Source organism: Brassica napus, chromosome C5, assembly GCF_020379485.1.
Source record: "Brassica napus cultivar Da-Ae chromosome C5, Da-Ae, whole genome shotgun sequence".
NCBI lineage: Eukaryota > Viridiplantae > Streptophyta > Magnoliopsida > Brassicales > Brassicaceae > Brassica > Brassica napus.
In genome coordinates this window covers 16490292-16561987 of record NC_063448.1, presented here as the reverse complement: position 1 = coordinate 16561987, position 71696 = coordinate 16490292, and the positions used below count along the sequence as shown (strand labels likewise).

The following is a 71696-nucleotide window of genomic DNA, read 5'->3' as shown; positions in this document are numbered from 1 at the left end:
CGAGCTTTGGCTTAGCGACCGAGCGGGACGATCGAGCGGGACGATCACTCGGTTGCTACGTAGCGACCGATCTTCAGCTCGAGCTCGGTCGCTACGTAGCGATCGAGCGGGACAATCACTCGGTTGCTACGTAGCGACCGATCTTCAGCTCGAGCTCGGTCGCTGCGTAGCGCCCGAGCGGGACGATCGCTCAGCGACCGAGCTTTGGCTTGAGCTCGGTCGCTACGTAGCGACCGAGCTTCGGCTCGAGCTCGGTCGCTACGTAGCGACCGAGCTTTGGCTTGAGCTCGGTTGCTACGTAGCGACCGAGCGGGACGATCGCTCGGTCGCTACGCGCTACGTAGCGACCGAGCACGCTACGCAGCGACCGAGCACGCTACGCAGCGACCGAGCATGCTACGCAGCGACCGAGCACGCTACGCAGCGACCGAGCACGCTACGCAGCGACCGAGCACGCTACGCAGCGACCGAGCACGCTACGCAGCGACCGAGCACGCTACGCAGCGACCGAGCACGCTACGCAGCGACCGAGCACGCTACGCAGCGACCGAGCACGCTACGCAGCGACCGAGCACGCTACGCAGCGACCGAGCACGCTACGCAGCGACCGAGCACGCTACGCAGCGACCGAGCACGCTACGCAGCGACCGAGCACGCTACGCAGCGACCGAGCACGCTACGCAGCGACCGAGCACGCTACGCAGCGACCGAGCACGCTACGCAGCGACCGAGCACGCTACGCAGCGACCGAGCACGCTACGCAGCGACCGAGCACGCTACGCAGCGACCGAGCACGCTACGCAGCGACCGAGCACGCTACGCAGCGACCGAGCACGCTACGCAGCGACCGAGCACGCTACGCAGCGACCGAGCACGCTACGCAGCGACCGAGCACGCTACGCAGCGACCGAGCACGCTACGCAGCGACCGAGCACGCTTCGTAGCGACCGAGCACGCTTCGTAGCGACCGAGCACGCTACGTAGCGGCTAGCAGCCGAGCACGCTACGTAGCGGCTAGCAGCCGAGCACGCTACGTAGCGGCTAGCAGCCGAGCACGCTACGTAGCGGCTAGCAGCCGAGCACGCTACGTAGCGGCTAGCGGCCGAGCACGCTACGTAGCGGCCGAGCGCGCTACGTAGCGGCCGAGCGCGCTACGTAGCGGCCGAGCGCGCTACGTAGCGGCCGAGCGCGCTACGTAGCGGCCGAGCGCGCTACGTAGCGGCCGAGCGCGCTACGTAGCGGCCGAGCGCGCTTCGTAGCGGCCGAGCGCGCTTCGTAGCGGCCGAGCACGCTACGTAGCGGCCGAGCACGCTACGTAGCGGCCGAGCACTCTACGTAACGACCGAGCACGCTACGTAGCGACCGAGCACGCTTCGTAGCGACCGAGCACGCTACGTAGCGGCTAGCGGCCGAGCACGCTACGTAGCGGCCGAGCACGCTACGTAGCGGCCGAGCACGCTACGTAGCGGCCGAGCACGCTACGTAGCGGCCGAGCACGCTACGTAGCGGCCGAGCACGCTACGTAGCGGCCGAGCACGCTACGTAGCGGCCGAGCACGCTACGTAGCGGCCGAGCACGCTACGTAGTGGCCGAGCACGCTTCGTAGCGACCGAGCACGCTACACCGAGCACGCTGCATAGCGACCGTGCACGCTACGTAGCGACCGAGCTTTGGTGAGAGATCGGTCGCTACGTAGCGACCAGCTTTTGCGCTGGTTGCTACGCGGCAACCTTGTTCTCGTCTTTCTCCGATTTTTCGTGAATGTGTTTTCTCCGCAAGATTCTTCATAAAAATAGATCTTTTTCTAAGATTTATTTTTCGTAAAAACGTTCATGCCGATTTTTACGGACTTTCAGACATTGATTCCGTCGTGACCGATTTTGACCCTAACACGGAGTATTTCTCGATTTTGTCATCGAAGTCAAGGAATAACCTGTGCACTCAAGTCAACTGGGTTGCTCATTCTCAGCAGGCTCCCCTTAGGCAGGACCCTATTCCATTGGTCTTGCTAGCCTGGGTTCCACTCAAGCGGGAACTCATTCTGAACCCAGGTGAGGATCGGTTCCTTCGTTTTTGACCGGAGTCTAGTGGTAGTTTCTTCTATTCCTTGGAGATGATGATGTTTGAACTTTTGAACTGCATACGGACTGGGAAAAGTCGGAGAGATGATGCTGGTAATGGGCTCCTTAAGGCGCTATTAACTTTTTGGATCCATAGGACTAAGGGATAGGTTCCCTTGTCGTGCTTCGAGACTTGTTTTCCCGCGCAGTCTCATCTTTTTGATGCGTGTAAGCCAATCTTAGGGTTTTTGATTTTGCTTCCCCATTTTTGCTGTCCGGACTGTTGGGTTTCCTTTTCTTCCTCACCAAAAATCTCACGCGATCTCTATTATTCGAGCCTAGGTCTTCCTTCCCTCAGGTAATACTCTCTTTATTCCCATCCCTTATTCCCAACCTTTTTAGGATGACAAACGGAATAGATCTTGCCCCCGGCTCTTCTTCGATAGGTATTAGGGTTCATTCAAGGTGTGGGGTTGGAAACGAGGCTCGCGAGTCCATGGATCTCTCAGACTCTTCTCTGGATCTGACCGCCGAAATAGAGGAGCTCAGGAATGCTTTTACTGGAGAGGCTTCGCCACCTCCGGGAGGAGGCATATTTTCGCCGGTGGGTCCTTCGTCGGTAATAGGAGTAGAGGAGGTTGCAAACTGGAAAAGGAAGTTTCATCTTCCCGACGAAGTTACTATTCGAATTCCTGGTCCCTTTGATAGGGTTTCGGATTTTGAGCTGGGCGAGATCCCTGTATACGAAGGTTTCTTCGAATCGGGTTTCAGAGACCGGATTCCTTCTTTGGTGGCCGAGGTTTTGAAGGCAGTGAAGATTTCCCCTGGACAGCTGAATCCTATTTCTTGGAGGACCTTGATAGCTATACAGAATCTTGGTGATCTTAAGGGTTTTACTGTTGGAGTCGTTGAGGTTCTATACTGTTATTCTATCTCCCCTTTGAACGGCGGGGAGTTCAGGTATCATCTGCATCCTCGTGGAAAAGGGCTTCCTGTGTCGGAGCTTTCGAAGGCTGAGAGAAAATGTTGCCCTGTCTTTGAGGGGCATTGGACTTCAAAGTTTTCTTTTATGTCTTTTCCTGGGTTCTCTCCCACTTGGTGTGCAGCTGGTGGGTCATAGAAACTGCCATGACTCTCTTTAACTGTTTGATGCTGATGACTTTTGTTTTCTTCTCTTCGTTTTTATATGCAGATACGTCTCGCTTGGATTATTCTACAGGAAGGGATACAATCGAGCGGTTATTGGAGCTTCCCCTCGAACGCCGTGAAGTTTCTTTCCTTGTAAGCGACGAAGTGCTAGATCAGTGTAGCATTAGAGGTAATCCTTCTATCTTTGTTCTTCCTATTTTCTTTCTGCGAATGTAAGCCGGGTTGATTCTGTCTTTCAGGCGCGATGTCAGGTTCGAGAGGTGATGAGGCCTTGAGGTGATGTCCGCAAGGAAGGCTGCGGTCAAGCGAACTGCTCCTGTTGAAGATGAAGAGGTTCAGCTTGTTGGAAGTAGTAGGCGTCGGGCGACTACTGCTGTATCTCCTTCTTCCTCCAAGAAAAAGTCCAGGGCTTCCGGCTTTGTTCGCAAGACCCCTTCTCCCGCTTCTTTTGAATGGTCCGTAGTTTTGTCCAATTTGAATGCGAAGGTGTTCCCTTTGGTTCACGCTCATCTGTCATTAGATGGGGACTCCTTTGTGGCCACCCACTCTCTTCAGGGTTATCTACTCCAGGTAGCATATCGTGTTCTTTGTCTTTGCTTTCGCGTTGTCTTTCTTTATAGGTTGGATTATGTTTGATGCAGGTGGTGTCTCAATTATTCCACCTTGGGGAGAGGATGGAAGATAAGACTACTGCCCAGGCCGAGGTGGATGTATTGACCGCTCAGCTGCGTGAGGGAAAAGACGCTGTCTTGGCCAAAGAGAAGGACTTAAAAGAGTAATTCCGGTCGAGTTCATTGAACTTCTGAGCATTGGACCACCAATCGTCGTCAACCTCATAGAAGGTCAAGATGACGTGGAAGAAGAAGCTACGATACAACCGCAATCGGAGCAACCTGATTACGGCTGCGATACCCCATGGCTGCAGACAATTCGAGACTACATTATACACGGACACCTGCCCACCGAGAAATGGGCAGCCCGCAAAGTCCGAACACAGGCCGCGCGTTACGTAACAGTAGACGGCAAAATTTACAAATGGAGATTCTCCGGACCACTCATGACGTGCCTGGAAGGGGAAAAAACAATAAAAGTGATGGAAGATGTACATTCTGGGTCCTGCGGCAACCATTCCGGCGGAAGATCGCTGGCAGTGAAAATCAAACGCCATGGAAACTACTGGCCAACGATGATCGGAGATTGTGAGAAGTTCGCACGAAAATGCGAAAAATGCCAGAGGCATGCTCAAACCATCCGACAACCAGTCGAAGTTCTCTCCTCCATCACATCGCCCTATCCTTTTATGCGCTGGGCCAAGGACATCGTCGGTCCCCTTCATAATTCAAAGCAAAAGCGTTTCCTTTTAGTCCTCACCGATTTCTTTTCAAAATGGGTAGAGGCAGATTCGTACGCGAGTATAAAAGATGTCCAAGTCAAAAGTTTCGTATGGAGAAACATCATCTGTAGGCATGGAGTTCCCAACGAAATCGTAACCGATAATGGATCTCAGTTTATCTCCACCCGGTTCGGGGCGTTCTGTGAAAAATAGAAGATACGACTTAACAAGTCGACGCCCAGGTATCCGCAGTGTAACGGACAAGCTGAAACGATTAATAAAACCATTCTCTATGGACTGAAGAAACGCTTAGAGGCCAAAAAAGGCAGGTAGGCCGACGAACTCGAGGGAGTCCTCTGGTCCCACCGTACCACCCCGAGGCGAGCAACAGGAGAAACCCCTTTCGCTCTTGTGTATGGAACGGAATGCATAATTCCCACAGAAGTAGAGTTCCGCGGTGTTCGAAGAAGATTACTTCACGAACGAGAGGAGCTCAACAACGCAATGCTCCTCGATGATCTCGATCTCATTAATGAGCGCCGAGATCGAGCGCTCATCTGAATCCAAAATTACCAACACGCAGCCGCAAAGTACTATAATTCCAACATACGGAATCGGAGATTTAATCAAGGAGATCTGGTCCTTCGTAAAGTCTTCCAAAACACCGCTGAACGAAACGCGGGAAAACTTGGGGGAAACTGGGACGGACCCTATAAAATCGAAAAAGTCGTCCGACCGGGCTCCTACGAAATAGCCAACATGCAAGGCATAAAAATTTCAAGGACCTGGAACGCGATGCATCTCAAAAAATACTATCACTAAACAAACCAACTCGCAATGACCGAACTACGAGACGGCTTGATCTCCTTAAGGAGTACGTAGGCAGTTTGTCGAAAGGCAAATTCAGCTGTCCCCCCTCATTAATAAGGGGGGGGGGGGGGAGTGGATACGTATACTCGTATACTCTCCAATTCGAAAACATCCGTCCACGCCTTCGATGTTTCCGACATATCTTAACCAAGCAAATTATTTTTTACCCGCAAAACATTTTCGATATTCGGAAATAAATCAGCCGTTAGGGAGAAGCAGCCTTTGGCATCGCGAGACGTCGTAAGAGATGCATCGAGAGTTACTTCTTTCGAACAACGAAAACGGACACTCCGTAAAAAAAAATGATGAACATTTTAACACATATTTTGCGCAAAAAACTCCAAACGACGGCATCTGCTGCCAAGTCCGGTGCTGATCACATCGAACTCTCGAACGTCCTAAACAGACATAGCCATCTCACGAAGATGACTCTCGTACATCCGACACAAGGATAATAGCACTATAAAAGAAACCCAAAATTTTGGTCCAGCACTTCCGGTTGGCTTAAAAATTGTCTCCGGAGAGATGCTCGATTCATATCTAACAAGTCATGTAAGCCGAGAACCTATCGCAGACTTTAAATCGGTACGAATCAGGTTAAAATCATGACAGATAAATTGATAGACGGCTAGTCACCGCATAAAATCTTAAAACCGAAAGTAAACCTAGATCTTGCCCTAAACCCAGCGCACTGGTCTCTGACATCTCAAGGCATGATATCCAAAAGATACGAGATCCCAAAACCATGCCTCTATGTTTATATTCGACATCTTCAGATATCCCGCGAAGTCTATATCTCGCGGAAAAACTCTCGAAACGGATCTCGAACAAAACATTTCACATCGAAGAAGGATATGAGACGACAACTCATCACCCTCCTTCCACGCCATACGTAAACTTATGAAAAATGCAACTCGATCACCTTGTCATAAAAAGAAAGCCGCAGAGCGGCAGGGATTCAAAGCCACATACGGCCAGTCCCGAAATATGAAATAAGGACATTTAAGGCCGAAACATCAGACATAACAAAAAATCTCTCGCAAGAGATCTAACCAAAATCATCCTCAGAACTCATGCTCCCTCTTCACCCGTCGCTTCGTCCAAGCCTGGAGCCGCGTCACCTCCGCTTTCTCCGATCACTGGATCTTTCCCCTCTGAGCCTTCTGAACACGTCGGAAGAAAGCACGCGGATTTCAGGTCAGCTAGGATGAGATTAAAATCTCCATCCACGACTGCCAAATCTCCCTTGCAGTCGGACAGTCGGGCCTCTTCGGCCTCTAAGGTCGGAGGAGTCTCACTCTGGAACGACTGAACCACGGCACCCCGCCCTCAATCGTCGCCAAGGCTAAATCCCTGTTCCGGATGCACTCGAGGGAGCCCAGAAAGGCAGAGATCTTCGCCAAGCGAGCCTGAAACTCAGAACGAAGAGCGTCTGTGGCCTCTCAGATCCCGCGGCTCGCTAATCCTGCATCGCCCTCGATCTGACGCTGAAGCCGATGCACCTCCGAAGATTTGGCCTCCCTGGCTTTCTTCTCCTTAAGCAGTGAACTCGCCGTCTTCCCGAGGTCCCTCTCAAGCTCCCCTATCGCGACCTCGAGTTTCGACACTTTCACGGAGTGAGAATGCTTGACAGCCGTCAGCATGGCCTCGGTTTCAGACCACCTACCCTGCAGCTCCAACAACTCCCCGACAAGACGACTGGTCTCAGAACCGCACTCGCTGATCATCCCATTGATCAACGACATGAACTGCGAAACGAGAAGAAAGTTAGGAATTTTTTGTCTTTTAGAAAAATATATAACAATCAAGAGATTATGTGAGCGACAAACCTTTCCGCGAAGCCCCGACGCTATGCTCGAGGCTCCTTGCTGCGAAGATTCCCCGTCACCGCCCTTGGTAAACTTCCTCTTCCGGCCCTTAGGCTGAGCAACCGGAACAACACTAGGAGCGTGCAGCGCTAGAACGATCTCTTTCTTGGCCGGAGGAGGAGGCATAGAGTCAGCAGCCCTCTCCTTATCCTCTACAAGAATCGGAGTCGTGGACGATCCAGAAGGTAGAGCCGAAGCATCCGAAACACCCGAGCCTGCGAGAGTTCCCGCGTCTCGCGGAGTTACGACCTCGGTCCCGTGACCTGGAGCAATGGCCAGTGCAGAAGAGGATGGGAACTCGGCGCCCGCTCGAACTTGTTCCTTCTCGGCTTGGCAACGAACTAGTCTCTCTCGAAAGGAGAGATGGTCAGCAACGCATGCCGGCGCTTCGACCGGAGAAGTCAGAATCGGAGCCGGAGAGGTGGCCTCGCCCATCTCAACATCGGAACTTCTCTTGTCGCCGTGGGAAGAAGACATGTTGAAGGCAAAAGATTTGGAGCTAGAGAGGTTTTGGAGGTTTGAAGAAGGGAAGGTGTGAAGCAAATTTATGACATGAGCTCACTACTTATAGAAGCATGGGCTCGGAATTTTATATTTTTAATATATACTTTCTCAAGAATTTTCTTCCGCGGAGTTTAAAGTAAACTTCGTCCAATACGCCTAACTTTTCCAAAATCGTCAAACCGCGCGCTAGAGTCTCGACTCAAACGAGCTGGGGGCTAACTGTTGGGGTCAAAACGGTTACGACGGAGTTAACATTCAAAACGTCCGAAGAAGAAAACGAGAAACTTTCTCCGACGAATACATTTTCAAAATAGATTCTTTCTTACGAAATGCTTAACGGAGGAAACACGAGACATCGTACAAGGGCTCGAAAAAGGTCACTACGCAACGACCGAACGCGTGTTCCGCTCGGTCGCTACGTAGCGACCGAGCTCAAGGTGGCTACGTAGCAACTAAGCGTCCGTTCCGCTCGGTCGCTATGTAGCGACCGGGCTCGAGCCAAGCTCGATCGCTACGTAGCGACCGAACGTCTGTTCCGCTCGGTCGCTACGTAGCGATCGAGCTCGAGCCAAGCTCGGTCGCTACGTAGCGACCGAGCGTCTGTTCCCCTCGGTCGCTACATAGCGACAGAGCTCGAGCCAAGCTCTGTCGCTACGTAGCAACCGAGCGTCCGTTCCGCTCGGTCGCTACGTAGCGACCGAGCTCTTCCGAAACGTCAATACGACGATTAGTCCATGCGTTCTCGTTGTACCTTTCGATGCTATCTCCCGAAGGCCATAGCGAACCCATTTCATGTTTCCCGCCATTCTAAGTCATCGATCAAACTTTACCGTAAAAACCACGGAAAGTTTGTTCTTTATCGAAAGAAGCCGCAATAAACGCTTCGAGTCAGAAGACGGCCGAAAGCGACCTAAGACATGACCCGAGGCCCAACTTACGATTTCTTAACCAGCAGCCCGTAAGCCGTATGACAGTCTACGCTTGGTTCGCAAGGAAAGATAAATGTCAAGTTTCCGCGGATAAATACGAAATTTTGAAGATAATTACGAAGATCGGAAAAAATGGAATATCTCCATTTTTATGCTATGACGGCATAAGGGCAGAAGAGGGAAAGCGCAAACCGACCTAGGAGCCAGTATATAAGGAGTCCTAGGCGAGAAGCATGGGGGAGACTTTTTCAGAACAAACTTAGCACTTAGGGCAATTAGGCAACTTTCTGTTTTTGTTATTCGAGCTGCAACTCAATTAGGTTTAGCCGTCTTAGGGTTGTTAGAACTAGGAATCTCGCCGACAGCTCTCGAGCCCAGGCTTATACCTTGTTGTCAACGCTCATACGCAAATTCGGAATAAGACTTATCTTTGCTCTCTTTTTACGATTTCATATAATTTATCGTTTTTATCTCGTGTTCTGATTGCTTAGCGTGTGGTATTAGCAGATATCCGGGACCTCTGGGAAACTAAGGTTCTCCTACTTTCCTAATTTAAATGGAAATCGACAGTGCAAATTTCGGTTCCCACAATAAGCTTTAAGGTGTAGGGCTTCCAGCAATTAGGTTGTATTTTACCTTTGGCGTCTTGAAGTCTATATGCCCCTGCTCCCCGTACCTCAATTATCTTGTAGGGTCCTTCCCACCCCGGGGTGAGTTTTCCGGTTGTTTTCTCTATTCGTCGCAGGACCCATTCACCTTGCTGAAAGGTTCTGGTTATGACCTTCTTGTTGTAGGTCTTCGCTACTTCTTGCTGGTAGAACCAGTTTCTCAGTCGGGCAGTTTCTCTCTTATCATCGAGTAGGTCGAGACTGAGCGACATTAGCTCGTTGTGTTCTTCCTGAGAGGTAGTCCCCGAGACTGTGGTCTTTACGTGCATTTCGGTGAGGATTATAGCCTCTGCTCCGTACACCAGCGCGTAGGGGGTTTCCTGGGTTGCGGTCTTGGGGGTGGTCCGATAGGCCCAGAGGACTCCGTGCAACTCCTCTGCCCAGTTTCCCTTGGAACCCTCCAAGCGCTTCTTCAGCATGTTTACCACAGTTTTGTTTGTGGACTCCGCTTGCCCGTTAGACTGGGGGTGTTGTGGCGTAGCGAAGGAGAGTCTGATGCCCCAGTCTTTGCAGAATTCCTTGAAATTGTGGCTCGTAAACTGGGGGCCGTTGTCAGTGGCGATTTCTTCTGGAACCCCGAACCGTGTGATTATGTTCGTCCATATGAACTTTCTGATCTGAAGGTTGGTTATTCTGCTGAGTGCTTCTGCCTCGATCCATTTCGAAAAGTAGTCTGTCACTATCAGGAGGAAGACCTTCTGCCCCGGCGCCATGGGGAACTTCCCTACTATATCCATGCCCCATTTCCTGACTGGCCAGGGGGAGCTTATGGGTTTGAGGTTTTCTGGAGGCATTTTGGAGACAGGTGCGTGCCTTTGGCATCTGTAACAATGTTTAGCTTTTTGGTTGGCGTCGTCGGCCATCGTGGGCCAGTAATAATCTACTCTTTAGGCTCTCAGCAGTAGCCTCCTGCTGCTGGAATGAGACCTGCAATCTCCCTTGTGTAATTCCACTAAGATCTTGGTCGCTTCACGGGGTGTAACGCATCTCATATATGGGCCAGAGAATGACCGGCGGTATAGCTTTCCCTGAGAGAGGCAGTACCTAGCGGCCTTCTTCTTGATTTTCCTGCTCTCATTGTAGTCTTCTGGGAGTATGTCGTCCTCTAGGTACCGGACCATGGGAGTCATCCAGGTTTCTTTTTTTCGATGGCGGAAACCTCTTCATTTTGTGGCTCTACTAGGATGGCTGGCCATTGGAGGACTAACAGGGGGATGCTCATCTGAGTCTGTGTCTCGAGGGCGGATCCTAAGTTGGCCAGAGCATCAGCTTGTGAGTTCTGCTCCCTTGGGATCTAAGTGAGCTTGCAGCTTTTGAATTTCCTGATGAGTCGTTGGGCAACTGCCAGATACCGGATCATATCTTCCTTAGCCTGATACTCTCCATGTGCCTGGTTAACAATCAGTTGGGAGTCGCTGTAGACTTGGATGTTCTCTGCGCCCAGCTGGTGAGCGAGAGATAACCCAGTGATCGAGGCCTCGTACTCGCTTTCGTTGTTCGTTGCTTTGAAGTTGCATCTTACAGCCCTTGAGGCCGTGTTCCCTGTTGGGGACGTGAGTAAGATTCCCACTCCTGCTCCCCGAACGTTACTGGAGCCATCCACGTGCAGGACCCATTCTCCTTCTTTCTTTGTTCCATTCTGAAGGCGTACCTCTTATTCGAGAGCCGAGAGTAAGGCTGGAGAGAACTCGGCCACAAAGTCTACTAGGGCCTGGGACTTAATCGCCGTAGCGGGTCGGAAGATGATGCGTATTCTCCCAGCTCCCCTGCCCACTTTGCCAGTCGTCTGGAGACCTCAGTCTTATGCAGGACCAGCTTTATAGGGAAGGAATTGACGACCACCACCGGATGAGCCTGAAAGTAAGGCCGTAATTTGTGAGCGGCGACCATCAGGGCCAGGGCCAACTTCTCCAGATGACTATAGCGGGTTTCTGCGTCTAGAAGGGCTTTTCTCACATAGTAGATTGGCAGTTGCTTGGTTTCCTCTTCTCAAACTAAGACGGCGCTAACTGCATGCTTCGAGACAGCGAGGTATAGTAATAAGACTTCGCCAAGCAAGGGTTTAGATAGGATAGGGGCAGTAGTGAGAGAATCCTTGAACTCCTGGAGAGCTGATTCGCACTTCTCGGTCCATTCAAAATCCTTTGGCTTCTTGAGGGTTTCGAAGAAGGTGTGGGACTTGTCAGAGAGTCTAGAGATGAATCTGCTCAGGACCGCCATTCTGCCGGTTAGCTTCTGGTCTTCTTTTACGCTCCTCGGGGAAGGAATTAAATGGATAGCTCTGATCTGTTCTGGATTAGCTTCGATGCCCCGGTGGGTCACAATATATATATCCTGAGAGTTTTCCAGAGCTGGCATCGAAGGAGCACTTAGCTGGGTTGAGCTTCATATTATATTTGCGGAGGGTAGAAAAGGCATGTTGTAGGTGCGAGATATGGTCCTCCGCCTGTAGGGACTTTACCAGCATGTCGTCAATGTAGACCTCCATAGTTTCTCCTATTTGATCCGCGAACATCATGTTCACCAACCTCTGATATGTTGATCCAGCGTTCTTTAGGCCGAAGGGCATGACCTTGTAGCAGTAGATTCCTCGAGACGTCATGAAGGAGGTTTTCTCTTGATCTTTGGGGTGCATGAGTATTTGGTTGTAGCCGGAGAAAGCATCCATGAAGCTCATTAGCTGGTGTCCGGCCGTAGCATTGACAAGCTTATCGATGTGCGGTAGAGGGAAAGGGTCCTTCGGACAGGACTTGTTGAGGTCCGTGAAATCGATGCAGACCCGCCATTTTCCATTCTTCTTCTTGACCACGACCACGTTGGCTAGCCACTCTGGGTACTGCACTTCTCGGATGAACCCTGCTTCCAATAGGTTCCTGGCCTCCTCGATGATTATGATGTTCCTGGCCTCCTCGATGATTATGATGTCCCTCCTCGGATGAACCCTGCGTAGTTAGATTATGATGGATAAGCTGATAGTTTGTATATATTTCGTGAGGGTTTAAAGAGGATAATAAAGAGATAGGCTTGAAGAGGCTTTTATTAGATAGAATAAGCAAGAACAAGAGAGGTTACAAGGTATCGGGTAAGAACCCTAATTCTAGCCGTCTAATTCTAGTTTCTAAACCTTGGAGAAGTCCCTCCCTTGCTTTAGGGTTTTAGTAGCTCTTATATAGTCATCTAGGAGTCGGTTTCCTTAGGTTAAACACTTCCATATTTGGAAATATGAAAGGTTCTCCTTATCGGAAGTTTTCCATTTCTTGGAAGGGAGCTCGGTTCCAGGGACCGAACTCAGGGTTCCTTCTAGCGGGGACCTGGAGCGTTCCTTATCGGAGACCCGAGGGTCTGGGTCCTGACAGGAGGCTGGAGGAAATGATACCAGAGTATTTTTACCCAACACTGTATAGCCAAGGCCTACCAAGGATTGCGTTAAATGGAGCGGGACGGTCTATTACGATGAATTTTAAGATTTTTCTGACTTCTCCAGCGGTTACCGTGAGCTCGATCGATCCAAGGGAGTAGGTTGTCTCTCCTAAAAACCCGATGAGGGGGGGTTCGTTCTTGTTTTAGGAGTGCTTTGGTGAATCCCATTTTCTTAAACGCTTCGTAGAATAGGACGTCGGCCGAGCTTCCGGTGTCGATTGTGGGAACCAAAATTCGCACTGTCGATTTCCGTTTAAATTACGAAAGTTAGGAAAACCCTAATTTCCCAGAGGTCCCGGATATCTGCTAATACCACATGCTAAGCAATCAGAACACGAGATAACAACGATAAATTATATAAAATCGTAAAAAGAGAGCAAAGAGAAGTCTTATTTTGAATTTGCGTATGAGCGTTTACAACAAGGTATAAGCCTGGGCTCAAGAGCTGTCGGCGAGATTCCTAGTTCTAACAACCCTAAGACGGCTAAACCTAATTGAGTCGCAGCTCGAATAACAAAAACGGAAAGTTGCCTAATTGCCCTAAGTGCTAAGTTTGCTCTAAGAAAAAGTCCATCCCATGCTTCTCGCCTTGGACTCCTTATATACTGGCTCCTAGGTCGGTTTGCGCTTTTCCTCTTCTGCCCTTAAGCCGTCATAGCGTAAAAATGGAGATATTCCATTTTTTCCGATATTCGTAATTGTCTTCAAAATTTTGTATTTATCCGCGGAAACTTGACATTTATCTTTCCTTGCGAACCAAGCGTAAACCGTCATGCGGCTTACGGGCTGTTGGTTAAGAAATCGTAAGTTGGGCCTCGAGTCATGTCTTAGGTCCCTTTGGGCCGTCTATTGACTCGAAGCGTTTATTACGGTTTCTTTCGATAAAGAACGCAGGTCACTCGCAGAAAAAAAAGGAGCGAAGCAAATTAGAAACGCAACGGCGAGTCGGACAAGACTCTCAGGATCCCAAGCCTGATCCTACTCCAAACAACGGTCATACAGCTTTTCGTTTGGCCTCAATTGGATTTTCCGTTGAGATTTTACGACGAAAACAAGCCGGCTCGACGAGTCAAGACTGTCCGCATCAGCTCGCCGTGTGGCGAGCTGAGAGGGCTTATTCAGCTCGCCCTATGGCGACCTGAATCACCCGTCGAGATTCTCTCTCCAGTCTCGATCGTACAGCTTTTCGTTTCGTCTCAATCGGACTTTCCGTTGAGATTTTACGACGAAAACAAGTCAGCTCGATGAATCGAGACTGTCCGCATCAGCTCGCCGTGTGGCGAGCTGAGAGGGCTCATTAAGCTCGCCCTGCGGAGACCTGGATCACCCCCTCGATCTTCTCTCTCCAGTCTCGATCGTACAGATTTTCGTTTTGTCTCAATCGGACTTTCCGTTGAGATTTTACGACGAAAACAAGTCAGCTCGACGAATCGAGACTGTCCGCATCAGCTCGCCGTGTGGCGAGCAGAGAGGGCTCATTCAGCTCGCCCTACGGCGACCTGGATCACCCCTCGATCTTCTCTCTCCAGTCTCGATCGTACAGCTTTTCGTTTCATCTTAATCGGACATTCCGTTGAAATTTTACGACGAAAACAAGTCAGCTCGACGAATCGAGACTGTCCGCATCGGCTCGCCGTGTGGCGAGCTGAGAGGGTTCATCCAGATCGCCCTACGGCGACCTGGATCACCCCTAGAGCTTCTCTCTCCAGTCTCGATCGTACAGCTTTTCGTTTCGTCTTAATCGGACTTTTCGTTGAAATTTTACGACGAAAATAAGTCAGCTCGACGAATCGAGACGGTCCGCATCAGCTTGCCGTGTGGCGAGCTGAGAGGGCTCATTCAGCTCGCCCTACGGCGACCTAGATCACCCCTCGAGCTTCTCTCTCCAGTCTTGATCGTACAGCTTTTCGTTTCGTCTCGATCGGACTTTCCGTTGAGATTTTACAACGAAAACAAGTCAGCTCGACGAATCGAGACTGTCCGCATCAGCTTGCCATGTGGCGAGCTGAGAGAGCTCACACAGCTCGCCCCGGACCACTCCTCGAGCTTCTCTCTCGAGTCTCCATCGCGCAGATTTTTGTTTCGTCTTGATTTTACGATAAAAACCGCAAAGACTTGTTTTTTCGTATAAGATCGAATCGATCGTCTAAAACGGCAACGGTCAACTTAAACGCCAAAGTTGCCTAAACTATACGAGAAATTTGAACTCTCTAAACGCAATCCGGTTTTATAAACTTCTGCCACGTTGAGTCGAAAACATCTAATCATAAACATCAGATGGATTTTTCAACGATATACAAAGCACACCTAGTAAGTTAAGTAAAACCAGCAGTACGAAGAAACAAGAACATAAACTCTGATGTTGAAATCCCTTTTTCACTCCGGGACTCTCGTTGGTATTTCGTCAAAATCGATTCGTACGAGAATAAGTCAGAAGACACGAGAATAACGAAGAAGAGGCAGCCCCAAATCATCGATGAGACTAAGGTATGTCTGATTTGAAAATTTTATTAGACTTCTAATTTCTCGTAGGAAAGGAATGAAAACGCCTTGGAAACTGCCGAAAACCCTAGGGAACTTAGAATTTAGGTGGATAGTTTAGCAAGCTAAGTCGTAGGTAATTTTTCTATCTTGATCTATTGTTCTCTAACTGGTCAGGCAAAACTCGCAAACCGATCCAATCTCTCGTACAACCGAGAAACGATCGCCACGCATTCAAGCACACTCATCTCACTTCCTAAAGAAAGAAGAAACTAGAGACACGAACGTCGTCTTAAAACCGACTCGCTCCTAGAAATTTTCGTAAAACCAACATATTCCAAGTCATCATCAATTAGTCGCGGTCTTTAATCGACCCGGATTGACGATCATCCCTTCGAAGGGATGAAACCACCCCGCGACTGACTCCGCACGGGCTTTGCATCGAGCTTCTTAGGCTTTGTCTCCCTCGGATAAAAAAAGAAACAACTTCCATACGAACAAAGGAAAGATTATACGAAACTTTCATCGTATAAATCAAACCTAAAAACGGAAAAACGTTTCCTACGACCATGGACGTACTTGGCATATCAATCTCGACAAACGCTACTTGGCCCTTGTCCTATCACGCTTCACTTCGATGACGAGCTAGGTTACGGCATCCCCTTTATGGGCAATCTGAACCAACTCGACCTTATTGATAGCAAGAAAGTGTCATGGCCTAATTATTGATCAACTACGTCCTTCGATATGCGGCTGAATACAACCTTCACGCCAAGCCAAAACATTCGTCGGACAATGTAAACATGTCGAAAATCGACTAAGTTTTACATTCTCACAATTCACTCTATTTCCTAACTGCTCTAGCATGAATCAAACTACTTGACATCCAAACAAGAACATAAGTTTTGGCTGCGACTGTCCGCAAACAAATCGAAGTGTTCCAGCAAAGCAGGGTTAAGACAAAACCTTTGCAACACCACGCAACATCTTCGAGCCCACAAACAATTATCGTACCACCCAAAAACGGGAATCATACGGTAAATTTGTCATAACGAAACTCAGTCCTAACAACCAAACAGTTAACGGAAATGTTCCACTTGTCAAAAATCGACCAAGTTCCATATACTACGAATCACTTTAAGCCCGCTGTGTATTACTCGTAAAATGCGGCATGTAAGGAAAACTCGTAACAGAGCTTCTATAGCTATACGGAACATCCTCAAATAGACACGAAAGAAATCTCGGAAGGCCAACACTTCACAAAGCACTATGAAGGAAAACGCTTGTTCCCATGGACAAATTTACACGACACCTCAGTCATAATTCCTCGATCGCAAATAAAACTATTAGCATCCAAACATGAACAACAATTTTGGCTGCGAACATTCGTAGTCAAACTAGAATGTTTTTCAAACGCATGGCTAAGACTAAACCCTTGCAACATCGCGAATATCTTCAAGCCCGCGAACATTTCAAGCACGAAACGTGGCATACAAAAGAATAACAAATCTTCAGCATCGCGAGACGTCGCAGACGCCTGAAGATTAGTTCTTCGACGAAATTTCCTTCCTCGATAAAAACACCTTCATGGAAGACCAAATAGTCATACGCACTAATATCTTCTCAAATATTCTTCACGAAGACTCGAAACGGTATTTTTTACCATTAAGTTTGTTGCTGATCACAACAAACTCTCAACGTCCTAAACAGACATAGCCATCTCACGAAGATGACTCTCTTACATCCGACACAAGGATAATAGCGCTATAAAAGAAATCTGAAATTTTGGTCCAGCACTTCCGGTCTCCGGAGAGATGCTCGATTCGTATCAAACAAGTCGTATAAGCCGAGAACCTATCGCGGACTTTAAATCGATACGAATCAGGAAGAAATCGCAACAGGAAAAACGATAGCCGGCCAGTCACCGCACAATCCTTAAACCGAAAGTAAACCTAGGTCTTGCCCTAAACCCAGCGCACTGGTCTCTAACATCTCTAGGCATAGTATCAAACACCCTGATACGAGATCCCAAAATTTGTCTCTTTGCCAATATTCGAATGTCTTCAGAAAATCCCGCAAGTTTACACACTGCTGAAAACTCTCGAAACAGATTATGAATATGGCAATTCACACAGAGTTAGATTACGAGACGACAACTCATAGTCTTCCCTCTACACCCATATAAAATGCCATCGGCAGCAACATGCTGATAACCTCTACATAAAAACCAGACCGTAAAGGTCTCGCTGGAAAACTAGTCATACAAACATTAACTCCAAGACGAACTACGAAAGGCTTGATCCCTTCAACAAGGGTACGTAGGCAGCCGTCATAAGGCGCAGCCCCAATCTTATTGCGTTCTACTTTTAGAAGAGCGAGAAGACCACTTACCACGGACCTTTTCGACCATTAATTCCGCCTAACTCGCCTAACTTGCCGAGCCACTCGCTAAAACCTCACGCTAGAAGCTCATGGTTCTAACGAGCTGGGGGGCTAACTGTTGGGGTCAAAATCGGTTACGACGGAATCAATGTCAGAAAGTCCGTAAAAATCGTCATGAACGTTTTTACGAAAAAATAAATCTTAGAAAAAGATCTATTTTTACGAAGAATCTTGCGGAGAAAACACATTCACGAAAAATCGGAGAAAGACGAGAACAAGGTTGCCGCGTAGCAACCAGCAAAAGCTGGTCGCTACGTAGCGACCGATCTCTCACCAAAGCTCGGTCGCTACGTAGCGTGTACGGTCACTACGTAGCGTGCACGGTCGCTACGTAGCGTGCATGGTCGCTACGCAGCGTGCGCGGTCCGTACGCAGCGTGCTCGGTCCGTACGCAGCGTGCTCGGTCCGTACGCAGCGTGCTCGGTCCCTACGTAGCGTGCTCGGTCCCTACGTAGCGTGCTCGGTCCCTACGTAGCGTGCTCGGTCCCTACGTAGCGTGCTCGGTCCCTACGTTGCGTGCTCGGTCCCTACGTAGCGTGCTCGGTCCCTACGTAGCGTGCTCGGCCCCTACGCAGCGTGCTCGGTCGCTACGCAGCGTGCTCGGTCGCTACGCAGCGTGCTCGGTCGCTACCCAGCGTGCTCGGTCGCTACGCAGCGTGCTCGGTCGCTACGCAGCGTGCTCGGTCGCTACGCAGCGTGCTCGGTCGCTACGCAGCGTGCTCGGTCGCTACGCAGCGTGCTCGGTCCGTACGCAGCGTGCTCGGTCCCTACGTAGCGTGCTCGGTCCCTACGTAGCGTGCTCGGTCCCTACGTAGCGTGCTCGGTCCCTACGTAGCGTGCTCGGTCCCTACGTAGCGTGCTCGGTCCCTACGTTGCGTGCTCGGTCCCTACGTAGCGTGCTCGGTCCCTACGCAGCGTGCTCGGTCCCTACGCAGCGTGCTCGGTCCCTACGCAGCGTGCTCGGTCGCTACGCAGCGTGCTCGGTCGCTACCCAGCGTGCTCGGTCGCTACGCAGCGTGCTCGGTCGCTACGCAGCGTGCTCGGTCGCTACGCAGCGTGCTCGGTCGCTACGCAGCGTGCTCGGTCGCTACGCAGCGTGCTCGGTCGCTATGCAGCGTGTTCGGTCGCTACGCAGCGTGCTCGGTCGCTACGCAGCGTGCTCGGTCGCTACGCAGCGTGCTCGGTCGCTACGCAGCGTGCTCGGTCGCAACGCAGCGTGCTCGGTCGCTACGTAGCGTGCTCGGTCCCTACGTAGCGTGCTCGGTCGCTACGTAGCGTGCTCGGTCGCTACGTAGCTTGCTCGGTGGCTACGTAGCGTGCTCGGTCGCTACGTAGCGTGCTCGGTCGCAACGTAGCGTGCTCGGTCGCAACGTAGCGTGCTCGGTCGCTATGTAGCGTGCACGGCGCTACGTAGCACGTAGCCACCGAGCGATCGTCCCGCTCGGTCGCTACGTAGCGTGCTCGGTCGCTACGTAGCGTGCTCGGTCGCGGAAACTTTGCGGATTAGAAACCGCGGAAAATTTGTTCATTGTCAGAAGAAATCGTATGAAACATGTCGAGTCGAAAGACGGCCCAAAGGGACCTAAAACACTACTCGAGGCCCATCCTACGATTTCTTGACCAAAAGCCCGTAAACCACAGCACGGTTTACGCTTGGTCCACAAGGAAGGATAAATGTCAAGTTTCCGCGGATAAATATGGAAGTTTTGAAGATAATTGTGAAGATCGGGAAAAATGGAATATCTCCATTTTATGCTATGACGGCTTAAGGGCAGAAGAGTAAAAGCGTAAACCGACCTTGGAGCTAGTATATAAGAAGTCCTAGGCGAGAAGCATGAGAGAGAACTCTTTTAGACTCAGAACTCTCTGCACTTAGAAACTTAGGCTTATTTCTCGACAAGTTCGGTTTCTATGACTGCCACTCAATCACTAGACGAACTCGCCTAGGCAGTTCGATCTCTTGTCCAGCTCTACCAATTGAACTACGTTCGGCTTGATCCTCGAAAGGGGTACGTAGGCAGCCTTTCATAAGGTTCAGTCCGAAATCAATCAAAGCCTTTTAGATATCTTTTTCGTCTTTTGTTATCGAGCTGCGACTCAACTAGGATTAGTGTTTTATGTTGCTAGAACTAGATAACTCACTGACGGCCCCTGCGGCCAAAGCCTTTGTATTCTCTTGCAATGATCGCAACGCTCTTACGCGAATTCGAAATAAGACCTACTTTCTTTGTAAATTCGTTTTATCATGTTTTCTCATATTTTCCGCATTTATTTGGTTACTTGTCGTTGGCTCTCACAGAGATCCGGGTCCTCTGGAAAATTAGGATTTTCCTAAGTTTCCTTATTTTACGGAAATCTACAGTGTTAATTTCGGTTCCCACAGGCAGTAAAGTTGCTGAACTTTGACACCAAGAGTGCCAAGTTGAAAAGACTTCTACAGCTACATGAGCTTGATGAGATAAGAATGGATGCTTTTGAAAACTCAAGAATCTACAAGGAGAAGACCAAAGCTTTCCATGAAAAGAATATCCTGAAGAGAGAGTTTAAAGAAGGAGATCAAGTTCTTCTCTACAACTCTAGGATGAAGTTATTTCCAGGAAAGCTTAAGTCAAGGTGGTCCAGTCCTTTCAAGGTCAAGGAGGTTAGGCCATATGGGGCAATAGTTTTGTGGAGTACTGATGGAAAAGACTTCACAGTCAATGGACAAAGGGTTAAGCTCTACATTGCGACTGCACCAGAGGAAGATGGGGTTTCAACTCCACTTTCTGATCCTACCCCGGCCTAATCTAAAGGGAGGCAAAGTCAAGCTAGAGACTTAAAACAAGCTCACTTGGGAGGAAGTCCCATGTATATCCTTGTACATATTGCATTAGTATTTTCATTTTCATCATATTTCTAAAAAAAAAAAAAAAAAAAAAAAATTGAAGTTGTGTGCATGTGCTTGATCAATCCGGTTTGAGCAAAGAATCAGGCGTGGGAGCGAGGATGAAATTTCGCTCCATCTGGGAGCGACGTCACCACAGCGGGTGTAACAAGTAGCTCGTCCTTACGGCGTTTTGGGGCTCGAAAAATACTCTCGGAGTGACCTCCTAGAGCGACGACAGGAAGTCGCTCCAGCTCCATAGCGAGGTCAGCACAGCGACACCCCGAGGTCGCTCGGGTTTGTCGATTTGAGAGCGACGCACCACAGTGACACCCCGACGTCGCTCGGTTTGTGTCGATTTGAGAGCGACGTCCCACAGCGACTACCTCAGGTCGCTCCACGACTGGTTCAGGTAAGTGATTTTCAATCTAATCCTGGTTTCAATTTAATTAGACCGGTCCCTTCCCACCTAAACCGAACCGGACGACCCTAAACCTAGCCCACAACCCTCGATTTTCATCTTCCTCACTCTCCCTCCCCTCACAAACACTCATACTCTCTCAAACTCACTCACACCAAAAATCTCATAACTCTCTCAATTCTCAACCAAATCACCTAGTTCTTTTTTCTAAATCCAAGTTTTTGCCCCTGTAGTCTATTCCCCATCACCCATTCACCATTTCCTTTCATCCAAAGCAAGGTATTGGGTTTTTAAATTCAATTTCGTAGGTCCATGAACCCTAGAATTTGAAAGTTGAAATTTGGTCATTTTCTTGCTTGATTGTGGTGAAATAGACTAGGAAAAGCTTATCTATCAAGTTGGGTTGTTAAATTAATGGTGAAATTGAGTTTAATTTGAACTTTGACAAAATTAGGGTTCATGGATTTGGGGTTTTCGAAATTGACCTTAATTGAGTGTGTTGGTGGGTGAACTTGGTGTGTTCAGGTGTTTAAAAGTTTGATTAAAGAATTTTATCATTCTAGAACCACTTTGATTATTGAAGTTTACTTAACTTGTAATTTTCATATTTTGATAAGATTGAGAAATGTGATTATTTGCTCTTAGCTTGGCTTCTTAGTGCTAAATGTGTGAAATTGTTGCATTGGGTTAACTTGAGCTTAAATTGCTAGTTCATTTGTTGAGTTTACTCTTGGAATTTTCATTTACAAAGTTTTAATCTTCTTTTCTTCCATCTACTTATCCATTTTCAAGTTTTGAATTTTTCAGGTACCAATGGTTAAGAAAACAAAGGGAAAGCTGGATGCTGAGAAGCAAGGAGCTGAAAGAAAAGAGTCTGCACTAAGAGGGAAAGCCTTAGCCTCCGAACCAGCTGGCTCTGGGACACAGATGACTTCTCGACAACAAACCTTGGCTACAAAGAAATCAAAAGAGTAAGAGAAGAGGGCAGGGAAAAGTGTAGCAGTTCCCACTATAGAAGAGAGTGACGATGAAAGTGAGGATGAGCAGGCTCCTACAAAGAAAGCCAAGATGTCAAAAGGGAAGGCGGTTGCTGTTGATAGGGACAGGGAGAAAACTCCATCAATGGAAGAGCTGTATGATCACTTGCTGAATGGGGTCACTTGGACTCCAACAAGGTTCGCCGACCTTGATTTGCTGAAGGAGTTGGGTCTTGATTCTGATATTGAGGCGATGCTGGAACATTTGAAGATGCCAAAACTCCTCACCATGGCTTACCCTGTCTACAAGGATGTCTCATGTCAGTTCTTGTCTTCCCTTGAGGTCACTTACCATAACACTCCGCATGTGAGGCAAGGATGGGGCAAGATCAAGTTCAAGGTCATTGGGAAAGACTACAACATGAACTTCAAGGACATTGGGAGAGTCATGGGGTTCCAAGACTTGGAAGACTCCTCTCTTCCCAAATGCGAAAATCTCCCCACAGAGCTTTGGAAATTGATCACCAAAAAAAGGCATTCTACCGGGTCTGACAAGAACTCACATATCTGGCATCCGTCTGTGCGCTACCTCCATGGGATGCTCGTCCATGCATTCTATCCACGGAAGGAAGCAGGTAATGTCACCGAGGAAGATATGCGACTGCTTTGCCCGGCTATCCGACCCTACGCCGCCCCTGGAGTGTTGCCTCTTCCAAGCACCGACATCTATGCTACCTTTGGGACGGTCAGTTTCTTCGTGAGTCGTCTTGAGCACTACATAGACTTGGCCTGGTATACCTCTGATTCGCGCCCGAAGGTTGGAATTGGCGGGTTGATCACACCACTGCTTCAATTTATGAATGTTCCCTTGGGAAAAGACGCAGCAGGACCTAGATTCATTGATGGCACTTACTTGAGGATTGCCACTTATTTCAGCGGGATGTATGGGAAGAACTACGTCAACCACTACTACTTGAAAGGCAAGCCTGTTGAGGTGGTTCTTCCAAACAAGAACCTGACGAGCTCAGAGAGACCTGGAGCTATCAGCTTCAACATTTCCCAAGAAGACTTTCTTGGAGAGCACGGGTCTCTCGGTCCCATTGATGCACCAAGGAAAATGAGTGCTCCGACGAGACATGACGAACCTTCTGCAGAAGCATCTGAACCCGTCTATGGACCTCTGCGCTACTACTTCAAGCCATATGTTGGAGTTCTTCCTCCTGGTGCACTTCGTGATGCTCATGAGCATATTGTTTGACTTCAGAGATGGAACAAAGCACAAGACAGGACGATAGAAAAGCTGAAAGACAAGTGCAAGGCGCTTAGCAAGACTGTGAAGAAGCAAGCAAAGACTTCAGCCAAGTTCATGAAGAAAGTAGCTAATGTCTTGACCAGCGGAGGAATAGCTGGATGTAGCTCAGCAGACTTCGCCTTCGTGAACACATCAGTCCCCCAGCCTCCACCTCAGCCTGCGGATCTTGGTTTCTCCCTCACTGCTAGACAGCTCCAGCGCAAGTGGAGGAACCCACCCATTGAACCCTCCACCTCAGGAAACAAGTCCCTATCCCTAGCCTCTTCTGATAATGAGGTCGAGATTGACGAGGTTCAGAGCCAGCCATGGTTTGGAGGCTACAGCTCAGCACCAGGTGGTTTCTACACCACATTCCCACCTGACGACGACGATGCTGGGGCATCTACCCCTACTCACTATCCGTAGAAGGTACTTCAGTACTTTCCCTTGTAAATACCATTTTATTTTTTGCATATTAGCTTTCTTTTCTCTCTCTACTTGACAACACAGAGACTGTGTAACTTAAGTTTGGGGGAGGTACCAAGTATTTGATCATGTTTGCTTTGATGATTTTGCATTGAGTCTTGCATACATACCTTTTTGCATATAAAAAAATATGAAAAAAAATAATAATAAAAAAAAAATCATATAGATTATATCACTTGCATTTTTAGGAGAGTCTAGAGCATATAGGTTTCATTCACTTGCATTGGGAGCAATGATTTAAAATGCCTTGTAAAGAACACTACCTCGCGCTCGAATAGTTATTGCATCTCTCAAAAAGCCTTGTATGTTTCGAGCCTTGAAAACTCTTCCTGAATCTCATTAGTTGTTGAAACTCAATCTTTGAAGCCAACTACAACCTTATCTGAACTGAATGAACTTAATGCTTCTTGCTCATGGTCCCTTGTGTACTGAGTCATGGCTATACACACTTGAGTTGTCACATCCTTTACGCCAATCTTTTTGACAAACTCGAGTGGTAGACCACTCCCAAAACCCTTTCCTCCTTTTAAGCTTTCATTGTTTGATGAATGAGGCCTTTTTCGGAAAGTCTTACATGAGCATAATGTTGAGAGTATCGGGAACGACAATTCTTGATCTTCATTCTTGCTAGATTAGGCACTCTATTGTCTAGCTATAGGTGGGGGTGAGTGTTGTGATTATGATTTGGAAGCATGAAAAGTTTGAAGGAAAAGAATAGACTCTTTGTGTTTAAGTGAATAGTCTTATTGGGATAAGTAGATAAACATCTAGCTCAAGTTTATGAAAAGTCTTGACCCCCAAAAATAAAAAAAAAGGAGAAAAAGAAAAGAAATAGTGGGTTAGCAAAGTTGTTAGGAGCTAAGAAATGTTTTTAAATTGTGAAAGAAAGAAAAAAAAATATCTCTTGTAGATTTCAAAGAGAAAGAGTTTTATGTGAAAAATATTCTTAGGATCTTTTGGTGAGAGATGTGAGTTGGGTTTGACATTGGGAAATGATTGTGTAACTTGTACGTATGGGAAAAGAGTAGAACAATGGAGATTGAGCATTGTATGCATGAGTTGATCCCTTTCTTAGATATATTATGTGCAATGTCAAGGCTACTTGTCTTGAGAGTAAACCACCTTAAAGATCATGTATCTTGAACCTCTTGACTCACTTGAATAAAAAGTCTTCCCTTACCCAACCAAATGATTTGAACCAATTGACCATTTGCAAGAATTCACCTGATGTTTATTGCTTAATGAATGTGAGAGTTGGTTGATTTGAATGTGTGGATGCTTGATGATGATTGTAAGGACAAAATGAGTTGAGATATGCCTAGAAAAGCTAGAGTATAATAAGAGAGTGTGCTCATGTTGGATTTAGATGTTGAATTGAGTGCTAGATGTGTTTCTTTTGGCTATGAGCTCCCACCTTCAAACCTCTCTCCCTATGAGTTCTAGAAAGTTCACTTGTGGACAAGTAAAAGAACAAGTTTGGGGGAGTTGATATCTTGCATATTTCCATTGTGTTATTCATTCACCCATGTGCATTTTGATCATATAGACTAGGATTTAGCCATGTTTAGGTTGCATTTTGGATACATGAGTCTTTATTAGGTATTGGAGTACCACATGGAGTTCTTGGAGACACTTCGGTGCATTTGGAGCTCAAAAGAGGTGATAAAGGTGATCATTGGACGAGCAGTGCATGGGAGCGACCCTACCGGAGCGACGCCATGAACTCGCTGTGCCTAACCTCTCAGAGCGACCTTACCAGAGCGACCTCACGAGGTCGCTCGCCATTTCATCGTTTCGGAGCGACCTCCTAGAGCGACAACGCGAAGTCGCTCCAGCTCCAGAACGACCTCACCACAGCGACACCCAGAGGTCGCTCGGGTTTGTGTCGAAAATGAGCCGGGAGCGACCTCCCGGAATGACGTGCCGAGGTCGCTGCGGTTCAATTATTTGGTCAAACTTATGATTAATCAAGGGCCTTTTGGTCATTTGTTATGCACGTTTTTTATACTTTCTAAACCTATGTTTAAGTACCTTTTGTAAGCCATAGGAGGCTGATTATCTTTTATCCTAAGAAAAACCACCAAAAACCTCTTGGAAAGTTCATCTCTTTGATTCAATTGATCATTTTTGTTATTGCAATCATGTTGTTTTCATATCGGTTCTCTGTATTTCTGTACATGATTAATCTGAAATCCAATATGGATTTAAGAGGAATCATGGAGATTAGTGAGTAATCACCTTTTGAATTCATGGGTTAGGGAGATTAAGGGTGATTAGGTTAGAGCTAGGATGTTATAGTGTAGATCATTCTTAGTCCTTGCTAGTAGGGTATTCATAATGCATCTTCTGAGTTGGCCTCTCAAAAGTTGATCTTTAGGCATTTTTCACCCAAAAGGTGTTTGATGAAATGTCTGAGACAACTCTTCTAAGATTTTAGCATATTTTACCAAAGACATTTGTTGTTAGAGGTGCTGAGATAGCCATTAGACTTGTTAGTAATGATTGCTTTCATATTATTCAACCAAAGATATTTGATGTTTGAAATGTGTTAGTAAATGAACATTCATCTAGATGAACATTCATCTAGACATAGAGCTTGTTTAGAACTGTGTCTAAGCTTAAGGTTGATAGTTTGATTGATCGTTTGCCATCCTTAGTTCGAAACTTGATCACCCAAGGTCTAATCTCTATGCCCATGAGTTCTCTTTTCCCTTAGTCAAGAAAGTTACTTCATTTATCGCTTTTATTATTCTGCAACTGCATTAGCATTAATCATTAGTTTAGAAATCTTTTAAATCACCGGTTGCACTTGGATTAAGTGAGTACTTGCATTCTCAGTGCTTTGAAATCCCTTAGAATTGGTTCGACAATCTTTTATACTACATAATTTGTCTTAGAAGCCTTGAAAACCCCTAACATCAGCTCTCGAGCCCAGGTTTATACCTTATTGTAAACGCTCATACGCAAATTCGGATAAGACTTCTCTTTGCTCTCTTTTTACGATTTCTTATACTTTATCGTTGTTATCCCGTGTTTTGATTGCTTGGCATGTGGTATTAGCAGATATATGGGACCTCTAGGAAACTAGGGTTCTCCTACTTTCCAAATTTAAACGGAAATCGACAGTACGAATTCCGGTTCCCACAGTTACTTCAGAAAGTTCCAGCTTAGCGGCCAACCTTGCTCCCAGGACTTTGCAATTAGTCGTGGAGTGACCTCGGGATTGGTGGAACTCACAGAAGGTGTTTTTGTCGTATCCTTGATTGCGAGTCCATGTATTACCCGTGGTTCGTCCTTGATCCGAGCTGATCGCGTAGTTATGTGCCCCCTGGAGTTCTTCTCCCTCGTGATGGACGTACTTGTCGTTCCGAGAGCTCTTCTTTTTCGTCTTTGGGTCTACATCTTTTGGGAACGATTTTTTCGGCTTATGCTTTTGCGACAAGACTTTCGTTTCCTCTTCGATTATGATGTAGTCTGTTGCCTTGTGGAGGGCGTCTTGGATCGTCCGCGGTTTGTCGAGGGTTATCCACTTTCTGAATTTTGACTTGTACCAAAGCGTCTTTCTGAGCGCGTCAATGGCCACTTTGTCGCTTATCCCGCTAACCCTTGACATTACCAGCTTGAACTGACTTATGAACTCGCAAAGGGGATCGCCTTCTCTCTGGGAAAGACTCCTGAGGTCGACATCGGACGTTTCTCTATCTATGAACATAGAGTACTGTTTGAGAAATTCCTACGCGAGCTGTCGAAAACTTCCGATGGAGTTTCGCTAGAGGCACGTGAACCACTCGAGCGCTGCGCCTTCCAGATTCTCGATGAACAGGCGGCAATAGCCGACGTCCTTTTCGCTATCCTTCAGTCTAGCCCTTCCCATCGTAATGTGGAAAGCCTGAAGGTGCACTTTAGGGTCAGTTGTACCATCGTACTTTGGTACTTTGATTTTTCCCTGGTCAGAGACCCTATTATCAGAGATGCGAGCGGTGAAGGGAGTCTTCCGAGCCCCCTCGAGTAGCCTATCGATCTCAGGGGCAGCGCTGGTAGCGTGATGGATCTGATATTTTACGGCCCTTACCTCTGCTGCAGTTTTAGTGATGTAATCGCGAAGGTCGCGAATATCCGATTTCTCGTCAGCAGATTTCCGAGCTTGTCGGCGTTTGCTGCGAGTGATCTCGGTTTGCTTTTCAGTCAGCTCCTCCTGCTCGTACCAATTGAGGGTTTCCTCCTCTTCCTTCTTTGGTTTATCGAATGGAGAGCTTTCCCGAGCTGATCGGCTTCTGGTCCATCTCAGATGTCGGTCGGCGTCTTCCTCGGTATCTTTGGAGACCTCGCTGGGATCCAAGTCGACGTGCTCGACTTCATTGCCCTCCGAGTCCTTCGCAGGAGGCGGGGGGCTTTTAGAGTTCCGTTTCTCGGCAGGAGATATTTCGCGAGGGCTCTGTCCCGAAGGACGTTCCTGCGCTGTTCCAGGCCTGTCAAGTGGGGTTGCGAAATTGAGTCTTTTCCCGCGGATCTTTGTTGTTCCATGGGGACGGATTGCTCGAGTTCTTGTCGTTAGGGTCTCGACCTGTTTGTTCAAGGTGTTCGCGAGCTTATCCTGTTCTTCCGACCATTTTTCATAGGCGGAGAACATCTTTTTAAACTCCTCAAGTGTCGCGGCGTTGGCCGCGGAGACATCTGCTGTCGGAGTGTGAAGATCGGTGTCGTTTCCCCTGTTGAGAGGGGTTTGCATGTTGTTTGCGTTGTCAGTTGACATGTCTGGTCGAGCGTTTTGTGGTTGAGAGTTAGATTAATCTGTAACACCCCTCCCTCTAGCGCCAAACTGTGGGAACCAAAATTCGCACTGTCGATTTCCGTTTAAATTAGGAAACTAGGAAAACCCTAATTTCCCAGAGGTCCCGGATATTTGTTAATATCACACGCCAAGCAATCGGAACACGAGATAACAACAATAAAGTATAAGAAATCTAAAAGAGAGCAAAGAGAAGTCTTATTCCAAATTTGTGTATGAGATTTACAACAAGGTAAGAGCCTCGGCCACGAGAGCTGTCGGCGAGATCCCTAGTTCTAATAACCTAAGACTGCAAAACCTAGCTGAGTCGCAGCTCGAAATAACAAAAATGGAAAGTTGCCTAATTGCTCTAAGTGCTAAGTTTGCTCTGAGAAAAGCCTCTCCTCCATGCCTCTCACCTAGGACTCCTTATATACTCGCTCCTAGGTCGGTTTACGCTTTTCCTCTTCTGCCCTTAAGCCGTCATAGCCTAAAAATGGGGATATTCCATTTTTCCCGATCTTCGTAATTATCTTCCGAATTTTCGTATTTATCCGTGGAAACTTGACATTTATCTTCCCTTGCGAGCCAAGCATAAACTGTCCTACGGTTTATGGGCTTTTGTTTAAGAAATCGTAAGTGGGCTTCGAGTCATGTTTTAGGTCTCTTCGGGCCGTCCTTCGAATCGAGATGTTTATTACGGCTTCTTTCAATAAAAATGAACTTTCCGCGGTTTTTATCATAAGTTCGATTGATGACTCCAAATGACGAGAAACATGAAATGAGTTTGCTACGGTCTTCGGGAGATAGCATTAAAGAGTCGACGAGAATGCATGGATTCGTGTCGTATCGACCTTTTGGGAAAGCTCGATCGTTTCGTAACGATCGGAACGTGCTCGCGCTCAGTCGCTACGTAGCGACCGAGCTTGGCTCGAGCTCGGTCGCTACGTAGCGACCGAGCAGTGTGCATGCTTGTCCGTTGTCCGATCGCCGTATTCGAGCTCGTCAGTAGTTGGTTTAGATACGTGCCCGTTTCCTTGGGAGGGTCGATATTTGTTTCAACCGAGACTTGAACAAGGTTTCATCGCGAGATTCCTTTTTAGAGATTCTTTTTACGATGAGTATCTTCGGTAAAAACGTTTATGCCGATATTTTGCGGGGATTTGAACATTAACTTTGTCATGACCGTTTTTTACCCCCAACAGCAATAATCAGGTAGATGGATAGTAATTGCATTCTGACCAAAAGAAAAGGAATTGTAATTGCATATGACATGGCGGCATAGGGAAGGAAGAAGACAATATTTCTTCCAACGTACGGGAAAGCAATTTTTTTTTTTGTCGATAATGGTGGATGGAATAATGATTTTTGTATTTTTGTTTACGTCACTTTTCTTATGTATTACATTTATGCAATCCACCAACTAGGTTCCACTAGTGAAATGCTTCAAGTTTTACATCCGGTTCATCTAAACCGATCTCTGGTTAATTATATGCATTTTAAAGAGATTACAATGGCGATTTTAATTTAGGGAAAATTTGAAAAAAGAGACATTTTGAACTTGAATTTTGTCCCATTAAGATTTGTTTTGGACTATTTGAAAAATTAGGATTTAGATTAATAGTAATACCATAATACCAATAGATTAAACAAATTAAACATACTTTAAAGGGAGAATTGCCAAGTGTGACTCAAAACTTGGAGTCAAACCCAAAACAATACCCCAACTTGGGTCAAAGGCAAAAGTAACCTAAAAGGCAATTGAAATTACAACTATCCCCTTGTGACCAAACAAGAAAACGGAATTTTTTTTACGTTTCTACCCCTCGCAAGTCGTCTGTTTAGACGACTTGAAAATAAGTCGTCCAGACGACTTAACTGAAAGTCGTCTGGACAGTTAGTCTTAAACATAATTTAAAAATTTTGTAAAAATATTTTGATAAGTGAAAAATGGGAATTATGTAATTAACATATGTCTTAGGAGGTATAAATTAAGATATAACAAATTTCAATTGTTTTCAGCATAGATGAGTGAAAGTAGTGAGTCATGATATTCTTAAGTTTATGTTTCATCAACATATGTTGTAGTATTGTATGTGTTCTTAGGGTTAGATTTTGGAAAGCATTAAAACCGTTTTTGAAAATTTTTAAAATTACTTATGCGTGTTCATTTCTGTGTATAGTAAACACTATTTAAGTATAATTTGATTTTATAACGTGGTTAGTTAGTTAATCTAGTCATTTTAGTTTAGGGGTTCATTTTAGGGTTTAGGACGACTTAATATTTTGTCGTCTGAAAACAGACGACTAAATATTAAGTCGTCTGTTGTACATTATCAGCCAGAATAAGTCGTCTAAACCGGACCAAACCTTAAAGTTTACCAATGTACTTTTAAAGCTAACCGGATTATTTACCCAATATATCAGGTGATTTTTATTTTTTTTGTTTCATTTTTCGCGAAATTCAGAAACCCTAACAGTTCTCTCTCAAAGGCGATTTCGAATTCCCACGATTTCCGAACAAACCATCGTTCTCAACGTCGGCTATCTATCTCACCGTTGTCGCCGCAGCTTCTTCTAACCCTAGCGCCGCCGATTCCTCTAAACCCTAGCGCCGCCGATTCCTCTAAACCCTAGCGCCGCCGCTTCCACTATTTCCGAACAAACCGTCGCCCTCGCCACCGTGGTCACCAACGTTCTCACCGCCGCTTCCTCTAAACACTAGCGCCGCCGCTTCTTCTCTGTAAACCTTAGCGCCGTTTCTCTGTAAACCCTACCGCCGCTAAGTCATCAATCTCGAGGAAAAGATGAACATAAAACGTTGTCTCTATCAATTTACTCATTCTCACCGTTTCACGTTTATTTTTTCAGATCTATAACCGCAATGACGAGTACTCCAACTCCTTCTGCGACTGGAAGACTTGTAAGTAATTTAAGTCGTCTGGAAAGTCTTCCAACTGGACGACTTAGTAGATGACTTAAATATAAGTCGTCCATTTGGAAGACTTTCCAGACGACTTAATTATAAGTCGTCTACTAAGTCGTCTGGACTTATATTGTTGTCTTTGATTATTTTGCAGACAAAAGGGATGGATATTCCAGAACTCCCCCGTAGGTTATACACATAAGGGGAAGAGCCAGAAGCCCACAATAGCATTTCGTATCATACGGATAACAGCAAGTTGCATACTGCTCTTAGGAAAGCTCTTACTGATGACGAATTTGAAGAGCTCAAGGAATCGAGTTTGGGAGTTTTCATCAAGTTCAAGGAGCAGGGATTTGGTTGGGCTTCAAGGCTGGTTCACTACATGCTCAGTTTCAAGCTGGACATTAAGAAGAAGTATGAGATGTGGTCTCTCGTTCGTCCAGAACCTTTGAGGTTTTCACTGTTAGAGTTTGAAAACCTCACTGGTCTAAACTGCGAGTACATCGAGGACCTTGAGACACCAAAATGTGACGTTACCCCAGAGATGGTTTCTTTCTGGGGGATGCTGGGAGTTCATCTGGAAGCTGGGCCAACTACTGATCAGATAATAGCAGCACTGAAGAGATGCGGGGATTGGTCCAGGGAAGATCGCAAGCGGCTCGCGTACCTCTCCATCTTCACTGGATTCATTGAAGGGAGAAAGTTTTCAACCGCTACACGATCTACTCTGGCAAGGCTAGTGATGGATTTAGAACGGTTTGAGAATTATCCATGGGGGAGAGTCGCGTTTAAGGTGCTGATGGACTCTTTGTGGAACAAAGAAATTGCTGGCTGTTACACCGTGGATGGGTTTATACAAGTTCTTCAGGTCTGGACGTACACAGCTATGCCGGAATTGGGTGCTAGTATTGGTGGTCCCAGAGCAGACAGTCCGTCTCCACCGATACTGGCTTACGAGGGCAGCAGAGGCCGCAGATCAATGAAAGTTGCTATCTTGAGTCAGGTATTTACTTCAATCCAAAAGACTGCGCAGACGACTTATTATAAGTCGTCTGGAAGGTCGTCCAGCTGGACGACTTATCGGACGACTTATAATAAGTCGTCTGGAAAGTCTTCCCGACGACTTATCGGACGACTTAATTAAGTCGTCTGGAAAGTCTTCCATCTGGACGACTTATTAGACGACTTATTATAAGTCGTCTGGAAGGTCTTCCAGCTGGACGACTTAGTAGACGACTTATAATTAAGTCGTCTATTTAGTATTTTTTTTCAAATATCTAACTCGATTCTTCTATTTACTGCAGACCCGCGTGATCAACTTTGTCGAGAAGGACATTAGTGAAATGTGGCCAAAATGGGACTCTGAGGTTGAGGACCTGCCCGCGGAGAACATCATTAAAGTCATGTATGAGCGGAGACCGTGGAAGTGGACCATGGATTGCTGGGAAGTCACTGGTACTAAGGTCAATACAAAACCTAAGGTTGTGACTCCATCGAAGAAGGCCAAAGAGATGGTTGTGTTGGAGGAGGAGGAGGAGGAGGAGGAAGACAATCCAAGACCTCGGAAGAAAGCTCGTAAAGAGGCTCCTAAAGTGGCTAGTGAAGAGGCTAGAGAAGAGGCTAGAGAAGAGGCTAGAGGGGTGACCAGAGAGGAGTTGGAAATTATGTTCAAGGGCGTAGCTGACTGCATGAAAAAAGGGTTTAATAAGTGCATGAGGGAGTTTAGGAAGTTGTCCGATAGATTGGAAGCTGTGGAGAAGAAGGTTGGTGTCACCAATCAGGCTACCCCTCCACCTCTAACCAATCAGGCTACCCCTCAAGATAAACAGCCTACCCCTCTTGCCAAAGAAACCGGGGGTAGAAACAAACAGGCTACCCCTCATGCCAATGAAACCGTGGTTAGTAAACAGCCTCCTCCTCATCAAACCAAACAGCAGCCTCCTCCTCCTCAAAAGAAACAGCAGCAGCCTCCTCCTCCTCAAAAGAAACAGCCTCCTCCTCAAAAGAAACAGCCTCCTCAAATCAAAGAGGTTAGTATCAAATCCAGGGTTAACTTGTGTGCAACTTTTATTTAAGTCGTCCAGAGTTAACTTGTGTGCAATTTTTATTGCAGAGATGGTTGCCGGAGGATACAGCAACCGAGGGGAACTCGGTAATAAGATCTTGCCGGAGGATAAAGCTTCCACCGAGCCAAGCGATCCAGTTTCAGAACCGAGCCTGGTTGTATTGGACAAGCGTGCAAAGAGTAAACGAGCGAAGAAACCTGCTCCCACTGTGAGTTCTCCTTATACGGCAGAGAAAAAAAAAGATAAAGTGGCGGCCTATAATCCATTTCCGCCAGTAAACAAAGAGAAGTTGAAGGAACTCGCTGATTGGTTGAAAACTGATCCGTAAGTGATTGCTTTACCCATAATAGCTTGATTTACTCGTCCAAAACTGATTGCTTTTTTGTTTGCAGTCATTATTTAACTAAGACCGAGGACAAACCACGTACATCACCAACAAGATGGATAAGTAGATGGAATATATATCGAGATTGCCATCTTGATTTCTTCGGTCTCCCCCGACCACGCTTTAGTTCTGGAGGAAAGCATTCTCGTTCCTCAATATGTTGTGACACGATAGGATATATATTCTCTGAGTATCCTGCATACAGATAATTCTTTGAGTACAGTGGACATACAAGTGTGGAGATATGCAAACCAGCATGTATTCCAGCAGCTATAGCATGAGAGCAAGGTATTTTCTCCACTCCATATACACCACAATCACACTTTGCATGTTCCAAATCAACCACACAGTCCATTTTGCCACCTTTGACAAAGAAATGCCATCCATCAATTGGTTCGACCGTCATCGTACCCGCTATCTCTTCTCGAACAGCAAGCAAGTATTCAACACCCCCGCTATGTTCAGTTGTGAGACTCAAAGCATCTTGTCTCCTTTTCCAATACCATTTTCCTAACTTCTGCCTTATGAACTCCAGCAGGAACGTAATCGGAAATCCTCTTGCTCGCTTCAGTGCGGAATTAATAGATTCAGCAATGTTGCTTGTTTTTATGTTGAACCTGTTCCCCTTACAATAAACCCTTGACCATAGCCTGACGTCGGCTTTCTCCAAATACGTTGCAAGTTCCGGGTTTGCACTCCGTATCTCAGCCATGTACCGGTCAAAATCGTAAACCGTGTGAGCATAAGCAGCCTCTTTCACCAAGTACATGAGATGTTTCCCTTTAAACTTTTTGACAATGTTATCTTGAAGGTGATAATAACATATTCCTCGGGTTGCCCAAGGAAACACCTTATCACACGCACTTTTAATGGCCTTGTGTCGGTCGGAGACTATCACCAGAGGCTTGTCATGAGATATACAACTAGCCAATTTTGTGAAAAACCATTCCCAAGAAGGTATATCTTCCTCATCCACGATCCCAAAAGCCAATGGGAATATCTGAAAATTGCCATCTTGTGCGGCTGCAGCTAACATAGTTCCTCCATACTTTCCACTTAGGTGAGTTCCATCCACCACAATGACCCTTCTCTGATACTTAAAACCTTTGATAGAAGCTCCAAAAGAGAGAAATAGATACTTAAATCTTTTCATAGAATCAAGTTCTATCGCCGTGATAGAATCAGGATTTGCAATGGAGATTTGCTCGAGATATGATGCCAGACGCGAATACCCTTCTTCTGCTGATCCTCTCACCAATCTTTGTGCATATAACAGTGCTCTGTATGAAGTGGTGTAATCAAGCGCCATGCCAAACATGTTCCTCATTGCATCAGTGATATGCTGCGGAGTTATCCCATCAATGATTCCAACACGATCAATGAAAAGACTACCTACATACTTCGGAGTACAGTGTCTCCGCTGAGCGATTCGGTCTCCCGCTGAGCATAAATGTTTTTCCACATACTTTGTTACCCAAAACGTGTTTGTCCCATGTTTGACACTCGCTCTGACCTTCCATCCACAATAGCTAACCGGACATGTTGCCACAACGAGAGTTTTCGTTGATTTGTATAATCTGAAAGAAAACTTACCCCTCACTGCTGCCAACCGCAGCTCTGAAAGCAGTGCACCCTTGCTAACAAAACTCTGGTTGACATAGATACTGGTACCATTCGATTTTCCTCCTTCAATAGCATTTGTCTTAGCATATGTCTTTTGGATTTCTTCAAAACAAATATTATCATCATCTTCCTCGTCCTCATCTGGAACCTTTCCATAAAGACTGTAATCCCCACCATTCTGATCCGTTTCACCAACAATAGAATTATCAGCATCCTCCTCCCCATTTTCCTCCTCCCCATCTTGATTTTCATCTTCAACAAACTCATTATCACCAACATCTTCAAAACATTCATCAGCTTCATCATCATCACCAACATCTTCTTCCCATTCACCAGCTTCATCATTATCACCAACATCTTTTTCCCATTCACCAGCTTCATCAATATCCCTTTTCTCTGAAACCGTTTCGACCTTGCTGCGGCTTGATACACAAAGACATACTCTATGGGTTTTGAGTATCTCCAGCAAGTTTCGAACTTGTCTATCACTTGTAACATTAATGGGAAGACTGCCTGGAGCCATCATCATTTCTGCTGGTAATGAGTAGCTAATCTCCACACTCACTGTTCTCATGTCCAGGTTATAATCTTCTTGAGCCATTGCAACAAGTTCAGCATGTGTTGAATCTTCATTCAATAAAAACAATCTTGCTCCTTTGAGATCATCAACCACAAAATCCCAACGGAAATCTCTCAACAACCATTCTCCATACACTGCATGTAACTGAAAAATCATCTGCAAATATTCAAAATAAAACACATTAGTAAACATAGAGAAAATGAAGAAGTTCAATAAACATTGCCGCAGACGACTTAGCATTAAGTCGTCCAGAAGACTTAAAGGTAAGTCGTCTAAAGAGGTCACTTTTGCAATTGAAAATTAAAAGGGACGACTTAATTCTAAGTCGTCCGGCTTTGTTTGTTAAAAAAAAAACTTCAGACGACTTATATATAAGTCGTCTACGAGAAACGGGCTAGTTTTGCATTTGACCGAATCGTGTCAGATCTTTGACTATTTCTGGACGACTTATAATTCAGTCGTCTCTAGGAAAGTTAAAATTTCAATATTTTATGAAAACTTGACGACTTACGTGTAAGTCGTCCTAGGTTAGTTTTGTAATTGAAAAATAAAACTTGAAATTTAACTTTCTCCAGACGACTTAGATGAAAGTCGTCCAGCTAAATGACTTAATTTAAGGTCGTCCGGGATAAGCAAGGTTTGACCAGAAAATTGGGAAAAATTCTGGACGACTTTGCTTTCCCCGGACGACTTTAAATTAAGTCTTCTGGAGGGACGACTTTATATTAAGTCGTCTGGTTAAAGTTAAATTATGAAGTTTTATTTTTCAATTACAAAACTAACCTAGGACGACTTACACGTAAGTCGTCAAGTTTTCATAAAATATTGAAATTTTAACTTTCCCAGAGACGACTGAATTATAAGTCGTCCAGAAATAGTCAAAGATCTGACACGATTCGGTCAAATGCAAAACTAGCCCGTTTCTCGTAGACGACGTATATATAAGTCGTCTGGAGTGTTTTTTTTTAACAAACAAAGCTGGACGACTTAATTTATGTCGTCCGTTTGACCAGAAGACTCATCAGTAAGTCTTCTACATACAGATGACTTACTAGTAAGTCTTCTACGCGAACAGATCTTGAAAAAAAATTCAAATTCGTACCTTAAACTAGGTGAGATGACTTTGTTTGCACACAGGGTCTTCTCCAACCACCCAGAACCTCAAACGAAAGCAACCGTAAGTCAAAACGAAAGAAATATGGCTCTGTCAACCATAGCCCATATTTTGAATCAAAAGCTTGAGTTTTTTGGATGAATATAGAGAGAAAGTGAAAGAAATGTTGTTTTTAGTTCATAACAATTGAAACAGACAGAGTGTAAAGAGATTTACGTGCATTAAAGGGCATTAAAAGCTCCAAACAGTTCGTACAAGGTTGTTGCCACTATTCATTACAGTGGCAATATTGTAAATACTTGAAGAATATGAGGTTGAGACAGTAAAGAAGCCATTTTCGAAAAAAAAAAAAAAAATGTTAATGGCATTTTCGTAGATAAACTGCAGGTGTGGGGTTAAAATCTCAAAAAAAAAAGGAGTCAAAAGAAAAGTTTAGTTTTCTGTTTGACTCCAAGTTTTGAGTCACTTTTGCAAAAGCCCCTACTTTAAATACTTAATATAAAACAAATTAGATTTTATATAGGGATAATTTGCAAAATACCCTATTTAGGATTTGAAATTTGAAAAATACACTGTCTTTATTTTTTTTTGAAAACTACACATTCTTTAATGTTAATTTACTTTTTTACCTCAATTTGACATTTCAATAATTAATATATAAATTTGAAATTAATAAGAAAAGTACGAAAACACAGTTTATATAGATTTTACTTTATTTTGTTAACTTTATATAAACATAAGTCACATCTCGTTCTATACAAAATTTTCATTCTTTCTTGAAGCTGAGACCAAGTAAGTTCTTCTAATATGATATTCACATATGTGTTTATTTTTTTTTACTTTGAATATGAAAAAAGAAAAACACTAATTATCATTGGTTTCACATTCTTAGTTTCACAAACAAACACAATGGCGTTATCATTTGAAACAAAACAACTGTGTTGTTATTTCTTTCAAAAATTAAACGAGACTTCCGAAGAAACAAGATTGTCTACCCAAAACATTGTGCAGTTCAAGTGGCTTCTCAATGCAAACAGATGGGATCAGTTCAAAATAATCAAACCTTATTGCAAAATAAAAACTAAAACAGTTATCAAAACCTAGAGTAACCAAAACCAAATTTTGCAGAAAAAACATTTAGAACAGAAAAAGTTTAGAACATAAAAACATCAAATTCCAAAGTCGCAACGTACGGGCACGATTGTGTCATGTACGATGACATCTTGAGCAAGCTTGTTTCCGTGCTTTTTTGAGCTATTGATTGTTCTCCAAAACATTCACATCTTGAACAAGCTCTCTGAATATGTCGCACACAAGTGTGACTTTGAGTAGTACTGATGATAAATAACCCAGGGTTCGAGAAGACGAGACGCGTCTTGCGTTCTTTTTTTTCTTTTCAAAATAATAAAAAATATATTTAAGATATATTAAGAAGACATGAGAAAGATAATGTGTAGTATATTAAACAAAATATTCTCTAACGATTTTTTTAAAATTATTTTTTTTAATGGTTTAATAGGAATTGAGAAATATAAAGATTGGGCAATTTGGTAAATTTATATATAAATAAGTGTATTTTTCAAAAATATTAAACAAGAGTGTATTTTTCAAATTATATATAAATAAGTGTATTTATCCAAATTTTTCCTTTTATATAAGGTAAAAAACAGGTTTACCCTAGATCCCTTTTTCTTCCACTTTTTCGTCTTCTCTGCTGAAGGTTTCGAAGCCCTTCAATGACGATTTATACAGACCGTTGATTAACAATCAATCGCTTATCCAGATAGTTCGAACAGTACATGTGACACAAACCATGTTTCCTAATCAATTTCGAAGTTTCATTCAGAGAGAATACAAAATCTCGTTTCGCTGCCAAGAATTCGTTTCTAAATTAGGTTTTCGATTTGTTCAGGGGTTAGTGGAGAAACCCAGAGCTCTTCTTTATAGAGGATTTCTCGTGATTCGTTTTATTATTTTTCATAACATTCTCTAGTATAGCTTATCGTTGTTCAATTTTAATTATTGCGGCTTCAAATTAGTGATTTGGTCAATGTTATGATCCTTTTGGTCCTAAGCTTTCTGGCTTTTGTCATCATTCTCAACGTTATCATGGAAGACATGGTGATTATATGTACGCTTGGCTATATGTCATGTTTATCTAGAAGAGCATTTGTTGTCTTCTCTTCTGTGCTTTTAAGGTCATTCATGTCATCCTTCTCATATTTTACATTACAAGTTGAACGAATCAGACATAACTCCTACATTCTGTTTTGGTGACAATATATTGGTTAGTGTTATAATCTGATCTGCAGAATTCTGTTCACTAGTGGTTCTGTGATCTTTCTTACTCTTAAGTTTGTAAATCATGTTTGGGATGTTTCTAACATCTCGAATCCCGCTTGAGCGACTTTTGGTATTCATTTTATACACTATTTTGGCCCTTTAATATGCTTATTTGATATTTCTTTACGGATCTCATGTGACTATGAGTTTCAATTACTGTGTATCATCTTTATGCAGATGCTGTCTCAGCCATTATTGTCCTCAGGAATGCTGAGGTTCTCACTGACCTGTCAGAGTTAAAGCAAGAAACCCCAGGTGTTACTGCCTCTCATGCATCTTCAGAATCACAGTATGAGCGGCAAACGTCTCAGTCTTTGTCGAGGGAACATATCAAGAATGTTTTTTGTAAAATACTCGAGGATGTTTAAGTATGTTGTTAGTTTTTGCAAAAGAATGTTTATGTACGCTTTGTAGTTTTTGGTCAGAATCACTTCACCCTAAATAAACCCCAAACCCACAAAACTGGACAATGGTAGCAGATGAATCCCTCTTTGCATAGCCCACAAAATTAGATGTTTGATCATTGGTGATAATAATTGGAGGATTCCCTTTTTGATTCAACAACGAATAACTGAACTCAGCATTAACAACATTATGGTTCACCCCTTGCTGTGTCTACCACGAAACTTCACTCTTCACTGCAACTAGACACTCATTCACCAGATTTAACATAGATTAGAATCATGTTGTATTGATAAAGAGAAGAGATGACTTTGTGGATGAAGAAGAGAGAAACAAACACAAACGAAGAGAAAACGATCGTGGGAGAAGGAGGAGGAGAAGAACGTGGAGAAAATATTCTCAAATATATTTTGAGAGATTTAGAGTAGATTTAGTTTAGATTTAGAAAATTTCTTTAACCGAGTATGGAAGTTTCCATATTTTCACGATTTACCTAGAATATATACACTACCTAAGCAGAACACCGTATAGTAGGTGAGAAATGTATTTTTCCTGTAGGCGTCATATAAAGTAAAAGACAGAACAAGTTATGTCACGTAATATAACCGACGTATATCATTGAGTTGTGGCTATATATCGTTATCAAGATGTAGGTACACCGAAGACATCTTTCTTAATTATAACGTAACTGATTCTATCTTTGCTAGAATATACAAGAAAGGTTAGTTTACAGTATATACCCTTGATATATCTATGTTTAAAACTTAGAATCTAACATATAAACTAGGTAGATTACTTGAATGATTATTCTAACAGTAGCTAGAAGATAAAATAAAATATGATTCCAATTTTTTTTTAAAGTTTAAACATATATATTGTCATACTTATGTTTCCAACACTTTTCATATTTTTTTACATTTTCAAAATTCAATTTACTATTTTTCTTATTAAAGAAGAGTAAAATATGTACAGAATTGTTTAAAATGTGAAAAGTTTTATTGCGACAAATTAAATTTCAAACTGTCCCACTTTTTTATTCTTTCCTTTAATTTAAGTCGTGTCGTTGGACATGATAGAATGATAAGTACAAGTAAGCTAAAAAAATTCATACAGCCAGCGGAAAAACCCTAATATCCTCTCAACTCTCCCTAGCTCAAACTCTCCACTCGTGCGGCGGCGCTTCTCCCCCGACGGCCGATGACCTTTCCCGGCGTCGGAGGTCTCTCTTACCTCTATCCTTGTCTTCCTTTTGCCATCTTGGTGGCTCTGTATTTTCCGGTGACATGCTCGGAGCTCTGGAGTTCGTGGAAGCGTCCTGTTTCAAATCTGTCCGCGGCGGGGCTGAGCAGGCTTGACGACGACGAATCTCTGGAGTTCCGGCGAGCTGAGAGAAGAGGAGGCTCCGGGATGGTCGGCTTTTAGGGTTTGCTGGTCTCGACAGTCATTTTCCCTTTAGATTTGTCGAGATTCAATTCCGAGGAAGAGGTTCGTAGCTCCGGCTGTTCTAACTTAAGTAGATCTGAAAGTTGGCTTGGTGTGCCGACTCGTCTCTTCAGATTAGCGATGGGAAAGGGTGTTGTGTTCTAGTGTCTGAGTTGTACGGCGTCTGTGTATCCCTGATGATTGTCAACCAACCCCAAGTGTTTTTTGAAGCTTCAGCCTCTTCGAAGGCGTGAACAGAGTTCATAACGCCGATGTGTGTTGGCTTGACTGGCTCTTGATTCGTGTGCGTTTGATCCTCCCAGCAATTGTGACGAGTCGTCTATGGCTACGCCGGAAAAACGGAAGGAAGGACGCATCATTTTGGACATTCCGAGTCTCGATATCTTGTGTGAAGGTGACCTGAGCAGGAAGTTGTGCTCTGGTCTTCAGAGACAACATGTGCAGAGGCTTTCTCACTCTCTGCTTGGTCAACAGGAGAGATTGAGCCTTGAGACGCACACATGACGGAACAGCTTATTCGCAGTGCCACTGAGTTTGTCTTATCAGACAGAGCTGCTCTGTCTTTCTGGTTTTCAGGTTTTGCTGGATCAAGGTGGAGCCAATTCCTCAAACCCGATTTTTTTCATGAGGAATTGTTGGAGCTCAAAGCCTTATGGTGGAGAACTCGACATTCCTCTGGACGATTCAAAGCCACTACCGCACCTTGGTTTCCTTTTCTGAGGATATGCACCGCTGGTGTTGTTGCGAATGGTCATGGTTATAACTCTTATTTTATGGCACCATCGCTATGTTCTTGTATTGGCTTCCTCGGATTAGGATGTTCTGAAGGTCTAGGACTGGCTTTGTAATCGCTTTTTAGTGGTAGAATTAGGTGGTGTAAGAGACGGTTCATTCTGAGTCATAGGATGAACTCGTTCTCACAGTGGTTAAAGAGTACAATGAAGAAAACGATTGGGTAGCGTAGGATCCATAGACGTGTTCCTCGGTGGTAATAGATCTCTTCATTGTCTTTGAGGTTGAACTCTATTGAAGTCAAAACCATTGTAATCTCTTATTTGGTAAATGAAAAGTTGAAGTTGAGCCTAAAAAAAAAGAATGATAAGTACAAGTTTTAAATGCTTTCCTTGAAGGCTTGAAGTGTCACAAGACTGCCTTACGGCAAAGCTCCGAAGTAAATATAAAGATAAATACTACTTACGTGTTGCCCCAAAAAAAAAAATACTACTTACTTTTTTAGGCCAACAAAATGTATTTATAAAATATACTAATTACTTAATATGCCGTGATCCTATTATGATTTGGCATTACTAACCATTGTTTTAACAATGTCAGTTTTCTACCAATGCTTAATGCTACCATCACCGGACCATAATTAACACAAGAAAACTTATAAGTTTTGCAGAAAACAACAAAGCGAGTGAATAATTAATTATTAAGAGTATAGTTCTTATTTTGGCTATAGTTTCAGTTTTGTGTTTCGGAAACTGTATACAGAGAGGTGCCAGAGACCAATAACTCCACATTTCCTTTTCATTTAAATCATCTTAGCCAGTAGAAATAAGTCACTGTTGAACTTTATTTATTTCTTTTTATTTATTAATATTATGTCACTCTCAAACATGTAATATTACAGACGCACATGCGTGTACATAGAAAACAATTGTATGTACTTAATTGCTTATATACTCAGTGCATTTTTACATATACTAGATCCGTGGCGCAGATTCTATATTATAAAAATTTTAAGTTTTAAATTATTTTGAATATTTAAAATTATTTTGAATTAATATAGAGCAAAAAAGCTTGGAATGTTTAAAAAAATAATGCAGGTGATTATAGATGAAATATTTAATTATAATTTTTAAAGAAATTTTCATATTTACCACCTGATACATTATTTATGTTTACCTTCACTAAAAAGACATTTTAAAAAATAAATTTTTCATATTTACTACATTATGGGTATCATTATTCATGTTTACTTTTATTAAATAAACATTTTCAAAAATACCTCTTCATTGAGAATCAAAAGACCTTGCTTTATATGTATAATAAATAATTATTTAAATAAATAAAAAATTATGTTTTTGAATTATACTTTTTCAAATTCGAAATTTCTAATAAATTTTTTTGAATTTGTTTTTTAATTATCTTTTGAAATTTTAAAATTCTTTTGGAAACTCATTTTTAATTTTCTAAATAATTATTCATTTATATATTTATTCGAATCCTAAATTCCATATTCCAAAAACCCAGTATTAGGAATGTGGTATTTTGGTATTTCCCTTTTTAAAACATTGTTATATTGATAGATTTTGTATTTCAAATTTTTATTTATTTTTTTTAATAATTTGATGTTTTTATTGTTTTATTTTCAATATTTTCTCCATGTATCTTCTTTTCTCTTTCAATTTTATCAGGTTAATTATATTGACGACTATTATTTTATTTTGATATATCCAATTTCCGTATGTTTGACATAATCTATGATTCATTTAAAAATATTTCATGTTATTTCTTCAAAAATTTAGCATAGATATCAACTAATTTTAGATAGTATTTTCCTTTTCTAATTTATTTTTACATTGATTTTTTCTTTTTGATAAATATGATTATTTTAAAGTTGTGCATTCCTTAAGACATGTTTAAAAAAAACTATTAGCTAAACATTTTCATGTTTCTTTTTTCAAAGAGCTTCCATATCAAGTTAAATTTTTTATTGATGTTTTTTATTTGTTATTTTTTCTAATTTAGTTTGGGAGTATGATTCTCATGTGATCTACCGTAAAATAAAACTTGTTAATATTGTTTTGTTGTTTTGTTGTTTTGTTGGACTCTTTTGAAGTTAGTTTCGATAAGTTAGTATATATGTCTTTTAATTTTTAGATATTTTTTTAGCAAAAAAAATAAAAGCTTTTAGATATTTTTCTTTTTATTTCTTTGGTAGCTTATTTTGAGAATTTTTTTAAAATATCATTAATTAGATACTAATTTTAAAGTTGATTTTGTCAATGAATCATATTGTGAGAATGGTAGACTTGAACATGTCTTTGCTTGAGTGGTTGCATAGAAGTTGGTGAGACTGTATAAGGAGTTTGGTTTCAGGCACGTGAGTAACATTTGCCTTTCAAGGCGTGGACAATGTTTGGGGTGGAAACTACGTTAGTTGTTAATGTGTTTATTATTTAGAGAAGGGATGAAAGAGAGAAGTTGCATATATGTTTGTTGTTGCTGATATTATTAGAGCAAGTTGAGTAAACCATTTTTGTTTGATTCTGCACTTTCCATTAATAGATGACTCCCAAATCCAGTTTTTCATTGCATTAGTCTGATTTGACACCATTGAAAAAAATTGTTTGTCTCTTGATCTCACCTAAAAAGAATCCACAAAACCTTACTTGAGTGGTCATCTCCATTGGCATCTTCATACGAGTGCGGATACTGTGAGCATATAATAAAACATCAAAACAACTATAGCAGATACATATCATTAGCAACATGAGACAAACTACTTTAAACACTTTAAAATTAACCTGCGATTTATAATTCACAATGCATGTTATTGTATGAGCCAGCTCATTGTTCTTAAAGGTAAAATAAAGTGCAACTTTATTTCAGAATAAAATATGTTGTTATAGTGTTTTTGATTATCAAAAGTTATGTCATAAGAGATTTTACTATCTAGGGTTTGTGGTCGAAGAAAATCATGCAAGTAACTACCATCCATTTGCTTGACATTCGTGCTTCTTGTCTGTAAAACATTACGGTTGTTTTTAGGGTTTTTGGATTGTCTTTAGGAGTTATACCGAGAACATTAGAGAAGGGAATGGATACAGATTTCATGGGGTTAGATGATGACATGTAAATTTTGATGATGTTGCACTTTCATTGGATATAAATATTTTTATTGATGTGTCATAGTCTATGAGTCTCAAATTTAGTTTATTTTATATATTAGAGATGGAATGTTTTATTATTAAATAAGGCTTTCAGGAATCTAAGTAGTCGTTACAGAACTTATGAACGGTTGTTTTTAGGATTTTTGGATTGTCTTTAAGAGTTAGACCGGGAACGTTAGAGAAGGGAATGGATACATATTTCATGGGGTTAGATGATGACATGTAAATATTGATGATGTGACAATTTCATTGGATATAAATATTTTTGTTGATGTGGCATAGTTTATGAGTCTCAAATTTAGTTCTTTTTATATATTAGAGATACTCAATGCATTTTTACATATATACTCAAAACATTTTATATTACGTTGGCGCTTCAAAGAAAAATAAATATATATACTCAAAATAATCAATCCACTCTATAAATACAACCGTTTCTCTAACTTTTCCAAATCACTCAACTTCTTCTCTCATCTCTGGTAAGCTATCTTTCTCTTTTCTTCTATATCACTTCTTAGTTTGGTTTCTTACAAAGTTTGTACGAGCTTCATTTTGGTTTTTCTTACAAAGTTTGTGCTCCATGCAGGAAATCATGGCCAACTTTATTGTGACCAGCGAAATGGAATACCGTGTTGTAAGATTCAACGTAGCTGCTGGTACTTTGAGCAACCTTGTCGTAAGGATGGTCGACTGCTTTGAGCATCTACGAATGGATTTGGAGAAGAACTGAATGCCCGACGTGCAGAGGTGGAGTACTTTTGTAACGGCCCGATCCCCCGCCGTCCGACCGGGGTTATTGAAAGGGCGTTATGGACACGTGTCTACTCATTTAGACAACCATATGTGTCCCGTTACTGGTCCCAAGAGTCGACGGACGCATAACCTTCTATGAAATACCGTCACACCCACATCCATATACTTCTACTTACAGTCCTGCGCACAGGGAAATGGAAAGGGAGGGATGAGCAACAAGTTACTCAGTGAAGTGACTCTAGACCAGCCTGCCCGCATGACACTCTATACTACTCTATGCGGGAACTAGGGCTGACTAGCCACTACAATCAGTTGATGCATCTTAACATTTCATATCATCATCATTTATTTCCACACATTCAATTCTATACATTTTTAACAACCTAGCGATCAATCAGTACAATGATCTCACTCATTGTCACATACGTCAAACCATAGACTTAACCGACTCGACATACCAGACCGACTCAATCTTATGACACCTTTAGCACCCAGATACCCGACCATGAACTAAGGACTCTACAATGCACGTTTTTATATCCCGCCTCTCGCAGATGGCTCATCTTTTCTCTTTTCTCCGGGGGTAGCTCTCGCTAGACTTCTACCCCATATTCTTGTGGATTCCACCACAGCTCCTATGGGTGCCTCCATATTCTTGTGGATTCCACCACAGCTCCTATGGATGCCTAGCGTAGAACTATTACCCCACGTACTCCCTCTAGACTCTATATGATTTCCCAACCCATGCTTAACCTTAACGTTATTCACTTATACATTCACTTATCCTTTCACATCCTTATTCACTTTCACTTATCCATTCTCATTCTCATTCACTTTCCTTTACACTTAGACTCGTACTTGAACTCATTCACTAGACGCCACCCGTTATCGATGTCACACACAATACACATCACACTCAGGTTTCACTTACAGTATCAATAACAATCAGTAGTCATCTATCATCTTAGCATTCACTTCTTTCTAGCATCCTAGCTTTAATCACAAACCACTCATGGGACTACACATCCAAACATACAAGTATCGATTACCAATCAATCATCACCACAACAACACAAGACAGTTCATTAAGTCCCATTTAACAGTATGAGGGTTCTTATGCATCATGATCCATTCATCTATCAACCTAGTAATAACCATGTTCTGTCATCCTAACTCTCAAACAGGGTCTAATCAAACCTAACTCCAACATAAAGGAGTATACAGTACATGGGAACAAGATGGGTTCAAGACACTCCACCTTAGCCTAGATCTAGATCTGGAACAAGAGACAAAGGGGATGAGGTCTGAACAGATCTGGAACAAGTAAACAAGAGAGAGACGAGATCTGGTCACCACCACAACACCAGACAGCCACCACCATCACCACACTCGGACGATCACCCCACCACCACTTGGACGACGACCACCACCACCGGCGGCTCGGCTTGCTCTCGGGGGACTCGCGGCGAGGAGAGAGGAAGAGATCCAACGGAAAGAGAAAGGAGAGGGAGAGAGAGAGAGAGAGGCGTGAGAGAAGAAGAGAGAAAGGAAAAGAGAAGCTTGACGGCTAGGGTTTCCTAGTCTCTCTAAATCTCTGTAGAGCTTCGCTCCAGTTTCAGAATGAGAGAAAAATGAGAGGAGGCAGCTTCATTTATAAAAAAAGGAGGGAATCCTAGGTCATTTACCCTAATGGGCTGCAGTCTTAATGGGCTCTCCTTAAGAAATTTTTGGGCTAGGAACCGTGCCGTTACAACTTTGGTGATTGGTGGTGAGATATCATCTTCTTATCGTGAGAACCAGATTGTGTTTCCTGATGTGTTGCTTGTTGGTTTAGTTCCTGCGGTTTGATTTCTGCCCTATGACAAGTTTGATTTATGTTTTAAGTGTGGTTTAGTTTCTGCTTTAAGATCCGTATGGTTTATGTTTTAAGTGTGGTTTAATTCTGCTTTAAGACCGGTGTGCTTTATGTTTAAGTGTGGTTTAATTTCTTTTCGGTTTGATTTATGTTTTAAGTGATTTAATTTCTTTTAAGTCTAGCTATTGAAGCCGTCTAGTCTCCTTACCAATAATCTAATCTTTCTTTTACAAAAAGTTCATATTGTCCTTCGTTCATGCAAAAACACTACGAGTGCTTACCAGTGATTCCTACTCATCTTCCAAAACATGGGAGTGCTTAAGACCAAGGGGTTACCAACCCGCTGACAGGCTATCTTCATGGGGAATGCAGGTACCTACAGCTTGTTGCATCTGCTCCACCAACCCAGAATCAAGGGATCACCTAATGCTATCTTGTTCCTTCGCCTTGACGCTATGGTCAGAGATTCGCCGGAGACTCCAATGTGCTGTCCCTGCTTTCAGCGATTGGTCAGACCTTATACAATGGAGCTGCAGCTCGTCCCCAGCAGCACCTATGCAGCTTAGAATGCTTGTGGTTCAAGCATTGGTATATTCTGTTTGGAGACAGCGCAACAACATGTTTCACAACCAGTTAATCACTCCACCGCTAGTTGTCTTTAGAGACATCAATAGGCATGTGATCAACACCATCAACGCATTCAGGACCAGGAAGAAATTCAAGGACCTCATGACATTTTGGCTAATCTAATCCCAGCGCTTAGGTTTCTGCCCCCTCTTTTGGGCTTCTTTGGAACTCCATATACTGTTCAACATATCGACCCCCTGTTTTTTATTTTCTTTTTGCCAGGGTGTTGTTTTTGTATAGATTAACTACTTTGTACAACAATCTCCATCTTTAATGATAATTTACATTCTTAGCAAAAAAAAAAAAACACTACGAATTGTCAAAATGTTTTAGAGTGATACGATACCCTAGGCTTATTATATATCAGATAAGCCAGAAGGCCTTTCATAAACGAAACAAACTAGAAAACTCGGGCCCAAACAAGAAATCCGGATCCTAGAAGCGGAGTAACGAACCAATCAATATGATGATATTGCAATTATACGTTTTACAGGAAACATCATGAATATCACACATCCATGAGTGCGAGATCTTCAACTAGATAAAGAGGGTTCATTTGCAAAATTCTGATGGCAAGTTCAGCCAGTTTAATAGTAACAAAAATTGAACTTCTTGTCTACTATAGTTGTTACTGTGACAAATGGTAACGGCAAGCCTTAATAAAAGACATACACAAATATTAAATAGAAGGAACGAACATGCACTTCTTATTCACCAAAAAATTAATTTTCAACAAACTATTGGGAGAAAGGGAATGCGGAAAAGGAAGAAAGAAACAAAAGAGCAGTGGGACACTTTAAGTCAACTCCTTGAGCAACAGAAATCTACGCCAATTCCGGATCGTCTACGGTGAAGTCCAAACAGGAGAGGTGATACTTGATTCAGGAGCATCACACCACATGGCTGGAGACATGTATATTCTTGAATCGATTATCAATATTCCTCCATGTCCTTGTTGGAGATAAACATGAAGTTAACTTGGAGGGCAAATTATATTCCTAATTTAGATATGTTTTAGAAAAGTTAATTCCTAAGAGTTTATGAAAGTTAGTTCCTAAGAGTTTAGGAAACATAACATCTATATAAAGAGTTGCAAGAGTGTTGCATACCTTTTAAAAGAGTTTAAGAGATTGAGATTGTGTGCTTAAGTTTTTGAGGAAGTTTCTTAAGCTAATAAAGAGAGTTCTTTATATTGTGTTCCTGATCAATCTTGAGCTTGTATTTGGTATCAGAGCCAAAACCGATTGTCAACAGTTGATCAAGAGTTTGATCGAGAATCATGGGTGACTTGGTAATGACGACAACTAAGAAGGATGGAGGTTCATCCATAAAGTGTCCGATGTTAACAGCAACCAATTACACCGTATGGGCAATACGGATGAAGATGCTACTTAGGGTTCATAAAGTGTGGGAAGCAGTCGAGAGCGAATCAACCGAAGGAGACAAGAATGACTTAGTGACAGCCCTTCTCTTTCAATCAATCCCGGAGACTCTGATCCTACAAGTTGGAGCACTTGAGACCGCAAAGAAGGTTTGGGACGCAATAAAGACCCGACATGTAGGAGCAGATAGGGTTCGAGAAGCAAGGCTACAAACCTTGATGACTGAATTCGAGCGGCTAAAGATGAAGGAAACTGATAAGATTGATGACTTCGTGGGCAAGTTAACAGAGATATCATCAAAGTCCGCTGCATTGGGTGAGAGTATGAATGAAGCGAAACTCGTAAAAAAATTCCTTCAAGCGTTACCACGCAAGAAGTATATCCATATAGTCGCTTCGCTCAAGCAACTATTGGATTTAAACACCGCGAGTTTTGAAGACGTTATAGGGCGTTTGAAAGCATACGAGGAGCGTATCATGGCGGAAGAAGAGGAGGAAGACACACAAGAAGATCAGAGCAAGCTCATGTATACTAACGCAGAACCACAAGCATACCGAGGCTATCAAGGAGGACGTGGTCGAGGCGGTCGATACTAAGGCAGAGGAAGAAGACGTGGTAGGTCGTATTGGGACAATCGAGAAAACGGAAGATCTTATTGGGAAAGTCGAGACACATCAAAGATCACATGTTTTAGATGTGACAAGCTAGGACACTTTTCAGCTACATGTCCCGATAGATTGCTTAAGCTACAAGAAACAACTGGGAGTAAAGATGGAGATGAAACCCAAGAAGCCGACAGACTCATGATGCACGAAATTGTCTATCTCAACGAACGAAACGTGAAACCTAAAGAGTTTGAATCAAGTACTGATAGCGACAGAGTGTGGTACTTAGACAACGGAGCCAGCAACCACATGACTGGAAACCTAAGCTACTTTAAATTCTTAGACGACACAATCACGGGAAAAGTTCGTTTTGGAGATGATTTGAAGATAGATATCAAAGGGAAAGGTTCCATTCTGTTCGTGAGTCTAGACGGGAAAAAGAAAACACTTGCAGACGTCTATTTTATCCCAGAACTTAAGAGCAATATTATAAGCCTCGGTTAAGCCACGGAATCGGGATGTGATGTGAGAATGAGAGAGAACTATCTTACTCTACATGATAAGGATGGTAACCTCATCGTGAAGGCACCAAGATCAAGAAACCGGCTGTATAAAGTTCTGATGGAGATAGAAGAACAGAAGTGTTTACAAACACAAACACAGTGTGAGGCCTCGCGATGGCATGCACGTCTTGGACATCTTGGAGCTGATGCTATGAAAGCAATGATAAGTAAGGAACTTGTCGCTGGTCTACCCGAGCTAAGGGTCGAGAAAGAGATTTGTAACTCTTGCTTATGAGCTAAGCAAACAAGGAGACCATTCCCAACATCGACGCCGTACCGTGCGTCTGAAGTATTAGAGCTCGTACATGGTGATCTTTGTGGACCAATATCACCATCCACTGCTGGAAGAAATAGGTATATATTCGTGCTCATAGATGACTGCTCACGATATATGTGGTCTATACTTTTGAAAGAAAAAATCAGAGGCATTCGACAAGTTCAAACGCTTTAAGAAGATAGTTGAGCATGAAGCTGGAAAAACCATCAAGACACTGAGAACGGACAGAGGTGGAGAGTCACAAGCACAGAATTTCGTGATTTTTGTGAAAAATCAGGAATACAACGAGACCTAACTGCTCCATACACCCCGCAGCAAAACGGTGTGGTGGAGAGACGCAATAGAACCTTGTTAGAGATGACAAGGAGCCTCTTGATGCACATGGAGGTACCAAACTATCTGTGGGGCGAAGCTATAAGACACTCAACCTACCTCATAAATAGGATCGCAACAAAGACGCTGGTCTCTCAAACACCATATGAGGCGTTCAAAGGGATAAAACCCAATATCAAACACCTACAAGTATTTGGGTGTGTCGTACATGCTAAGGTAGAGACGGCAAACTTGAAGAAACTGGATTTAAGATCTCATACTCTTGTGCACCGTGGAACTGAGCCCGGTTCTAAAGCATACAGATTGTATGATCCCACACATCAAAGGATAGTTGTTAGTAGAGATGTTGTATTCGAAAAAGATAAAGCTTGGGAATGGAACAAGACTCGAAGAGATGAAGCTGAGAAACCTGGAATTTTTAGTCACGATAGGAGAGTATGGGAACCAGGGACTTGAAGAAACCACGAGTGACACAGTCAACGGTGAAGATACAATCGAAGAAGCTATCGAGGAAGGGAATAATGATTCGCAACCAGAGTCATCAGAGGAAACAGAGGAACTTCAAGTGCGACGATCAAGCAGGACCAGTAAGAAACCCGCGTATCTCGATGATTATATCTATCTTGTGGAGGAAGAAGGAGAGCGTCTCTTGCTGCTCTTGAACGAGGATCCGTGGGATTTTAAAACAGCAATGGAGGAAAGAGTGTGGCGTGAAGCATGCAAAGAAGAGATTAACTCAATTATCAAGAATAAAACATGGGATCTCGTTGACCTACCTCCAGGAGTAAAAGCGATTGGCTTAAAGTGGATTTTTAAAATCAAACGGAACGCAGATGGAAGCATCAACAAGTACAAATCAAGATTAGTAGCTAAAGGATACATTCAACGTCATGGTATTGACTTTGAAGAGGTCTTCGCACCAGTTGCACGCATAGAAACTGTAAGATTTCTTATTGCTCTAGCTGCATCAAAGGGATGGGAGATCCACCATCTAGACGTAAAAACCGCTTTCCTCAATGGAGACTTGAAAGAAATCGTGTAGGTCAAACAACCAGAAAGATTTGAAGTTAAAGGAGAAGAAGAGAAGGTATACAAGCTTAATAAATATTTATATGGACTGAGGCAAGCTCCGAGAGCTTGGAATGAAAAGCTTAACAAAGTCATAGAGCAGATAAAATTCAAAAGATGTTCAAAGGAGCCTGCCTTGTATCGCAAGCAAGAGCGAGATCGTCTTCTTCTAGTCGCCGTATACGTCGATGATTTATTGATCATGGGCTCAGATCAGTCTATGCTACATGGGTTTAAGAAAGAGATGTCGAGCAACTTTGAGATGAGTGATTTCGGGTTGTTAACTTACTACCTCGGGATTGAAGTTCATCAAGAAAGGGGGAGGATAACGTTACAGCAAGGAAGATACGCCAGCAAAATCTTAAGTGAGGCTGGCATGGATGAGTGTAATGCTACGCAAACTCCCATGGAGTTTGGTCTAAAGATATCAAAGGCAGACGAGGAAGATGGCATTGATGAAAGAGATTATAGACGTAAGATCGGGTGCTTGCGCTACTTACTTCACACTCGGCTTGACCTTGGTTTCTGCGTTGGATTGCTCAGTAGATACATGCATAATCCAAAGGTATCTCACAGAGCAGCATTAAAACAGGTACTAAGGTACCTAAAGGGAACGACAAGACTTGGTCTCGTATATGAAAGAGCAAACGATATGAAGCTTGAGGGATTTAGTGACTCAAGTCATAACATCGACGAAGATGACGGCAGAAGTACTACAGGTCACGTGTTTTATCTAAATGGTTGTCCAATTACTTGGTGTCCTCAGAAGCAAGAGACGGTGGCTTTATCATCTTGTGAGGCTGAGTTTATGGCAGCAACCGAAGCCGCAAAACAAGCCATATGGCTTCAAGAGCTGTTAAAAGAAACTGTTGGAACACCGAGTGATCGAGTGGAGATATGGCTTGATAATAAATCTGCCATAGCACTCACTAAGAACCCTGTATTCCATGGTCGCAGCAAACATATACACAAACGATACCATTTTATCCGTGAGTGCATCGAAAATGAGCTAGTCGACGTACAGCATGTTCCAGAGACTGATCAAAAGGCAGACATCTTAACTAAAGCTTTAGGGAGAATCAAGTTCAAGGAGATGAAGGAACTTGTGGGAGTTCAAGACATTGGAGAAGTTAACTTCAAGTTTAAAGGGGAGAATGTTGGAGATAAACATGAAGTTAACTTAGAGGGCAAGTTATATTCCTAATTTAGATATGTTTTAGAAAAGTTAATTCCTAAGAGTTTAGGAAAGTTAGTTCCTAAGAGTCTAGGAAACATAACATCTATATAAAGAGTTGCAAGAGTGTTGCATACCTTTTAAAAGAGTTTAAGAGATTGAGATTGTGTGCTTAAGTTTTTGAGGAAGTTTTTTGAGAGTTCTTTATATTGTGTTCCTGATCAATCTTGAGCTTATAGTCCTGTCTCTTTTGCTGATCGTAGTGTTGTAAACGCTACTAAGTGTGGTCGACTTCCCTTGTTAAAGAAGTTAACTCTTGAGAATGTTCTCTTCGTATCAAATTTGAACTGCACGTTGCTGTCTGTTGCAAAAATATTGAAACAGACTGGTTGCTTTGCTGTGTTCACTGACACTTTGTGTGTGCTTGACAAGATTCTCTTCTTTCATCCTCCTGAGCTAGACGTCTCCACGCAGCTATCAGTTACCGGCCTCAGCGAAGGTCTTATACTTTTACTAGGTCAGCTCCTGCTAATACCACTCTCCCCAAGATTTGGTTTGCATTACTTTAGTCGATATTCTGTGTAAAAATCTTGTTGATATTTAGAGACAACGGTGTGTGAGCATAAATGCAGACTCTTTTCTCCGGAGGCAGCTTGTGAGGTCATAGAAGCAGAAAGACATTCTCATATTTTCTTTGAGGCTGAACCTGATATCTGGATGGTGATGGTAACACAATTCTCTATCTTTAAAATGAGCGATGAGTTGATTGTAGTCTTCACTAGTGTCAATGAACAAAATCTGATCTAGAGACATTGGCAGGTTGTGGAGAAAAATAAGGATACAGGAGCTATATGGAGAATTGGTGCACTCAGGGGAATGCTCAGGGAAGCACACTCACTCTTTGTGATGTTCCACGGGTCCGTTAGAGCCTTACTCGAGAAAGAACCAACAGGAGGGCTTACTCGAGCGCAGTTGTATCCCTTCATTACAGATTATCTAAGCAGTAAAGCAACTCTCACCCAAAATCTAGCACATTTATATTATTCACTGTTCTTTGTTCGGGTTTGTCTCACTAAATTGCCAGCATTTCAAAAGCGGTCTAGCTCCGAAGACTGCTGCTGTGGTAAAAAAAAAAATGCTCCGACGTTGCTGTGTCCAATGCCTTGCTTTTGATTTCCGCAAAACCGCATTATGCGCAACTTTTAATAGCTTATGCAGAGGTTGTCCCTCTTTCGAGCAGATCTTTTTGTTGGGAAGAAACTTCAGCTGACTCAGCGTGGAACCGTTCAAATGCTTACTTTATCAAAGGACACAGCACTTGAAGTTCAGGTTTGTTTCTACATATCTATTAAGCTTTGATCGCACATGTGAAACTTTAGTGTTTGACGAGCATTTTCTTTTGGATGTACAGTCTCTTGTTCAAGTACTAGATTCATATGGTGGGAGCTTACGATGCCACTCTATGATCTTATTTCAACATCTCTTGGTTTCAACAACTCTCTCACGTGATGATACCGTCTAACTTGTTTACATTTGCTGTAATGAGGTTGACCTCACAAGCTCTATCCTGGTCTTATCTACGAAAGAGGACTGGTTGAATTGAATCCTCGCATTCAGGAAATAGTGATAACAACATGCATCATGTTATTAGGCCGCTACAGCCTACAACATGATAAGTGGAAAAAAGGGAAAGATGGTTTTCTTGTAACTGATATTTGGGGTCTAGAGACTGGCGGTTCACCTGATTCTGCCATCCCTAGACTCTGGCTTCAGCAGACGCAAGAGAGTGTATCTCCTCGCTTATCAGTATAAAAGTCTCACCTTACTTCTTCTCTTGCCTACAACTGCCATTCTCAATTGAGATTTAAGAGTCTCGGACGTGAAACAGCAAGTTATTGAACAGGTTAGCACATCCACCGCCCATTGGGTAAAAACTCTTTTCTGGTGTCTTTTACATTAATATCTCTTCTCAGGCGTCGGTGAGAATTAGCAACACTTGCAAAGGTAACACCGTCCTCAACTACAAGCTGAGATTTAGACGACTTTGGACTCAAAACTATTCGAAAAAACTGCAGGAGTCTCTGCAATACCGTTAATTTAAACATGTCTCTTTATTAATGATTAAGAGAAAGTGAGAAACAACATTAAAACACACAACAGTTTAAAAGCAAGTTAGAAAACGGGAGCGATCGTTACACAGACTCTCAAAGATCTTCAATGAGAAAATATCAGTGGAGCCTGACAATTTGATTGATAAGATAGATATTATTAAGGGAGCAAGGCTTTGAGAAACACGAGGGAAAGAGCGATGATATTAGGGAGCAAGCCTTTTTGGGTCACGAGGGAATAGAGAAGTTTTGCGGATGTTATTGAGGGCACATAAGAGCATTACCACACGCTCCAGCCCCGCTCCAAATCCACCATGAGGCGGTGCACCATACCTGTGAACATGCAGCCACTTGTCAACTCAACTCAACTCATGTGGATATGTAGTAGTAGATCGAACAGTTTGTGGTAACCTGAATGCATCGATGTATGTGGATATTGTCTTGACATCAATGCCGCATTCTCTTGCACGCTTCTCCAAGAGTTCTGGGTCATGGATACGTTGAGCTCCTGAGATGATCTCCTCTCCTATAAGAAAGAAACCTCAAATTTAGTAATTATTAAATCAAGTGTACAAGTAACATAATTGGGTGACAAACTCGTACCTCTGATGAAGACATCGAATGAGTTGCTGTAGTTAGAATCGTCTTCACATGGCATCGTGTAGAACGGTCTGACAGCCGATGGATAGCGATGCAGCATGTAGAACTCTGTCTTGTACTTTTCCAGAACAAGCTGCCCAAGTTTCTTCTCAGATTCTGTGTTTAAATCACCAAGAGGATCAACCTCTTCGCCAGCTTCCTGTCAAGATGACCCAATTATTATTATTCATCAAGTTGAATTCCAAAAAAAAAAAAAAAAAAATCCAGTCATACCTTAAGCATTTGAATCCCTTCTGCAAAGGTTAGTCTCAATGTTTGCGGAAGAAACTACAAGTTTAGTGCACAAATCATCAATTTTCAATACAAAAGAAACTTTTAAGTTTTTTTTCCTAAGAATCCAAACGATAGATACCTTCAAAGAGTGAAAAGGGTATTGCCTTCTGACAGATTCAAGTTCCTTTGGGCACCTTTCTTCTATTTTTGTGAAAATGAACGGAAACAAGTCCCCCACAAGATCCATTATCTGCACAAAACAGGAAGTAGTATTATTAGCTAGCACTAATGGAGGGATGAAATATTTAGCACAAAATCATGCACACACCTCAGAGTAGTGCATTCGTATCTCCATCTCCACATCAAGACCCACGAATTCACACAGGTGTCTATGAGTGAAAGAGTCTTCCGCTCTGAAAACAGGGCCAACCTCAAAGACGCGTCGCATGTCACCACATATGGCCATCTGCTTATGAAGCTGAGGAGACTGAGCCAGACAAGCAGGCTGCCCTTTGTAGTCCAACCTAAATACAGCGGAACCTCCTTCACTACTGCCAGCCATCAATTTCGGTGTGTGGATTTCAAGAAACCCCTTGGATAGTAAGAATTCTCTGAACGCCTACACAAACAATTAAATAATGATGATAGGAACATTAGGATATAACACATGTATAATGATGACAAATCCTATCCTAACTTAGCTATAAATAGGGGGGGGGCTTACAATTTGGACATGGCACTGAATACGGAAGAGGGCTTGATTAGCCGGTGTTCTGAGGTCAAGAGGCCTATTATTCAAACGCGTGTCCTGAAGGACACGAGCAGCTGGTTTGCCATCCTGCAACAAACAATCATGGAAACAAGAGCAGCTTCATCTATCTCTTATGAAAGAAGATACATATAAAAGAGCACATTAGCAGCTCCAACATTATTCTACCTACCTTGACAGATTTTTCAATATCTGCTTCACTTCGAGCAGCATCCACCACAGCAAGTGGTAAATTTAGCAAGGATCTGCTGAGGCAGTACATTTTTGTGACATGTATTTCAACCTGCAACATACATTATCGATGAGTTAATAATGTCACACTATTCGAATCAAGGAAAAGGAAACAAGCAACACCTGCTGAGAGGTTGCTGTGAGAGGCTTCTTAGGGAGAGAGACGAGACCGATAAGCTCAACAACGGATTCATGACTCAGCTGCTTGACAAAATTAAGCATGCTTGTACCAACTCTGGCCTCCTCCACGACGCATTGAACCGTGAATCCACTTTCCCTCAAGATCACAAACAATATTTTAGCGACTAAGCGATGATTGTGCACTCGACCTCTGAGGGAAACCTCTGACCCCACAATCTCTTCAACCAAGTAGCTCACATCAGTCAACTCTTTTCCTTCAACAGCCTCTCTCCAGCTTCTACCTGCAGCCGACTTAGGAGTCACGTCACCGTAGTTGCTGGAAAACGATTCATCCTCCGGAAGAGAAGATGATGATGATGTGGCTTCTTCTCGTTCCTTTTTACGGTACAACCTCTTCTTCAGTGTAGCGGCTCTCTTCTTTGCTGCTTTCTTGCTCATCTTCTCTCCAGATTCCTCCAAAACCTCTGGTTCCACCATCTCTTCTCCAGTAAATTTCTGACAACTGTCGTTGGATGACGACATGATGTCTCCTTGACGACAAGATGACTTAACCCCAATAGCCATCATCCTAGGCAGAATCCCAAATCAGCAGACAATTGCATTAGAAACCTATCAACTACCAAGGGAATCTCTACTTTCTTGGTAATTCAAAAGTTTCAATTAACTGATATAAAAACTCTGAATTTCGATAATATAATATGAAGAAGGGAGAGAGATCTTACCTGCGAGGATGGAGAAGCGGCTGAGAAAGAAAATAGGTTTAGGGATTTTTCTGTGTGATTGTCAAATAGGTCATGCGCCAATTGTTATTTTACTCACTGTGTGAAAACCGAACCGATTCATCAAACCGAGATAGAACATTAATTGCGCTCGGAAATATTCATAAATTCTTTAATCCCTATAATTAACATCTATACTACTCCATTAATTATCAAAGCAGGATCCTATTTAAAAAATTTAGGATTCTTCCCTTAGATTTTCATCATATTTACAAAATAATAGAGATCCTATATTTATAGCAACAAATAAATTTTCTTTACGAACCAAAACAAAACCATAAATGCTAATTAACTATTAGCGGCTGAGAAAAAAAAATAGGTTTAGAGATTTTTCTGTGTGATTGTCAAATAGGTCATGTGCCAATTGTTATTTTACTCCCTGTGTGAAAACCGAACCGATTCATCAAACCGAGATAGAACATTAACTGCGCTCGGAAATAGGAGTATTGTATTTTTTAGAAAAATGGAAAAGTTGTGATTATCGAGTCTATGCAATTGTTTAAAAATAAAAAGAGTAGCTAAGTATTATAAAAAATGTAAGAAAGAGATCAGGTATTTAGATGATCGGAAGTTGCGTTGTGGACCATGAGAAAGAAATAACATGAAATTGGTTAAGAATAAGTTAGTTAAATTAAATTTAAGTAAATACCAAACTATGGTTATTTATTTGGTTAGATTTATTTTTTTTCCCTTTTGAAAGGAGATACTCTAAGATTGATAAGGCTGATTTTAAAAATTATACTACATTCCTTTTTTTGATGTAGAATTTTCGTAGATATGGTAATTCATAATGATTCCGTATAAATATACAAATCAAGTATGATTCACAACCCTTTAATTTGTTCAAGACTGGTGCAAACCGGCTATGTTCACAAGCTGTAGAAGTAAGTGGCTTCCGGCCACTGATAGATATGAAATAAGCCGGCCATAATATTAATATTTATAATATTAAAGCATGATCCTATTTTAAAATTTTAGGATTATGCCCTTAGATTTTCATCATATTTACAAAATAATAGAGATTCTATATTTATAGTAACAAATAAATTTTCTTTACGAACCAAAACAAAACCATAAATGCTAATTAACTATTAGCATTTACTTTCGGTAAAACTTTATCATACTCATAACAATTCTTTTTTCGACCAGATTTTTTCTTGTTTTGAATAATTAGATAATTCTAATCATATGAAGTATACTTAATTTTGCGGGTAATAAATAAAATAAACTATATAATTTATTTATGAGATACAAATGAATTGATGTGTTTTTTTTGTAGTGTATTTTCCTAATTCTGAGAAATAACAATATCATAAACTTTCCTTTTTACAATTTTTATAGTTGAGTTTTATATGGTTGAAACAAATATATGCATCTAAGTAAATAAGTAAATAAATAAATAAATAATCAATAAAAGTTAAAATCTGCATTGAATAATATTAAAATATGTAATGAGAAATATCTTTCATTTTTTCAACTTATATAGTAGTGTTTTTATATAATTGGAACAAATATATGCATCTAAATAATTTAATAAAATATTATCATTAAACATAAAATGTGCAAAAAATAATATTAAAATATGTAATGAGAAAATATCTTTAGTATATAAATATAATACTTTAGAATAAATTAAAATTAATACAATATTTTTTTCTAAAAAATTAACTTCTTTAAAAAAAAATTCAAAAATATAAATATAAATTTTTTATAGCAAATCTAATATCTATAATTATAACATAAACAATCAATAAATTTTAAATGTATATAGTTATCAAAACTATACTAAAAGGAGCAAAAGAAGTCTACTTACGGCACCCACGTCGGACACGTAATTCGACCAATAGGGATGTATCATTCCATCCACGTCATCTATTGAGTCAACTGGTTTGGGCTTTTGGTGGTTTTTGTTTGTTGTTTGGGCTGTTTTAGTGTAGCCCATTTTCTGGAATGGTGTGGACGTGTTCTACGCCACGAGCAGCTGTCTCCGTTTTTCGTAGCCCTAATCTCTTTTTTTTTTCTCCCGTACCTTTGCGACTTCCATCTCTTCCGTTTCTCATCTCTTCAATTTCGTCTCCCTAGTAAGTCACCACTAACTGAATCCTTGATTAAGCTCATTCAATGGATTCCTTTCACCTTCTTCTCTGTTTATCTATATATAAATCTCTATTCCTATCTTATCTTCCCATCCAAGTTGAAATGACTCTCAAAAACTTATCCCGATGGAATCCACCGGCAACTCATCCGTCTCCGGCGATCGCAAAGCCAGCAAGAAGACCGTCGCCTCCTCTGTGACTGCGAAACCAAGCGGGAAGTCTCCTGTTTCGTCTACCAATCCGATGAACCCAAACACTGTTACCGCTCTGTCCTCCGCGCATGCAAACCAAGTGATGTTCTTCAGAGATGTTTCACTCGGCCCACGCGAAGCCGAGTTGAGGTTTCGTCTGATTCACTTATGGGAGGCTCGAAATATATACACGAAAACCCTGATTGGACAAGAGATGCTCCTTATCGACGAAGAGGTTTGTCAACGTCTTTAGCTTCCCTCTTTATTTTCTTCTTGAATCGTGTTTTTGATTTAATATTAGTCGTTTAGATATATTCTCCGAGTCTTGCTTTCGGTAGATCTTATTAATTTTTTATGTGTTTCTGAATTTATATTTGTCTATTAGATTAGTTCATCGGATTGCTATTCTTGGTCTTGCTTTCAGTACAACGTATTAGTTTTATTCTTTTCCGTAGATTGGATTGGTTCCTATGTCTGCTCTATATATGTCGCTCTATATATGTCTGCCTAAGTTTTCAAAGTGATCTGATGTATTGTTTGATTTATATTAATCGAAGATTTCAATTTATTTTCAGGGAACTGTTATTCAAGGTTTTGTTCCAGCCGGTAGAGTAGGGACATTTGATCTGGTAGCTGGTTCCGTCTATAAGCTCAGAAATTTTTTCGGATCCAGGAACAAAGCTCAGTTCTCGGTTGCTGATCATATCGCCATCGTCTCATTCAGTTGGAATTCTGATTTATCCGTTCTTGAGAACCCTCCGGTTCTTATTCCAGAAGACAGGTTCAGGTTCCACAGCTTCGAGGAGTTTATGGCCAACTGTGATTCCAAGGGTGATCTTTACGATAAGTCATGTTGAACTATGGTTGGTCTTTATGCCTGCATTTTTAGTTTATAATTTATCACCTCTAATGATTATTATTCCGTTGAGTTTTGTTAACTATTTAGAGTATTATTCTGTTGACTGTTTAATTATTCTATCTCAGATTGTGTTGGCCACATGAGGCTGGTGAATGGGCAGACTCTCACTGACCATACTGTTCTTGACGAAGTTGCCATAGCTGAGAAGCGGCATCTATGTGTTCATGTTCAGACACATGAGTAAGTTTATCCATTTGTTAGTTGTTTTCGTTGTGTGTTATATTTAACACGTAATGTTTACATATGTAGTGGACCAGTGATGAAGCTCTATCTATGGGATAATGCCGCATCTGAGTTCTGCCAGAAATTTAAATCGTATGGAAGGACCCCACACGTTCTTTTGGTCACCACAGTGAACCCTAAGCTTCTTGGAGGTTAGCATTTTAATAATAAAATTCCATGCTCATATGCATAAATTAGCTGTGGTTAATCGTATAGCTTTGGTTAACAGGAACCCTTTGTCTCACTTCTATGTCATCATCTCGAGTGTTCATGGACGACGATGTTCAGCCTAGCAAGGATTACTTTGAATGGTAGGCATTTGTGTTCATAATTTTAGTATAGTTTTGATATTTAAGCGTCTTCATCTGTAACAATCTTTGGGCTTCCGCCTTTTCTAAGGTTGAGCTCCAACACAGGTATTGCTAATAGGATTGCTGCTGAGGTAGTCACAAAGCATGAGACAGTGACTCTTGAGGAGCTATTCTCCTACATTAAGCAGGAAGCTTCTAAGGTCAAGAGTTGTTCTGTTGTTATCATTCATTTATGTGTGCTTGGGTACTTACGAATTTTATTTTACTTTCCACAATGAAGGTTGCTTGGTTTGAATGCACAGCAACTATAGATGATGTTGTCCAGGGTTCTTCTTGGTATTACGTTTCTTGCGGTGGATTTAATAGTAAAGCAGTTAAAGGCCCTACTTCCCTGATGTGCAACAACAAGAAGTGTGAGAAGAGTGAAGTCACGGGCGTCCCTCAGTAAGTGTTGTAGTCATAGTTTCATCTACGTTTTGTCAGTACTAATAGCTAATCTTCTTTCGTTGCAGGTACCTCACGAAGATTTCTATTTATGATAAGCGTGAGCAAGCAGTTTTTGTCATCCTTGGTAATGCCGGCAAGGAGTTGACTGGGAAACATGCAGTAGAATTGGTTGCTAATTTCTTTGAGGTAATGTTAGATCTGTCTATAAATAGCAAATAATTTTGTATTATAGCAAATTAGTTGGAACATCACCCATTCATGCATTTAGTAAAGGTTGTATTATTTTAACTCACGTATGTTTCTATATGATTGTTAGTCTAATGAGGGAGCAGGAGCTGACCATTACGTTCCGGTTCCGCAAGCTTTACTTGATACAATAGGGCAGACAGGGAAGTTCATCGTGAAAGTGTCGGACCATAACTTGAAAGGCAAGACTCAGACTATAACTGTCACAAAGATACTCCCACCAGAAGCTCCACTTCCAGCAATGTCCGATGATATTCCTACGACTATGGGTGACGGATCTGCTCCTTCCAGCGGCTATGGAGATCCTGCGGGTGATAGGGCTAGAAAAGCTGCTGATAGTCTTGAGTCAGACGATGCCAAGCGTTTCAAAAGTGGCTAATATAGCTTCAACATATCCTCTTACTGTTTTTACGTTTCTATAAAGACTTTGCCTTCTTTCAATTTTAATCTTCAGACTTTTGTCTTTTTATGTTTAAGTTATTCTGATACAATTTTCGTTATATGTTTTTACTTATCCCTTTAAGCATCTACTTATCCTAATATGATCTTTTATATGTTTTTCCTTTCACTTTAGGCAGTTCACTTGAGAAACATACGATTAGGAATGTTGATAACTTACGATTTTCCTTGAACTTGGGGATAAACATCTGAGAATGTATGCATAATCTATTAGTTATACCCGTATAATCTTCCCTTACTGATGTGACGATTCTATTTTCATGTCCCAAGTTATTTTCATGATTTTTTTTTTGAGTTTTTTTATTAAGTAGCAATTATAAGAATGATATATGGCTGATTTTAGTATCGAAGAGTTGAATAGATTTATATCATATTATTTTTGAGAATATCTATTAACCATATTTGTAAAATCATTGCTTTAATAAAAGGCAAGTATTCACGAGAATCAAGCCCTTCTTCTTCTCTCTACAAAATTCCTAATATGCCTTCTCTAAAACACACAAAAAAAGATCTGCACATTTTTTCGAGACCCATAACTGTTCACGCAACCAGATCTCGAAATCTTCTTAAAAGTGTAAGTTTTTTAAATCACCTAACCCTCTCCATAAGAAGTTCCATATTCTAAGATGTTTATGTTTTATTGATCGCATACTAAGGTTTGGATCTTGGACGAAATGGGGAAACCACCTTCGACAAGCAGTCTGGACACCGGAGGTAAGACAAATAATTATTTAGCTGTTTCAAAGGAATGATTTTACATATTTAGTCTGATTGACTAAGGATCCTAGACTACTTATGCTACGTACTTTTATATCTGCGTAAGAACAAAATTACACACAGGAGGTCTTACAAATCACTGCATTTTAAATACAATTGTGTAGTATTACTCACAACACGTTTTGATGAGATGAACCCCTGGATCACAGTGCATAAACCATTACTCAATCAATAAGTATACGTTCCTTCTTCTTATATTGACCATCTGTAACAACCAATTTTTTACATTTGGCATTTTGGCTTCATTGGGGTTAAGAAACATTGATTTCTTATTCACTTATATTATTTTTGGTCTAAACAAAAATTATTAAACATGTTATAAAATTCATTTATATGTTTATGTAACTGATCTAAAATTGTATTTGAAAGATATACGATTTTGAAGATGTAGTCCCGTGCAAGGGTGGAGTCGTTGATTTTTCACTTTATAACTCTATGTCTTACAATATTAGAATTATCTCTGTTCTTACGATCAAAAATAAACTATAATAGCTTTGTGATATTTAATATTGTAACAATCTCTGTGAAGTAACAATCTTTATGAAGTAACAATATTTAATAAACTATATTGTAACAATCAACCAATTGATGATCAATGTGAAGTAACGTACGAAAAGAAACAATAAAAAATAAACTGCTTCATGTTGGCTCATATACACACTACTCATCATCGTAATATTAGAGGTTGATATCTTAAGACAGTTCTGTTTCCTGTGTTTGTAAAGAATCACGAAAGTGGAGTTATTATATGTTTATTTATAATTTATATTTATGGAAACTACTAATTTATTCATCTAAGATTTATATAAAAATAATTATCTTATTAGTTTATATATAATTAATATATATGTAAATATTTCATTTTTTATTATTCAGTCCTAATTTCTATAGTTCTGTATCAAATAATAATTTAAAAATTACTAATTCCTCCATTTTGTTTTAAAACACAGTTGTGAATCTCATTATACTTTAAGTTTTTCAGAAAACAATGCAAAATATTAATATACTTTGCATTATACTTTAAGTTTTTCAGAAAACAATGCAAAGTATCTGTCATAGCTTCAATAAGTCATTCATATCTATGGGATAGCTGCCACAAGTTCTCTTTGAAAACAAATATGCGAGTCAATCAAGACGAGAAGGAGTTCTCTAAGTGGCTTCTCAAAGTCGGGGAAGGTCGCACACAATCAGTACAAGAAGATGAGGATGATGGCTACCATGAACAGATGATAATTGTCGACAACTCACTGGTTCAAGAGATTAAGGATGACTCTTTAAAACAAGTTGTTGATGCCGCATATGGAGAAGTCAACAAGATAAAGGCCTCCCAAAGCTCCTACATTGATAGAGCTATACGTACACCTCGAAATGAAACAGTCGATGAGATCAATGCATACACAATCTCCAAAACTGACGGGAAGTCAAGAGACTACTACAGTTACGATAGCTTTGAGATTTCAGACACTCAATCTGATCAAAATGATACATTATATGTGATTGAGTATCTCAATTCCTTGAAATTTCCAGGATTGCCTTCTCATAAGCTCACTCTCAAGTTGGGGCCCCGGTTATGCTTCTGCGAAACATAAATCAGAGAAAAGGATTATGTAATGGTACCCGTATGATCCTAACCTACATAGGCGAACGAGTGCTTAAGGCAGAAATAATCACTAGCTCACACATTGGAAAAGAAGTATTGATACCAAGGATTATACTCTTGCATGATGAAACAAAGCTACCGTTCACTTTACGTCGACAACAATTCCCTATTAGATTGTGTTATGCAATGGCAATCAACAAAAGTCAGGGGAAAAGTTTAAAAGAGATTCTCCTATATCTTCCTAAACCGTCTTCGCCCATGGTCAACTCTATGTAGCACTCTCATGTGTAACAAGCAGAGCATGACTAAAAATCATTAAAGGCGAAGATTCACACCCACAAAAAGTGAAGAACATAGTCTACAAAGAAATCTTCAACCGCCTTCGTTCCCATGAGAGTAAGTAAAATTTTAAAATCAGAATCACACTCAATATGTTTTCAGTGATTACTTATCTAATAATTCACATTTATATGTTTTTCAGTATTTTAGCTATCAACTGAAGAAGTCATAGCAAAAACTCCTACCCTGATGATGGATATCTCACTACTATGAAGTACGTCTACCTATACTATAAACTAAATAAATTGATTTCTATTACTAAGTTTTGATCACTGATTTATTTTAAAATAATTTTAGGCTCCCCAGCTCGGTAAATCTCATCACATCTACATTTCCTCTTCGTAAAAATGTCCACCATCGTATCTACGATTTCCATTTTTCTGTCCTAAGACCTTAGTATCTGTTCTTGGTAACGATAATAACTTTCCACTGCTTCTGCACATGAGTTATACCAAACTTTTATTCCATAACTGATCTACTTTACTCTAGGCAACCACAAAAGTTTGACAAATCAAACAATAAACAGATCAAACATCACCACATATGCGTTAGAATTTAAATAATATAAGCTACTGCTGAGCAAAACAAGTTGATTACATAAGCTACTGATAAATGCAAAAATAAACGACATAACAAACAGGATTTAATATAAAAGTTGATGCGCATGAACCTCCAACATTCCCATTGTTTTGGAAAATACAACACTCTCATTCCAAATTCTTATTATGATGTTTACTAACTTTAGGATTGCTAAAATCCAGTTGCAACAACAAAGGTAGTAATTTGCATACTGCTAAGCAGGTACCGAGATTACATTAAACCCACCCCTTTATTTAATATTTTGAGTGAGTCCAGCTTATTTACACTCACACATTACATACAGGTCAAAAAGGGTTCGCTTGACCCTAATGGACAATGCATCTGCTCTGTTTAGAGAGTTACATTGCAGGACAGGCTTGAAACACGAAGTCGTAATCATTACAAGCATCAATCCCAGAGTGTGCAAAGGTAATATCTATCGATCTTATATGGTTGTTTTAAACATTGTTTAATCAGTAAAATGCATAGTAACTCACTCCAACATATTCTTATATGACTACAGGAAAGCTGATACTCACCTCAACACCTGCTACCCGCTTTTACTGTGACAGTACTATTGATCTTATACGAAGCTTCAATCAGAGGAACAAAGTTAGTAATCACTCATGAGTGATCAACTAGGCTTTGGTCTATAGTCTATAACAATAATTCATTTTCATGGTTTAAAAAGAAGTTTGTTGCTTTTTATGAAACTTTATAAAACATTCTATGAAAAAGATTTATAAAACTTTTATCTACGCCATTTTTTCTCATGTTCTATTTTTCTTTTGCTCATTAAAATTTTAAACTACAACATTAATCCATTAAGTACACTACTTTTGTTTTTTAAACTGCATCACTTGGTTAATATCAAACCAATTGCAAGATATTCCAAAACTTCATTGATTGATACCTATCAATGTGTATTTAGATTTTTTATTCTTTATAGCCCATATTTTATGTTATTGTATTTTATGATTACGTTATTAGTTTTAAATTGATTTTTATACGTAATTGAAACTAAAACATATTTTATAATTATGTTTTTAAATTGATTTTTATAACTTCTTTACTATTCAACATATATTATTGTTGTAACTTATGGTGCATTTAAAAGACTTATAGAAAATTCAGTACTTATTGGGTTATATATTAATGCTCCCAGTAAAGCTTCAGTGTTCTTCTTTGTATTGCTGATAACCAAGAATAAGATGTGGTTGTGGGATAGTAATTCATGTATTTAATATTGTATAATTTACTGAATTTTAGTGGTTAGTTTTTTAGGAAAAGTTATATTGAAACCTAATTATCTACACAAACAAATTAACTTATAACGAAATTCTTTGGATAGTAAGAGTATTATAGAGTCATATTATGTGACAATACATTTTTGTAAAGGAATTAAAACCCACACAGACTTACAAATACACATGATTTTGTTTTGATACAAAATCATATTAAATCTCATAATTACATGTGATATAAACAACTGATAAGGCAGTCCAGACAATATTTAATATATATGAAAATATATATTAAACATATATTAATTATCATAATATCATTTCTAAGTTTTTTTTTGATTAAATTTTATATTTATTAATCAAAGAATAAAAGGCCATTTACAAGTGAAAAAATTGGAAAAAAACTCTAATGTAATGTTTCTATTTGGATCAGATTAAATCATCAAGTTCCTATTGTCGAATATATACTTCCACCCATCGACATAACAGATCTTCCAACTTATGTTGCCCAGTGTACTTCAATGAAGAGATCCTGTTTCGGATTGCTTTATCAATTGATGATAAGAGTTTCAAGGCTCTCAATCAAATGTTGTAAAATAAAGGATGTCAAACCAGTTCTAAGTGATTCTAAAGCAAAGGGAATGCAAGACCATGCTTAATCTAAGTGCTATCAATTGATGAGATGATTTTTGAACCAAAATGCTACTGAAATGCAATAAAGGACAAAGCTTTCTTTCTTATGAGATAAGAGAACTCATGGGCTATAGGAATTGACTTTGGGTGATCAAGTTTCAATCTAAAGATGTTTACTTTCAACAAATCTTTCTACCTTAGACCTGGACACCATCCTAAACAAACTCTATCTCTAGATGAATGCTCATTTACTAAGATAACTCAAGCATCAAATCTTTGGTTGAATGTTATCTAAGTAATCATTAATCTCAAGTCTACTAGCCATCTTAACACCTTTAACAACAAATCTCTTTGGTAAATAATGTTAAAAGCTTAGGAGAGTTGGTTCAGGCATTTCATCAAACACCTTTCAGGTGTGAAATGCCTAGAGCTCAAATTTAGAGAGGCCAACTCTAAAATTGCATTAAAAGTACTCTACTAGCAAAGAACAAGATGGATCTATACTAAAACACCTTAGATCTAGCTTAATCACCCTTAGTCTCCCTCACCCATGGATCCAAAGATGACTACTCACTACTCTTCATGATGAGCCCAAGAATCAATGGGGATTTGGTGCTAATCATGATTAGTGATCAAATTAATCAAGCAAATCACAAGAGAAAATGATCAAGATCAGATCTTTCACCTAAAAGTTCTTTTTTATTAGATAGAAAACAAGATCAGTCCCAACTTTGGGATTACAAGAGTATTTATATCTTTGGTAAACCTAATGGTTTCCATTAAAAAGTCTAAAAATCCCCTTGAAAACATTAAAATCCGACTAAGGATAAGTTTCGACTCGGGTAGAAATGGACGGGCACAACCCGCGTCAGCCAACCCGCGTCGGATCGTCGTCGAGGATTCTCTGCCATGCGCGCGGGTAGGCGATCCTGCGTGGCTCCGTCCCGCGTGAATCTATCGGCTCCTTCTCTTCGTGACGCGGGTTGAGACGATCGGCACCAATCCGCGTCATTCTCCCCGCGTTGGACCTTCGACGATACTCCTTCTTCGTGTGAGCGGGTGAGTGATCCCGCGCTGCTTCACCCGCGTGACTCCTCGAACAAAATCTTCGGCAACGCGGGTAGGAAAGATGGGGATCATCCACGTCGCTTTCCCCGCGTCGGACCTTGATGATTTTTCTAGCTCGTGCGAGCGGGTAGTCGACCCCGCATGATCCTTCCCGCGTGGCTTCTCTGAGTCGGTCTTTGGGTGACGCGGGTCAGTGGACTCGGGGTTCTGCTACCCGCGTGGATCGCCTTATGATTGATCAATCTCCATTCTTCATCTCTTTTTGGATCACAATGCTTCTAAACACCTTTGATTACTCCATAGGATACTCCATTACCTGATTAAGACATATGAATGCAAAATGGATCCTAAAGATTCTAAACTCTTAATCTATATGATCATTATGTACAAAATGGAAGCTTAAAACAATGCAAATATGCAAGATATCAACTCCCCCAAACTTGTTATTTACTTGTCCTCAAGTGACTTTGCAAGAACTCATAAGGGAAAGAGGTTTGAAAGTGGGAACTCATAGCCAAAAGTAACACTTCCTAGTATCCAACTTAACATCCTAAAGAAACATAGCAAATAGCATGAGCAACTCTCTTATTATACTCCAGCTTCTCTAGGCCTATCAATACTCCTTATGCCTCTATACAAGTTGCAATACTCATCAACCAACAAGTTCTTTAAACCAGCTCTCACATTGATTCACACACACACACACATGGTGAGTTCTCACAAATGGGCACATGATCTCAATCATTTGGCTAGGTAAGTATGGTCTAGTATGAATAAAGAGAGAAGGGTTCAAATGTCATCATTTCAAGGTGGTTATCACTCAAAAACAAGGAGCTTGATCATTATGCAAAATTTATCTAAGATTAGAAGCAACTCATGCATACATAGATTCATTCTCATCATACTACCCCCTTTTGTTATAAGTAATCTCAAGTTCTACCCTCTTTATCATAATCTCAAAATCAAAATAAACCCCTCACATCACTCACCCAATGAACAACTCTCTTTTTCTTTTGGCTCAACCACTAGGGATTTTAAATGACTTTTTATAAGCTCTAACTCTTTTTCATTCCCTTCCCCAACTTCTCTTTGATTCTTTTTTTTTTTTTTTTTAGGGGGAAGGTTCTTTTTTTGCATAATCAAGAGCTTCATATTTTCTTTTTATCCCTAGAGTTTTCTTTTCTATTTATACTCTTTTGCTCATCTCTCTCATTTTTCTCACTCCCCAAACCCAAGATATTGAAGTTTAGAATACACAAACCCCTCTCACCATTCCCAGATGCTAACTCATTGTGCTAGCAAGAGATGAGAATAAACCTATGTCGCCTCCAATACTCTCAAGATTTTGTACATGACAAACTATCAAAAGAGGCCTCACTCATGCAATTAAATGTTTGGTCTCAAAGAATGGCTAGGGTTGTAGGGTATGGAGTGCCATTTGGGTTAACAAAGATTGGTATATAAAGGAATAAGATAACCCAAATGTGTATGAGATCCATGATCAAGTATGCAAATGCCCATATGCAAGAGAGATTAAGTTCATTCAAGCCAAGTTCGGGATGGAGCTGATCTCAAGAACAATGCCAACATCAAGCAAGCAAACAAGTTTCAAGAAGAGTTTTCAAGGCTCGAAGCGTGCAAGGTTTTCAAGAGATGCTTAAGCTACTTGATTTGTTTAACTAGGATGTCATTTTGAGTTCTAGACAAGGGTTCTTT

At 41.7% G+C, this 71696-nt stretch overlaps 3 protein-coding genes and 2 long non-coding RNA genes across 9 annotated transcripts; 4 read left to right on the top strand and 1 right to left on the bottom strand.

The window, feature by feature from the left end:
* The first annotated feature begins 38482 nt into the window (after positions 1-38482).
* On the top strand, positions 38483-39971 carry LOC125587013. The gene is made up of 2 exons (XR_007323593.1): positions 38483-39138; positions 39745-39971. It is a non-coding gene; the product is annotated as an uncharacterized LOC125587013 (long non-coding RNA).
* Positions 39972-47753: 7782 nt separating this feature from the next.
* Positions 47754-48669, top strand: LOC106398814. Its single transcript, XM_013839320.1, has 2 exons — positions 47754-47906; positions 48292-48669. The coding sequence occupies exons 1-2, from the start codon at positions 47754-47756 to the stop codon at positions 48667-48669; spliced, it is 531 nt and encodes a 176-aa protein (XP_013694774.1).
* Positions 48670-49825: 1156 nt separating this feature from the next.
* LOC106398815 lies at positions 49826-51037 on the top strand. The gene is made up of 2 exons (XM_013839321.2): positions 49826-50454; positions 50623-51037. Exons 1-2 carry the CDS (start codon positions 49826-49828, stop codon positions 51035-51037), a joined length of 1044 nt encoding a protein of 347 aa, XP_013694775.2.
* A 5003-nt stretch (positions 51038-56040) lies between these two features.
* LOC125586945 (aspartate--tRNA ligase 1, cytoplasmic-like) lies at positions 56041-58948 on the bottom strand. Its single transcript, XM_048756889.1, has 10 exons — positions 58793-58948; positions 58053-58638; positions 57871-57981; positions 57654-57767; positions 57258-57548; positions 57069-57179; positions 56930-56983; positions 56660-56855; positions 56468-56582; positions 56041-56389 (listed from the first exon to the last, which is right to left on the bottom strand). Exons 2-10 carry the CDS (start codon positions 58635-58637, stop codon positions 56263-56265), a joined length of 1704 nt encoding a protein of 567 aa, XP_048612846.1. The 5' UTR covers position 58638; positions 58793-58948; the 3' UTR covers positions 56041-56262.
* Positions 58949-60523: 1575 nt separating this feature from the next.
* LOC111206958 lies at positions 60524-67798 on the top strand. Of its 5 annotated transcripts, none has more exons than XR_007324293.1 (6): positions 60524-64314; positions 64397-66513; positions 66599-66670; positions 67202-67257; positions 67340-67464; positions 67559-67798. It is a non-coding gene; the product is annotated as an uncharacterized LOC111206958 (long non-coding RNA). The 5 variants fall into 5 exon arrangements; XR_007324294.1 differs by having other exon boundaries at positions 60524-64454; positions 65551-66513; XR_007324290.1 differs by having other exon boundaries at positions 60524-66513.
* The last annotated feature ends 3898 nt before the right edge of the window (positions 67799-71696 follow it).

What these genes read in the sequence shown, in the direction of transcription:
- LOC106398814 (XM_013839320.1), top strand. Translation starts at nt 47,754, where the DNA reads ATGGGCTGCAGTCTTAATGGGCTCTCCTTAAGAAATTTTTGGGCTAGG. An exon ending in TTGTTGGTTTAGTTCCTGCG is followed by an intron (nt 47,907 to 48,291) that starts GTTTGATTTCTG and finishes TGGGGAATGCAG; the next exon opens with GTACCTACAGCTTGTTGCAT.
- LOC106398815 (XM_013839321.2), top strand. Translation starts at nt 49,826, where the DNA reads ATGGGTGACTTGGTAATGACGACAACTAAGAAGGATGGAGGTTCATCC. An exon ending in GAAGATCAGAGCAAGCTCAT is followed by an intron (nt 50,455 to 50,622) that starts GTATACTAACGC and finishes CACATGTTTTAG; the next exon opens with ATGTGACAAGCTAGGACACT.
- LOC125586945 (XM_048756889.1), bottom strand. Translation starts at nt 58,637, where the DNA reads ATGATGGCTATTGGGGTTAAGTCATCTTGTCGTCAAGGAGACATCATG. An exon ending in AAGGGATTCAAATGCTTAAG is followed by an intron (nt 56,856 to 56,929) that starts GTATGACTGGAT and finishes TCATCTTGACAG; the next exon opens with GAAGCTGGCGAAGAGGTTGA. An exon ending in ACATACATCGATGCATTCAG is followed by an intron (nt 56,390 to 56,467) that starts GTTACCACAAAC and finishes GCATGTTCACAG; the next exon opens with GTATGGTGCACCGCCTCATG.